Consider the following 72089-nt stretch of genomic DNA (forward strand, 5'->3'; position numbering starts at 1 on the left):
CCGACTAGGTTCTTTGCTCGGTGACATAGTATAGTATTAACCTTACAATCAACAACATATGTAGGATATCAAAACAATCTAAACATCATGATCTCATCATTGTCTAACTCGATAATAGTTGCCCATTGAATAACTTATTTCTCCCCTTATTCATGACATTCTTTCTGTGTCTTTTACCGACATCTTAATTCTCTTCAAATCAATCTTCTCAAGATATGGCAACATCATATTGAATCGGATAATCAATTTCTTGACATCAATGACAAAATAATGTTATAAAGATAGTTATCATCCTTCTTCAGTTATATCAACAATCTTTCTTACTGTAATGCCAACATCTTGTTCTTAGAGAGAACCCTCACAATCAACCAAATAGAGAACATTGGGGCAAATTTGAATCCAATTGGCTGGGTCCTTATGTCATCACTGCTGTCTTCGACTATGGGGCATATCAGTTAGCCACTTTAGAAGGAGAACCAATGGAATATCCAATCAATAGAATGCATCTCAAAATGTTCCATACATAAGCTATCCAGAGCATTAGAATCATAAAATCTTAAAAGATCAAAAAACATTTAGAAAACGTACAAAAAAAAGGAAAAAAGAAAGAAAATAGTAAAGAAAAATCATTCATCTAAATGGTGAAAACCACTTCGGTGGCACCTTGGATAAGTACGGTGGTGAAAAATTGGCAAAGAAGTGCCATTCATAAAGGTTGTGGCTCCATTGTTTTTTAGACTCATTGTGATCACATGCATTGCATCGACTCATACATCATATCTACCATGGCTTGTTATTGATCTACAATCAGGGTTATTGCCTCATGTGTCCTATATCATGCTTTCACACTGACACCTAACTGAGGGAACTTTTATCACCTAATGATGGGAGTGGATTCTCAAGACTGTTGATTCGTAGAGATACTCATTCAAAAAATTTCCTGAAATAAGACCAAAAATATTCATAAAATATTTAAAAGACCAAAAACATGAGAAAACATCAAAATCAATAAAAAACATTGCAATAAAATTGTTCCTTGTACATAAAGATCGAGCCAGACGTAAAACACTATTTGAGCTACCTAAAATATGACCAACTATCAAATCAACAAACAATCAAACACCTAAGAAAAACATACACAAGTCCATCTTAACAAGTATACATATTTCCTTATAATAAGACATGGTGACATATTTCTTTGACAAGAAGATTCTGTTTGGGTAATAGGAATTTAAATTAGATTATTTCTTTTTATATCAAGTTCCTATGCTACTTCGGGATATCTACAAGTGATTAGAGTGGCCAGGATGGTTCATGATATATTTTTCTTTGTTTTCTATTTGTGGATTGTTCCAATGATGTTTTGGGCCATGTACTAATGGTGTCTATGTGGGAAGTTCACTAACCTATGGAATCCTATGCAAAAATAAAGTCATGGATCACCATGGCTTATTGACTACATCATATACCTCGACCATGCATATATGAACCAAAATGGAGGTGAACCTTCCTTGTCTGCAATGTTTGTTTACAGGTGGAATGCTCAACCTTGTTTTATGATACCTCAGCCAAGATCAGTACTACCATGCTCAATGAGGAAATAAAGAATTATGAATAAGCCATGGATCGCCAATTTCATCTCATCTTTATATACCACATTTTGTTGCATATCGTCCATACACCTGTTCATTCATACATTATAAATATTTTTGTATGCATGCATATGCACAGAATAACATTGCTATGAGGAAGCTAAGTATGAAGGACTATTCTTAAAAATCACGACGTACTCAGATACACAATTCATTTCACATTATCATTAGGACCATTTTCGTTAGGGCTACTTCATTATCAAATTCATCAGACATCATCATTCATTATCTTCATTACCTACATTTTAGATGCATTCAGATTGTATAGTATTAATCAAGTGCATTCCATGAATTTAGGTTTGATAAATTACATTTACATCATTACATATTACATTATTGTATTCATCATTATAAATCATCATTTAGGCTTAATATCATTGCATTCAATATCATCATTCAATGCCATTACATTACACATCATCACATTCAATATCATTCATTACAAATTCATCATTCATTTACCATTATCAAATTCATCATTCATTTATCATTATCAACTTCATCGTTCAATATCATTCATTATGAAATTCATCATTCAATATCATTCATGATCAAATTCATCATTCATTTATCATTATAAACTTCATCATTCAATATCATTCATCATCAAATTCATCATTAATTTATCATTATCAAATTCATCTTTTCATTATATCGTCATCATTGCATTCATCTAACATCATCCATATCATCATTTATATCAACATTAATTTATCATTATTAAATACATCATTATATCATCACTCATATATCATTATTAAATAGATCATCATTACATGCATTCATTCATTACATACATCATCAATATCATAAAACAACAAAACCAATTCCATTTTGTAATTTTATCAACAATCAAACATTGCATTTATTACATAATATTCATCACATTCAAAAACATCATCATCTCCCCATATATCATTAATCACATAAATCATCATATCAAATCAAGTTATCCATCATCACAAATTATCAACATATGAATCCACCACATCTATAGTCAATCAATATAAGCATCATCACATCATATCAAAATCATATACATCAATATAAGAATCATCACATCAAATCATAATCATCTACATAAGCATCACAACATATATTAAAATCATATACATCAATATAAACATATCAAATCAAAACCATCTGCATATCATCATGAATTATCATCATCACACATATAGGATCCATTACATACCATAAATATCAACAAAATCATGCATCCTGCATAAGCAATAAATCATCACATCATTGCCAAAAAAAAGATCTCATAGTATATCTCTCATCCAAAATAGAATACATGTGTATCAGAGTACAATGATGTCAAAAATATCAACTACCAAGAGTCATCCAAGAGTCAACATGTCAAAATATATCTGAATATCACAAAACAAGGGGCAATAAAAATCAAATGACACTCTCACAAGATGTAGAAGGGGCACCACTAGTTGAAGGTGGTAGATGAGGGGGGGACCCATGACACCCTCATTTCTCTGCGCTCTTTGCGAGCGCTCGGATCTAGCTCACCGCATCTAAGAGTAACTCATAGCACACTGGGTGCTGGGCTTTACCTGCTCATATAATCTCCTCTAGTAATCAATCTCTGCACCAGGCTGCTACATCTCCCTCATGGCCTTAGCTATATGACCCTGACCCTATACATTCTCTAGGACATGAATCCTCTCCTGTGCCTGTATTAGCCGATCCATGTCATCATCACACTCTCACAACATAATAGTGACCTCCACTCCTTAGGGGAATAGCTGAACATCTTAGACAACTATATCTGCGTCTCGATCATCCAACTCTACCTCTAGGGAATAGATCCAAGCCTTTGCAGTAGCAAGACAGGCATGTAACCGAACCAACATAACCCCCCTTCTAATCACTTGCACATTCCAAAATCCCCACCTCCACCTCCACCTCCACCCCCATCTCCTCTTCCTCCTTCTCCCCTGTTGAGGATCTCGCTCATCCTCAAATGATGGTACTGACTTTTCTAGATTAGAAATAAGAGGAAATAGATGCGCTACCAAATACTGCACATACTCATCGATGACCCCCACATCTGCAATATCTGCTCTATATGCCTATGGCCTCAGCTGCAGGCTCCAAAAATCTGTTAGGGCCTGATCGTAACCAAGAACTGGTCCCCATTGATATCTCTCTCGGACCACACAAGCATACTCACTTGATCCCCTCGACATACCCTGTGCTCACTCGAACTGTCTCATCACCCGACCTGACAAGTGCCTCTCAATAATGTATGATTTCCTCCCAATTAAAAATTGAATATAATATACATATGGTATAGCCTCAACATTTTCCTCCCAGGGCTCATAGTCTAGGCAGGGTCACCATATCAATGAATCTAGGTCATCCAATGCTCCACGCCAATACTCTAGCTTCCCCAGATGGGGTTGACTCATCACGTCTCCATACATGTACACATAGGGCTGATCAATAGACCTAAATCTCATACACACCATTTTGTAGACGTGCAAGTGCTTTGATGCCCAAATGTGTAGCAATGTGATGTCGACACCCAAGGAAGTACTCTCATGGTACACAACCCCATGCAAATCACCGTGCAAATGAGCTAACACACATGGACCCCAGGCATATCGAGTCCCCTCGCTCACCGCACGCTTGATCACTTGTTCCCAGCCAACAGCTAGTCCATGTGATCTCTAGTCTAACATAGTAAACAACCAATGATCCCAACAAACATAACATGAAGTGGCTCTTACAAATATGCAATGTCCTCTTATGGCACTGACCCATCATGCACCTCTAGCTCAGGATATGTGAAGATACCTTTCAATACAACCTCACCCATCGGTCTGTCTTATGTTACTATCTCACCTATGATCGAGATATGCAAAATCCTCCATCATCCTCCAAAGTGACCGACATCTCTCCCATCGACAGATGAAAGGAGTAGGCCTCGTTGTGCCATATCTTGGCCAATTCAGTCAGTAGTCCATGATTTCTTTGAATCACAGGTAGGTGCATCATGTTGTATAAACCAATCAAACACACATAATCAATCTCCAAGTCCAACAACTAGTCTCGTAGATGCTGAGTGGTAGGATGCCTCTCTCAGGCCTGCAACACACCTAGGTCCTCCTACAAACACAATCAAGTGACAATGTCAACTTCTTTGCTCACATAATCGGCTAATACTTAGACTTCATGAGATACATTTTGATAAAGTATCTCAAATCTCAAATGGGTAACTTGACTCACAAACACCTAAACTACAACATGAATTTATATCAATTGCCTAGTCTCAATAGGTACAATGAGTCTCGCAAACACAACAAACAACCTAAAACAACAAACTGACATCAACTGTCACAATCCAAACCTAACTGGGGCAATCACAACTCAAAGCACTCAAGACAATGCCAAAAGTGTTATTTTACCAATCAAAGGCTCTAGAACACACAAAAGTGCTATTTTACCTCCCAAAAGTGCTACACAAATGCAAAAATGCTAAATCAACCTATCAATAGCGCTAAAACTACAAAGACACGTAAAAGCGCTAAATCATCATATCAATTGCGCTAAAACTAAAAAATATACAAAAGCGCTAAAACAACACAACACATGCACTAAAATAACAAAAATGCTAGACCTACTATGCAATAGTGCCATTGCGGCATAAGGGTGCTAAAATAGGCGACAAAAGCACTAAAACATAGTTTTAGCACCTTTGTCTTAGTTTGACTTTGCCTAGCTAAAAAATGCATTAAATGAACTCAAATCACAAAAGTCAGAACTTGACTTACCGGGGGACCGTAGTCGACTGGCCGTTGGTACCTCTGGATCAGCTTGAAATGATGATCTGCTATGGGAACCACCATATTTTCTGCTACAAGATGCTCACAAAAGGGTATTTGTCTCAAATTCAATATGGAGGCATGTACAAATGAGGACAACTTACCCCTCCTTGCCTAAATATACCCTACCAAACCCTAACCCTTCTTTGCCCTGATCACCATCGTGGACCCCCAGGACTTCCAAGGCTAGCCATTTCTCTGAAATAACCTTGTTTTCCTCCTTTCTTTCGCCATTTGATCCAAATTCTTCTCCTCTATCATCCCCCCGATTCTTCCTATTTTCAGAGAGATCGTTCGATTTTTCAAAATTTTTGGCTCATCTCTCGAGGGGGGCATACCATCCACTAAACTAACATCCCTGGGGCATTTTTCCCATGCCCATCTGTTGTTCTTTGAAATGGCACGATAAATTGCACCGTCTCAAATAGGGGCAAATGTTCAGACACATAAATCTGTCCACTCAATTAAATAAATATTTAATTTTTGTTTAATACACTAATATTCTTCTATTAATTAAATTCATATTTAATTAATTCATTTCAAACCCATGCTTCTAATCTAATTAAATAAATTTCATAAATTTATTTAAATTACTAACTATGGTCCAACTATTAAATAAATTATCAATTTATTTAATTACCCCTTTCCTCTCATTTAAACAAATTAACATTTATTTAAAATCCCTAAAACAAATCCCTATTTAAATAAATCAATATTTATTTAAAAATGCTCACCCACTTGCATTCTCCTACAAATGCAAGTTGCACCACTATTTTAATTAAATAAATTATTTAATTAAAAGCCTATTTATCCTCACCCACTTACTAACCTTTCTTCTAAATTCTTCTAATATCTTCCAGATTAGACTAACCATGGGTAAACCTTACACAAGAGTTTACCCATTGGATAAAGGCTTTATCCAATAACCTAACCACATGAGGTTACCCTCATGTCCTCTCAAGAATTTAATACTTCTTCCCTCTCCTCTCAAGCCCTCTCATGATGGAACTTGTCACCATTGCATTGGTGGAAGTTGCAAGCATGGATTGAGGATCAAGCCCTCCTCATGCAATACTAGCTCTTGCTAAGCCAGATCAATCTTGACCCTTCAATCAATCATTTTGCCTATAAAAGGAGCCTCATTCCTCAAGCAAAAAAAAAGGTATTGTGAGAATTGTTACTATAGTTGCATAATCACTTTACTTAAGCTTTCTCATAGCATAAAACTTCTAGTTTGTGCATTTGCATAGCAATAGAACTACACTTTCAACCACATTCAATCTTTCATTTGGCATCCATGGCTTCATGCCAAAAAATGAGGGCTACTCTCAAGCAAGTTTTGGATCTTGGAGAGGAGAAGAACAAGGGAGAGGCAACAAGAGTACAATGGGATAATCTTAGCGAGTCTCTTCTCTCTTCTTTTCATTTGTTTTGCTTCCATTTGTGTGCTTTCTAATCATTTTTGATATGTGTGTGAAGGTTTTGAAGTTCATTTGTTTTGGTTTTGGTTGAAACTAACATATTGATCACTTGAACTTTGTTTTTGGCTATAAGGAAGCTAAGTATGAAGGACTATTCTTAAAAATCATGACGGAGTACTCAGATACACAATGCATTTCACATTATCATTAGGACCATTTGCATTAGGGCTATTTCATTATCAAATTCATCAGACATCAACATTCATTATCTTCATTATCTTCATTTTAGGTGCTTTCATATTTTATAGTATTAATCAAGTGCATTCCATGCATTTAGGTTTGATAAATTACATTTACATCATTACATATTACGTTATTGTATTCATCTTTATCAATCATCATTTAGATTAAATATCATTGCATTCAATATCATCATTCAATTCCATTACATTACACAACATTGCATTTAATATTATTCATTGCAAATTCATCATTCATTTATCATTATCATCTGCATCATTTAATATCATTCATTATCAAATTCATCATTTAATATCATTCATTATCAAATTCAAAAACAAAACAAAACAAAACAAAAATAAAATGGAAAAAAGCAAGAAAATAGTATCAAAGAAAAATCATGTATCCCAATGGTGAAAACCACTTCGATGGTGCCTTTGATAAGTACGGTGGTGAAAACCTGGCAAACAGGCGCCATTCATAAAGGTTGTGGCTCCATTGTCTTTTAGACTTGTTGCGATCACATCCATTTCATCCTCTCATAGATCATATCTACCATGACTTGTTATTGATTTACAATTGGGGTTATTGCCTCATGTGTCCCGCATCATACTTTCACAACGATACCTAATTGGGGGCTACTTTTCTCACCTAATGATGGGAGTGGATTCTCAAGACCGGTGATTCATTGAGATACTCATTCGAAAATGTCCTAAAGAAAAGCAAAAACATTCAAAACAAACAAAAAATCCAAAAACATGAGAAAACATCAACATCAATAAAAAACATTGCAATAAAATTATTCCTTGTACATAAAGATTGCGTCAGACGCAAAACAACATTTGAGCTACCTAAAAGATGACCAACTATCAAGTCAACAAACAGTCAATCATCTAAGCAAAACATACGCAGAACAATCTTAACAAGGATACATATTTCCTTACAACAAGACACAATGCCATATTTATTTGACAAGAGGATTCTGTTTAGTAGATAGGCATTTAGGTTAGATTATTGCTTTTTATATCAGGTTCCTATGCTACTCCTAGATATCCACAAGTGATTAGAGTGGCTAGGATGGTTCATGATATCTTTTTCTTTGTTTCCTGGTTGTGGATTGTTCCAATGAAGTTTTGGGGCATGTTTTAATGGTGTCTACGTGGGAAGTTCACTAAGCTATGGGATCCTATGCAAAAATACAGTCATGGATCACCACGACTTACTGACTACAACGTATACCTTGACTATGCATATATGAACCAGAATGGAGGGGAGCCTTCCTTGCTTGTGATGTTTGTTTACAAGTGGAATACTTAACCTTGGTTTCTGATACCTTAGCCAAGATCAATACTACCATGCTCGATGAGGAATAAAGCATTATGAATAAGCCATGGATAGCAAATTTCATCTCAAATGTATATACTGCATTTCATTGCATATCGGCAATACACCTATTCATTCATACATTATAATATTTTTGTACGCATGCATATGCACAGAATAATGTTGCTATGAGGAAGCTAAGTATGAAGGACTATTCTTAAAAATCATGATGGAGTACCCAGATACACAATGTGTTTCACATTATCATTAGGACCATTCATTAGGGATATTTCATTATCAATTTGCTCAGACATAATCATTCATTATCTTCATTATTTGCATTTTAGGTGCATTCAAATTGTATAGTATTAATCAAGTGCATTCCACACATGTAGGTTTGATAAATTACATTTACACCAACACATATTACATTATCGTATTCATCATTATCAATCATCATCTATATTAAATATCACTGCATTCAATATCATCATTCAATGTCATTGCATTACAAATCATTGCATTCAATATCATTGATTTATCATTATCAAATTCATCATTCATTTATCATTATCAACTTCATCATTCATGATCATTCATTATCAAATTCATCATTCAATATCATTCATAATCAAATTCATCATTTATTTATCATATTCAACTTCATCATTCAATATAAAATTCATCATTTATTTATCATATTCAACTTCATCATTCAATATCATTCATTATCAAATTCATCATTAATTCATCATTATCAACTTCATCATTCAATATCACATTATCAAATTCATCATTAATTTGTCATTATCAAATTCAACTTTTCATTATACATCATCATTGCATTCATCTAACGTCATCCATATCATCATTATATCATCATTTATATCAACATTTACATCATCATTACATGCATTCATTCATTAAACACATAATCAATATCATAAAACAACGAAACCAATTCTATTTCATAATTTTATCAATAATAAAACATTGTAATTATTACATACTATTCATCACATTCATGAACATCATCATCTCCCCATATAGTATTAATCACACAAATCATCATATCAAATCAAGTCATCCATCATCACAAATTATCAACATATGCATCCACCACATCTATATTCATCATCAATATAAACATCATCACATCATATCAAAATCATATACATCAATATAAGCATCATTGCATCAAATCAAAATCATCCGCATAAGCATCATAACATATATCAAAATCATATACATCAATATAAACATATCACATCAAAACCATCTTCACAACATCATAAATAAAATGCATCATCATCACACATATAGGATCCATCACATACCATAAATATCAACAAAATCATGCATCCAACATAATCAATAAATCATCACATCACTACCAAAAAAAAATCTCATCATATATCTCTCATCCAAAATGGAATACATGTGTATCAAAGTACAATGATGTCAAAAATATCGGTTACCAAGAGCCATCCAAGTGTCAATATGTCACAATATATTTGAATATCACAAAACAAGGTGCAATAAAAATCAAACGACACTCTCACCAGATGTAGAACCGACACCACTAAATGGAGGTGGTGGATGAGGGGGGGACCAATGACACCTCCGGTACTTTGTGCTCTTTCTGAGCATTCAAATCTAGCTCATGACATCTAAGAGTAACTCATAGCCCATTGGCTTCTGGGCACTACCTGCTCATATAGTCCCCTCTAGTAATAAATCTCTGCACCGATCCGCCACATCTTCCTCATGGCCTCAGCTGTAAGACCCTGACCCTATACTTTCTCTAGCACACAAATCCTATCCTATGCCTATGCCAGTCAGTCCATGGAATCATCACGCTCTCGCAACACAATAGTGACCTTCGCTCCTCAAGAAAATAGCTGAACATCTCAGGCAGCTATCTCTACCTCTCTATCATCTAGCTCTGCCTCTAGGGCATGGAGCTAAGCGTTTGCAATTGCAAGATGAGCCTATAACCAAACCAACATAACCTCTCAGAGGTCTCCCTGTCTTGCTACTCCTGTTGCCTGCCCCTCTAGTCTAGCCGCCGCTTTTGCCCCTACTATTGCTGCTACTTGTACAGGTGGAGCCTTTAACAATCAGACTGGGCGACCTCCCCTACCTCTCCCGCCTCCTCCAAAACCTCCACCTCCATCACCACCCCCACCTCCATCAACACCAAAATCCTCACCTCCATCACCACTAAAATCACAGCTCCACCTCCACCCCCATCTCCTCCTCCTCTGTCCAATCTCCTCCTTCTCCTCCTCCCTTGTCAAGGAGCCTTCTCATCCTCAAATGGAGGTACCGGCTTTGTTGGATTAGGAAAATGAGGAAACAGATGCACTGGCAAATACTATGCATACTCATCATTGACCCCCACATCTGCAATATTTCCTCTGTATGCCCATGGCCTCGGCTGTGGGCTCAGAAACTTTGCTAGGGCCTGATCATAAGCAATCACTGGTCCCCACTAATATCTCTCCTAGACCACACGAGCATACTCACCTGATCCACTTGACATACCCTGTTCCTGCTCCAACTGTCTCATCACCTAGCCCGATAGGTGCCTCTCAATAATGTATGATGTCCTCCTAATCAGAAACTGAGTAGAATATACATATGGCATATCCTCGACATCATCCTCCTAGGGCTTACAGTCTAGGTAGGGTCGTTATATCACTAAATCTAGGTCATCCAATGCTTGATGCCAATACTCTAGCTTCCCTATCTAGGGCTGACTCATCACACCTCCATACATGTACACAGGGCTGATCAATAGCCTTAAATCTTATACAGATCGGTCTATAGACGGGCAAGTGATCCCATGCATAGATGTGTAGCAATGTGATCTCGACACCCAAGGACATACTCTCATGGTACATAACCCCATGCAAATCATTGTACAAATGCACTAGAGCACATGGACCCCAAGCATATTGGGTCCCCTCACTCACCATCCGCTCCATCACTTATCCCTAGCCAATGACCAAACCATGCGATCTCTTGTCTGGACATAGTAACCTGCCAACAATACTAGATAGAATAGTAGGAAGTGGCTCATATAGATCTGCAATGTCATCCCATGACACTCGCCCATCATGCACCTCTAGCTCAAGATACATGAAGATAGGTCGATATGAAGCCTCACCCATCGATTTGTCACATGTCACTAGCTCACCTATGATCAGGATATGAAGATTATGTTGGATATTGGTAAGAATTTTTCTGGAATGATGTGTTCTCTTTGATGTCAACATATTCCTCTATGTGTTCTAGTGTTGCAGTCAGATTGGATGAGTTGGTTTGGTCAGTGTGTTGTAAATGAGTTATTGTGGATTACAGGCTTTTGAGATAAGTATCTCTAGTTGATTCAGCAAAAGTTTTAGTGGTTTGTATGGTGATTTGATCATGTTATGAGATCCGGTATTATGCTTGATATTCAGTTGTTTGTGTAGTTCAGTGTTATGGATTTTGCTCCACATTGCTCTAAAATTGCAATATCTTGGTTTGTAGATTTGGCATTGTTTGAGACGTTCATATGTATCCTCAATTTAGATGGTTCATGATTTGGAGGTCTGCAAGTGAATCTTTTAGTTTGACAGTCAGTTTAGTTGGTGTTCTTGAGGTTCAGTATAATGATGATGAAGATTCTAGTAAGTGGTGATGTTGCAGTTGTTGCTGTGGTAATTCATGATGCTTTTGGATGTTTCTAGATTTTGTTATATCTGTGTTGATGGCCCGCATTGATCATTGTGCACGTTATTGATGATTTCTTTGATATGTTCGTGTTATGCGGTGTTCTTGGTTGACCAGATGATTGTAGCATGTAGCGAATGTTCATGGCGTAATTATTGGAGGTGTTTCGAGTTCGAGGTGGTGATTTGGGTCCATACTATGTCTTAGATGACATTGTTTTGGTCCGCATGTATTATTGCAACATGTGTGGTTATATTCTATGTAATGTGTGATGAGTGTTGAGCCAACCTTGAAATATAGGTTGATGATTTGTATAAATAAATGTAATAATAATGTGAGAGATGTATCTGCACGATGATTTTATCTTTCAATAGCAAGGGAAAAGTGAGATGAAGTGTGAAAGAGAAGAGTTTGTGTTATGTGCTTAACCGGAACTATAACAAGGTATAATGAGATGCTATTTTATCAGTTCATGATACTTCAAATGTAATCCAAATATTTTTGTAAGGCAATGAGCCTTCCTAGGGTTGTATCCCTTTGTTATTTTTGAGCAATGAGCTCTAGGCAGTGTCCCCGAATGCATATGCATTCCCCATTGTACTATTTCATTTACTCCTAACATGGTATTATCTCATTGTGGTTAGGTTCCCATCATGGTTTTTCCCTTAACCGGGTTTTCCACATCAAAAATCTTGGTGTTATGTGTGTTATTGACGTGGTGTTGATTTATGCTTTCATTGTTTATTATCAGATCTGAAATTGAGTTTGATTTGAGTAAAGTTTGTGAGAAAAGTAATTCACCCCCCCCCACCCTCTCAATTTTCTGCCTTGTTGACAACAATTGGTATCAGATTTAGATCCTCCAGAAGAAGCTTGACTGATTGAGGTGATCTGAGATGACAACCTTTTCTTTTAAGAAGGATAGTTTGAGATTTGATGGAATGAATTACACTCTTTGGATGAACTAGATGGAATGTCATTTGAGATGCATTGGTAAACACTATTGGAAGATTACTAAGAATGTGTATAATGGTCCTCTGAATGGTCCTACAACTTTGGATGAGATAAAGGAAGTTGGATTCAATATTAGAGCTAAGGAAGACTTGTTGAGTGCATCGTCTGACTTTGATATGACCAATGTGATGGATTTGCAGAGATCATGAGATCTGGAAGAAGTTGGAGACTTTGTATGAAGGTTACAACCATGTGAAAGTTACTAAGTTACAGAGCTTGAAGGGAAAGTATGAGATGCTGAAGATGGGTGAAGACGAGAACATTACCTCTTTTATGCAGAAAGTGAATGAGCTTGTGTTGAACATTAGATGTGCTAGTGGAGTATTGGAAGAATATGATATTGTAGCTAAAGTACTGAGATCGTCACCTCCTTCTTACAAGAACAAGGCTACTACTATTGAGGAGATCCAGACTGTGACAAATGTGACTAGAAACATGCTGACTGGAAAACTTGCTGCCTTTGAGTTGAGTGAATTTGGTGAATCTCTTCCTAAGTCTGAATCTGGATTCAAGGCTACTATTTTTGGGAAGCAAAAATATTATCTAGGAGAAAGTTATACAAGGGTATCTAGATATGAGAAGGAGATGAGAGCACTTGAAGAAGAAGAAAGAGAGCTTGAAGAGCTTGAAGCCCTGATTGCCAGAAGATTGCCTAAGGGAGTCGGTAAGTATGAAGGGAAGTTGCCTCTTAAATATTTTCATACAATAAGATAGGATATTTTGCCACAAGGTGTTCGAAAAGAGTTTCTACGAAGCCATTAAAGCCATATAAGCCTAAATATCAGAGAAGTTTTATTTTGTTTCTTGATGAAGGTGTGACAGATGATGAATCTAATAAGGGAAATTCATGAGATGAATGGGTGTTCATTTATATCAAGGAAGATGATTCAGTGACTGTTGATTCTACTAGTTGCATTATTGAAGAGAAATATTTACCTGCTAAAGTTGAAGAGAAAGCTAAATGGGTTATTGACAGTGGTTTCTCTCATCATATGACAAGTGATAAGAGTAAGTTTGTGAGTATGGAAAAGAATGATGGTGGTGTAGTAAGATTTGGTGATGACAAAGTTGGTATAATCTGTAGTAGAGGTTCTATTTATCTTGATAGTAAGCATAACACTGATGATGTCTTGTATGTTCAAGGTCTAAAGCATAATCTTTTGAGTGTTGGACAGATGGTTGATAAGTGATATGATTTGCAATTTAAGAATGAGAAATGTAAGATCTTGAGTAGCTCCAAAATTGAGATTGCATCAGGTACAAAGAATAAAGGTAACATCTTTCACTTGAATGTTGGTAGTAAAAGTTGTTTGATTGCTCAGATTAATGAAAGTTGGTTATGGCATAGAAGGATGTGTCATGTAAATTTTGATTGCATGGTTAAGATAAGTTCTATTCAAGTAGTGAGAGATCTTCCTAGGTTGGTAAAACCTACAAATCCGGCATGTAAGGAATGTCAATTAGGGAAGAAGACAAGAGTTACTTTTAAAAGCAAATAATATACTTCTAATGGAATATTGGATCTTGTGCATACTGATTTGTGTGGTCCTTCTAGAGTGAGAAGATTGTAGGGTGACAGGTATTTCATGTTGCTAATTGATGAATATTTAAGGATAATGTGGGTTACTTTCTTAAGAGAGAAGTTTGAAGCCTTGTAGAAGTTCAAGATTTTCAAAGCTATAGTTGAGATTGAGACTGGATTGAAGCTGAAGTGTCTGAGATCTGATAGAGGTGGTGAATTTACTTTTGGTGAGTTCAATGCATTTTGTGAAGAGCATGGGGTGAAGAGAAAGTTATCTACTCCATAAACCTCTCAGCATAATGGTGTTATGGAGAGGAAGAACATAACAATTCAAGAAGCTACTAGAACCATGATGGTTGAAAGAAATGTTCCACATATCTATTGGAGAGAAGCTGTGAGTACTACTATATACACTTTCAATCGGGTGCATATCAAAGGTGATATCAGTAAGACTCCTTATTAGTTATGGTTTGGTCATATTCCTATAGTTAGATATTTCAGAATTTTAGGTAGTAAATGCTATATCAAAAGAGATGAAGATCTAGGAAAGTTTGATTCTAAAAGTCATGAAGGAATCTTTCTTGGTTATTCTATCAAGAGCAAGGCCTACCGGTGTTATAATAAGAGATTAAGAAAGATAGTTGAAAGTGTTAATGTGAAGGTTGATGAAGGAAATGAGAGACATATCAGATCTTGCAGATATAATTCAAATGATTAGGATGCCAGTTTAGATAAAGGAAAGCAAGTGCAGATCTAGAACAAAATTCAAATTGCTTTGAAAAATCCTGAGAATGAAGGAGAGACAAATTCTAGTGCAGAAGAAAGAGCTCAAGAGTCTAAAAATCGAGAAAATCCTAAGACTCATAGGCATGTGAGATTGAATCATTCAGAGAATCAGATCATAGGAGATAAGAAAAAAGGAGTGATGAATAGGAGAAGATTTGCTGAAGAGTATTGCTTGGTTTCTAAGATTGAACCTAAAGATGTTAGTGAAGCTTGTATAGATGAAAATTGGGTTAAAGCAATGGAAGAAAAATTGATCTAGATTGAAAAGAACAATACATGGAGTCTTGTTCCCAGACCTAAGGATAAAAATGTAATTGGAACTAAATGGGTGTTTTGAAATAAGTTGGATGACAAAGATGAAGTTGTTAGGAATAAAGCAAGACCTGTTTGTAAAGGTTATTCTCAAATGGAAGGAATTGATTTTGAGACTTTTTCTCCAGTAGCTAGAATTGAAGTTGCTAGATTATTTAATTCTTATGTTGCTTACAAAGATTCAAGGTTTATCAGATGGATGTTAAGTTAGCCTTTCTTAATGGTGAGTTGGAAGAGGAAGTTTATATTGAGCAACCAGATGGTTTTTAGTTGACAGATCAGAAAAATATAGTTTGCAGATTGAAGGAAGAACTGTATGGACTAAAGCAAGCCCCAAGTTCTTCGTATGCCATATTGGATAAGTATCTAATGAAGCTTGAATTCAATAAAGGTACTGCTGATAGTAATCTGTACTTTATGATTGATAATGATAACATCTTAATTGTTGAAGTGTTTGTTGATGATATTATTTTTTATGGAAATGATGGTTTTGTGCAAGAAGTTTGCTAATGATATGCATAATGAGTTTGAGATGTCTTTGACTAGTGAGATGAAATTATTTTTGGGATTGAAAATTACTCAGTTGGATAAATGTATTTTTATATCACAGTCTAAGTATGTGAAGGAATTGTAGAAGAAGTTTGGTTTAGATGATTCAAAGCCAGTTGGTAGACCTATGGTGATCAGATGTAAGTTGACAAAGGATGATGATTCTTCGAAAGAAAATCAAACTAGATACAGATCTATGATTGGTAGGCTATTATACTTGACTCAGACTAGACTAGATATTATGAATGTTGTTTTCCTTATTGCTAGATCTCAAGACGATCCTAAGGGATCTCATGTTGTTATTGTTAAAAGAATTTTTAGATATTTGAAAGGGACAATTAATTTTGGTTTGTGGTATCCTAGAGATGATGATTTCACTTTGAGTGCTTTTACTGATGCTGATTGGGAAGGTGATGTTGATGACAAAAAGAGTGCTAGTGGTGGTGCATTTTTATTGGGTAATAAGTTGGTTTCATGGATGAGTAAGAAGCAAAATGCTATTTCTTTATCTACTGTGGAAGCTGAATACATTACTGCTGCTAGCAATTGTACTCAGGTGGTATGTATGAAGAAGATGTTGAAGGATATTAGAGTTATTTTTTATGAGCCTACTACTATGTATTATGATAATTCAAGTGCAATAAATATTTCTAAGATTCCAGTGCTGCATTCAAAGACTAAGCATTTATCAATCAAGTTTCATTTCTTGAGAGAGAAGGTGAATGAGAAGGATGTCAGATTGGAGTATGTATCTACAAAGGAACAAATTGTAGATATCTTCATGAAGCCTTTGCCTAAGGACACTTTTGAGTATCTCAGAGAGAAGCTAGGGGTGATTACCCCTCCTAATGAGAACTAAGATGCATGGAGTTGCATTCGTCTAGTGGAATTCACAGAGATATCTTGTGATCCAGATTGATGAATGAAGCTACTACTCAAGGGGAGTAATTAGTATGTGGTTCAGATGTTCAAATTTGTGAGTTTGTCAAAGAGGGAGAGAATCATAATTTGCATATGTGCCTTTTGCATTGATGTCAAAGGGGGAGAAGATCATATGAAAAAATGCCATATTCTTAGGGGGAGATTGTTGAGAGTTATTATTGTTGGTTGTTGATTTCTTTCTTTGCATTGATTGTTTTTTCGCATCCATATGTTGCCATCAATGCTAAAGGGGGAGATTTTTGGATATTGCTAAGAAGTTTGTTGGAATGATGTGTTGTCATTGATGTCAATATATTCCTCTGTGTATTACAGTGTTGTAGTCAAATTGGATGATTTAGTTTCGCCAATGTGTTGCAGATGAGTTGTTGCGGATTAAAGGATTTTGAGATAAGTATCTCTAGTTGATTCAATAGAAGTTTTAGTGGTCCGCATGGCGATTTGATCGAGTTATGAGATCCGATATTATGGTTGATATTCAGTTGTTTGTGTTGTTTAGTATTCAATATTTTTTTCCGCATTGCTCCAGAATTGCAATATCTTGGTTTGTAGATTTGGCAGAGTGCTTGAACGTTCATATGTGTCCTCAATTTAGATGGTTCATGATTTGGAAGTCCGCAAGTGACTATTTCAGTTTAACAGTCAATTTAGTTGGTGTTCTTGAGGTTTAGTATAATGATGATGAAGTGGTGATGTTGCAGTTGTTGTTGTGGTAATTCATGATGCTAGTGGATGTTTCTAGATCATGTTCTATCTGTGTTGATGGTCCGCATTGATTGTTGTGCGCGTTATTGATGATTTCTTTGATATGTTCATGTTATGCCGTGTTCTTGGCCAGCCAGATGATTGTAGCGTGTAGCGGATATTCATGGCGTAATTCTTGGAGGTGTTTCATGTTCGAGGTGGTGATTTGGTTCCATACTATGTTTTAGCCAAAATTATTCTGGTTCACATGTATTATTGTAGCGTGTGTGGTTATATTCTTTGTAATGTGTGATGAGTGTTGAACCAACCTTCAAATATAGGTTGATGATTTGTATAAATAAATGTAATAATCATGTGAGAGATGTATCTGCATGTGCGAATGATGATTTTATCTTTCAGTAGCAGAGGATAAGTGTGAAGAAGTGTGAAAGAGAAAATTTTGTGTTATGTTCTTAATCAGAACTATAACTAGGCATGAGGAGATGCTATTTTATTAGTTCATGATACTTCAGATGTAATCCAAATATTTTTGTAAGGCAGTGAGCCTTCTTAGTGTTGTAGCCCTTTGCTATTTTTGAGTAGCGGTCTTTAGGAAGTGTGCCTGAATGCATGTGCATTCCCCATTGTAATATTTTATTTATTCCTAATAGGGTATTATCTGATTGTGGGTAGGTTCGCACCATGATTTTTCCCTTAACCGGGTTTTCCACATCAAAAATCTTGTTGTTATGTGTGTTATTGATGTGGTGTTGATTTATGCTTTCATTGTTTATTATCAGATCTGAAATTGAGTTTGACTTGAGTATAGTTTGTGAGAAAACTAATTCACCCCCCCTCTCAGTTTTTTGCCTTGTTGCCAACATAATCCTCCATACATCCTCCAATGTGACTGACATCTCTCCCATCAACAAATGGAAGGAGTGGGTCTCGCTGTGCCATCTCTCGGCCAACGCAGTCGACAGTCCATGATTCGTCCAAATCATTGGTACGTACATCATGTTGTATAAACCAGTTGAACACACACAATCAATCTCCAAGTCCAACAACTGGTCCCATAGGCACTGAGTGGTGGGATGCCTCTCTTGGGCATGCAGCACACCTAGGTCCTCCTACAAACACAATCAAGTGACAATGTCAACTTCTTTGCTCACATAATCGGCTAATACCTTGACTTTATCAAATACTTTTTGATCAAGTATCTCAAGTCTCAAATGGGTAACTCAACTCATAAACACTTAGACTACAACAGACATTTACATCGATTTCGTAGTCTCAACAGGTACAAGGAGTCTCGCAAATGCAACAAACAACCTAAAACAACAAACTGACATTAACTATCACAATCCAAATCTAATTGGGATAATCACAACTCAAAACACTCAAGACAATGGCCAAAGTTCTATTTTACCTATTAAAGGTGCTAGAACACACAAAAGCGCTATTTTACCTCCCAAAAGTGATACACAAATGGAAAAGTGCTAAAAAAATCAATCAATAGCGCTAAAACTCAAAAATATACAAACGCACTAAAATAACATAACACATGCGCTAAAATAACAAAAGCGCTAGACCTACTATGCAATAGCACCATTGTGGCACAAAGGTGCTAAAATAGGTGAAAAAAGTGCTAAAACATAGTTTTAGTGCCTTTGTCTTAGTTCGAATTTGCCTAGATAAAAAATGCATTAAATGAGCTCAAATCACAAAAGTCAGATTTGGACTTATCGAGGGATCGTAGTCGGTTGGCCGCTGGTACCTCCAGCTACGCTCAAATCGATGATCTACTATAGGAACCACCATATTTTCTGCTACAAGCTTCTCACAAAATGGTCTCTGTCAGAGCTCAAATTCACTATGGAGGCATGTACAAATGAGGACAACTTACCCCTTCTTGACCAAATATACCCTACCCAGCCTTAACCCTTCTTCGCCTTTCTCTTTGTCGTAGACCCTAGGAACTTCCAAGGGTCGCCATTTCTCTGTTTTAACCCCGTTTTCCTCTTTTCTTTAGCCATTTGATCCAAATTCTTCTCCTCTATCATCCCCAAGATTCTTTCTATTTTTCAAGAGATCGCCTAATTTTTCAAAATTTCCAGCCCATCTCTCGAGGGGGCATACTATCCACTAAACTAACATCCTTGGGGAATTTTACTCATGCCTATCTATTGTTCTTTAAAAGGACACGATAAACTACACCATCTCAAAGAGAGGCAAATGTAGACACATAAATCCATCCACTAAATTAAATAAATATTTAATATTTGTTTAATACACTAATATTCTTCTATTAATTAAATTCATATTTAATTAATTCATTTCAAACCCATGCTTGTAATCTAATTAAATAAATTTCATAAATTTATTTAAATTACTAACTATAGTCCAACTATTAAATAAATTTATCAATTTATTTAATTCCCCCTTTCCTCTCATTTAAATAAATTAACATTTATTTAAAATCCCTAAAAGAAATCCCTATTTAAATAAATCAATATTTATTTGAAAAATGCTCATCCACTTGCATTCTCCTACAAATGCAAGTTGCACCACCATTTTAATTAAATAAATTATTTAATTAAAATCCTATTTATCCTCACCCACTTACTCACTAACCTTTCTTCTAGATTCTTCTAATCTCTTCCAAACTAGCCTAGCCCCCCTTCTAATCACTTGCACAATCGTAACCCCAAGTTAACCCTCAACCCATCATCTCACCCATTTAAGACTCTTACAAAGTGTAAAATGCTTTCCTTCTTCAACACAATAACCTACACGGGTCTTATCCTTTTAGTCAAGCCCTAACCATGGGTAAACCTTGCACAAGAGTTTACCCATTGGATAAAACCTTTATCCAATAACCCAACCACATGAGGTTACCCTCATGTCCTCTCAAGCATGTAATGCTTCTTCCCTCTCCTCTCAAGACATCTCATGGTGCCACTTGTCACCATTGCATTGGTGGTAGTTGCAAACATGGATTAAGGATCAAGTCCTCATGCAATCCTAGCTCTTCCTAAGTCAGATCAATCTTGACCCTTCAATCAACCATTTTGCCTATAAAAGGAGCCTCATTCCTCAAGGAAAAAAAGGCATTGTGAGCATTGTTACTATAATTACATAATCATTTTACTTAAGCTTTGTCATAGCATAGCAATAGAACTACACTTTCGACCACATTCAATCTTTCATTTGGCATCCATGGCTTCATGCTAAAAAGTGAGGGCTACACTCAAGCAATCTTTAGATCTTGGAGATGAGAAGAACAAGGGAGAGACAACACGAGCACAATGGGAGCATCTTAGGGAGTCTCTTCTCTCTTCTTTTTATTTGTTTTGCTTCCATTTGTGTGAGTTTTAATCTCTTTTGATATGTATGTGAAGGCTTTGAAGTTCATTTGTTTTGGTTTTGGTTGAAACTAACATATTGATCACTTGAACTTTGTTTTTGGCTTGTCCCCTTTCATGTGCATCACTAATATTATATGGAAGATGGGAAATGTTGGTAGTTACCATCGAACCAACAATATTGTGGGTGTTTATAGTCCCTTAGAAGAGTTACAAAACAACATTGGATTCAGACATTGTAAATCATAATATTTATCATAAGGTAACTGTAAATGTTAAGTAATGGTCAATTGAGCTTCATTTTAAATTGATAAATAAGGTAAATGTATGGAATGAAAGCTAGTGGTGGTCACTACAAGTCAGTATGTGAAATCTCAAGGATTTAGAAAAAAAATTGTAGGAAAAGTTAGTGGGTTATCACAAGTCAGTTTGTGAAAAGTTAGTGGATTATTACAAGTCAGTTTGGGAAATCTTGGGATAGAAAAATTTCTGGCAGGAAAGTTACTGTTGGTTATTGTGAAATCATGTGACATTCTGTAGTACTTCTGGGTAATAAAAACCCATAAAGGATTATAGACAGGCATAGTGCACAACAATATGTAGAGATTCCTAAAAAACATAGATGAAATGGATGAAAATCAGTTTTTTCAAAAAAAACAAAAAAAAGAAGCTTTCATAATGTAGAAGGGCTATTCCTCTTGGAGGAAATCATCAAGGTAACTTGTCCTTTTAGAAGTATTTATGGGTGATAAAAACCCATAAAGGATGACTTGGGCATGGAGCATAACAATCTGTAAAGGATTACCTGGGCATGGAGCATTGCAATTTGTATAGGGTGACCTTGGCATAGCACGACAATCTGTAAATGATAGATGAAAGGGCAAGAGATATCTTGGACAAGTTTTAAGCCTTTATATTATTGGAAGGGATCATTATCTTGGAAGAAATCATCAAGGTAATTTGTATTTCTAGACAATGAAGTTCAAAATTGATTTTAAAACTTTTTCCAAATCAAAGATAGAATTTGGAAAGGAAAAACAATTTACAATAAATTTGGCCATAAGGACATAGTTCTCTACCAAAGGCCAATATAACATCAAAGTACCTTACGAGAATTCCATTGTCATAATCCTTAAAATATGAAGAAGTGTGAGCTTCCAAAGAGATTTCATTTAAGAAATCTTCTCTTGTTTAGGAATATGATGCCTTTCTTTAGAGATCTTAAAATCATCTAATTTTTATTGGATCATCCCCCACAATGATAAAAAAATAGCATATCAAACATTGCAATTTTTACTCGATAGAAATAAAAAAATTGGTTTTTAAAAATACTATCAGTTCAAGAAAGAATATTAAAAGAAATAATTAAATTAATTTTAAAAATAAGTTGTATTATTAGTCAGAAAAAATAATTAATTAATATAAATAAATTGATTAAAAAAGAATTATTTAAAAAAAGTCGTACTATTAGGTCAAGAGATAAATATTCAAATTCAAACAAATGTTTAAACCAAAAAAGAGAGGTAGAATTATCCCAACAAAAATTATCAATAAAAAAAATAAATAAAAGAAAGAATCTACCAATCTAAGAAAAAATATTCAATATAATTAAATAAATAGATTTTAAAAAAATAGATATTATCAATCCATAAAAAAATCTTAAACGATTTTAGAATTTAGAGATATTTGAAAGTTGACACTATACATAATAGATCATCATTGAATTTTTAAGCAATTGAAAAAATAGTGTATTTATTGTCTCACCATATCAAATTATTTTAATTGCAATGTTAATGGTAATGGTTTATTGTTCCATTCAAGTCCCCCATATAGATTTATAATTGGTGAAGATTCAATCTAGTGTAGAGTAAATGCTTTACAACCTTCCATTGCAAAATACATTAGATCTAAAGGGCTTGATATAAAATTTACCATGATAAATCATTAGGGTGTATTTCTTATCAATTTCTATCTTTCTTTGGTACTTCCAAGGTAATATTAAATGCTTTTAGATGATGTGCTTAACTACGAGTAATTCTTTGGAGGTTAATGTTGACCTAACCCCTTTCTTGAACCGTGCTTGAACCTTAATGTTGACCTAACCCCTTTTTTGATTTAGTAGGACTTGACTTACATTTATCTTATTTTTATTACTTTTGTCATTTAAGTACACTATATTTTTTTAACTTGATACCAACCAAATAGTCAAGTAGAAGACTATTATATGTTGTATAATTTTTAACTTGATACTAATCAAATAGTCAAGTAGAAGAATGCTATATGTTGTAGGAAGAAAATGTTTCTTTACAAATTTTGTTTCTTTTTTTCTTTTTGGTAACTCAGGGGTATCTTTGCGACCCAACCCAACTAGCAACTTGCCTTACCTTGATCTTACATACTGCCAAGTTGGGGTTCAGGAAGGGGTGAGCTAAGGCGAGACTAATCCCCTCGGGATGTACCAAACAACCTAACTGCCAGATGCATCGGGTGATATCCAAGCACCATAGTCGAACCCGAAACCAATGGGGAGAAAACCCATGACTCAAGCCAACTCTGCTACTCAAGCGAGTTGACAAACTTTTCTTCTTATAGGAAGATAAAAGTTGTCCTTACCATTTAATGTGTATATTATCAATTTTCCTAAACACTCACTACTCTCATTTTTTTCAAAAAAAGGTCAACAACAAATAGTATGTATAGGGATTTAACAATTCTATTAGGCTCATCCTTTTGTCAATTTCTATTTTTGACCACTTAGGAGAATTCCTTCAATAGAGGACAATTGATTTACTTCAAAAAATTTAGCCTAAGATGTTTTATAACATATGTTGTCTATCCATATCATTATAACATTTTTTTCTCTGATAGTAGGTCATATTTATTATATTGTAAGGCATCTAAAGCAATAAAAAACAATGCATGTGCTAAGGGGCTTCCTTGTCTAACAAATCTTTCAAGAGAGTCTTTGCCAAAGATACATTGATATCAATTTGATTCTAAGCATTGGTTAAAAAAATTAAATAACACCCTAACCTAACAAAAAACTCTTATTATCAAGAAGATGGAAAAAACTGAGAAACAAAAGGAAGAAAAAGGGAAGAAAGCCAAAATAAACTAGAAACGGTGGAAAAAAGGAATGGAGGAAAAATTGGAGAAGATGGAAGCTCAGATTGATAATCTTGAGGAAGGAAAAACAGCTATGAAAAACTTTCTGATGATTATTACGGATATCCTTACCTTTGTTACTAAGAATTTAGAGTATATTTCCAAGTTCCTTGAAGTTTCGAACACCCCCAAACCTGTAGTGGATCTTGATATTGATGGGGATGCTCTTAAGGCAGGAACAATGGAAAGTGCTCCTGGTGGTGCAGTGAAAAGAACTAGGGCAAGCATGAAAAAAGTTGTTGCGACCTCTTCCAAGGATATCCCTAAGCTTAGGGATAATATCAAAGATTTGCAAGGGATTAGTGGAAATTTGGCTAATGCCCTAAAAAATATGAAGTAATTTGTTTTCTGTCTCGGTTATGTTTTAGTTGGACTTGGCTGGTTTTGTTGGGCTTTTTTGTTGATTTATGCCCATGATTGTGTTGGTTTTTTGGCAGTTTGTCTTTTCTTGTTGCTTAATGCTTTTATCTCTTAAGGATATTTTGTAAAGGGTTTCAGAATCCCTTTAAAAGCTGTTTTTCCCGTAATCAAAAACAAAAAAATCTTATTACAAATTGTAGTCACATAAATTTGTCCATTTTAATTAAATGAATATTTGCTATTTATTTGATTAAAAACCCACTAGCCATCAGTTAATTAAATTAATATTTAATTAATTCATCTTCAAAACATTCTCCTATTAATTAAATAAATTATTCAATTTATTTTAATTAATTCATTATACCAAATTCACAATCAATTAAATGAATAAATCTTATTTATTTAATTTAATCCTCTTTCTTCTTTTAAATAAATAATTAAAAACATTTATTTAAATCATTCCCCCCCCCCACTTGCATTTTCTTACAAATGCAAGTTGCAACCACAAGTTGAAATAAATTAATTTTATTTTAATTAAAATCCTATTTTCCCTCACCCACCAAATCCACTTGCACTCCTAAACCCCCTTCTAGATTCTTCTAACCCCTTCCTAATTAGCCTTATCCATCCCCTAATTATTGTCACATTCCTAAGCAACTTGGAGTCACTTCTCAAAGACTCCAAAGTCTTTGAAAAGCAATAAATGCTTTGCGTGTTCAACAATTTAACCTCTAAAGTCTTCCAAACCATTTATGGCTCTTACATGACCATTAATGGTTAAATCCAATTGCACCCATGGTTAGGGACTTTGACCCCTAACTCAACCCTTATGTGACCCATGTGTCTTCTCAAGCATTTATTGCTTTGATCATGGTTATCCCTTTAACCTTTGCACAAGAGTTTATCCATTGGATAAAAACATTATTTTTTGAATAATAAATTTATTTACTCAACCCAACCTTGACCTTAACTCCCAAGTTAACTCTCAGGTCATGTCAAGCACTTAATGCTTCTTCCCTCTCCTCCCAACCTATCTCATATTGACACTTGTCATCCTGGGATTGGGTTGAAAACCCTCACATGGATTGAATGTCATTCAATCCTGACCCTTGTTGAGATTACTCAATCTCAACCATCCATTGCTTCATTTTTCCTATAAATAGAGCCCATTTCTTTATACTCCAGATCCTAAAAAACATGTATGCATCTAAGTTATAGAGAATTTTAGAGAGCATTTAGCATAATTAGTCATATTAACTCTTTTGGTTAAAATTAACAAATAACATTTATATAACTCATCTTTCTTTGGTTATTAAGCTTGCATTTGCATACTTTTCATAATCATCTACAATCTTGAACCTCCATAAGGCATCCATAGTGCAAAAAAGATGCTGAGAGCTACACTAATTTGGAACTTGGAGAGGAGAGGAACAAGGGAGGAGCCACTATGAATGTTTTGGTTAGCATTTGGAGGAGTTTAGTTTACCTCTTTTCTCTTTGTATGCTTTTCACTTCTAATTTAGTATCTCTCTTGATATGTCTGTGTAGGATAATCTTTGGTTGATTAACACTAACGTTTGTTTTTTGTGCTCTTGTGTGTGTTGCCATAAAATAGATTGTCTAATCCTTTTTGTAGAGCACCATTTGGTGAACCCAACGTGAATCCAACAACATTTTTTTTTAATAAACTAACTTTTTGACTATTTAGCTTGACACACAGGTCGTGCTTTGGTGCTTTTGTTCGCATTTTAGTGCTATTGAAATTTGATCTTTTAGTGCTATTGTCTCAAATTTAGGGCTATTGCCCATGTTATAGCACTTTTGACTATTAAGTAGCGCGTTTGTCCATAGTTTAGCGCATTTGTATTGCTGTCTAAGTCTTATTCTTTAGCGCTTTTGTCTATAATTTCACGCGCTTGTGTTAAGTAGCGCTTCTATTTTTACACAGAGTAGCGCTATTGTAACAGAACGTTGTAAAAAAGGCCATGTAACCAATAAAATAATTTTTCTTGTATTAAGTAGCGCTTCTATTTTTACACAAAGTAGCGCTATTGTAACAGAACGTTGTAAAAAAGGCCATGTAACCAATAAAATAATTTTTCTTAGGCTTGAGGAAGCCCACCATATGTTCGGATTTTATTAAAATTTTCGCTTCATGTGCAGGTTTTAAAACTAACCCTTTTCTTTTACTTAAAATAAAAAACACTTCATTTTGGTGCTCTAAAACTTACAAGCAAATCTCATTTACTTGCATGTTAGGAAACAAATCTTCATTTGGTTCTCTAAAAATCACAACACAATTTTGTTTACTTGCAAGTTAGGAAACAAATCTTCATTTGGTGTTCTAAAAATCACAACACAATTTTGTTTACTTGCAAGTTAGGAAAAAAATCTTCATTTGGTGTGAAAAAAATCACAACACAATTTTGTTTATTTGCAAGTTAGGAAACAAATCTTCATTTGGTGCTCTAAAAATCACAACACAAATTTGCTTTCATTGCAAGTTAGGAGACACTCTATTTTGGTGCTTAAAACAAGACAAGGCAAAATCTCATTTCTTGCATCAAATTTAAGAAAATTCGTAATCAACACTTCAACTTTTTGTGCAAGTAAAAAGAACAATCAACTTGTCAAAGTTTTCTTGTTTCAAAGTGATTTACTTCAAGCAAACATGCTTTTCATTTAGTTGACCAGGATTTCAATTTCCTAGTTTACTCAACATTTTGCCTTTGGAGTTAAAAATAACACCATGATTGTTGGAGCAACATCTCCAAATAGTTAGATCACATTGCAATGATGAATTAAAAAGAACAAATGTATTTTGTGTTTGGCACACTGTGCAAAAGAGTTTGTCGAGTGGTCCTACTTCTAACACACACTATCCTCTCTCTTGGCTTTCGTGGTCTTAGGTGCAAGAGAAAAGTGTTAGTAACACTCAAAATTTTATCTTTTTAACAGAGGCTTGCTAAGAGACACATCACTCTTGGGAATGACTTTGCACGGTAAATCCTTCGAGCCACTATAGAAATCAGGTGAGAGTGAAACCTGTAGCCTTGGGTATAGCTGTTCCTACAGTGTAACTTGCTGAAAGGACAAATGGGCCCCACCACAAGTTACAAGGCTCTTAAGTGAGTCACTACAGAATGAACTTATGTCCAAAAACATAAAAAATTACTAAACACCTTTAAGTAGTAGCCCACCCATTCTATTGATTGAGGATATTTATGATAAATTCAGTGCAAGAGCATAGAAGGTTTTGCTCCCAAGATACTCACCATACATATTTCCTTGAGTAGAAACATAGCTTTTTGAAAGGTTACTTGTAGCCTGATAAAAGTGGTGACTCCCCCATCATAGGGATCATCGCGCAAGACTTAGTATATCACATCCTTACCTGTCATGACGGGATTCATAAGGTATGTAGTACCAAAGTTGAAGAAATATCAAGATGTGGGCTAAACTTATCGCAACTAGCCATTTTACCTTAGGGATAAAGAGTGTTTGAAGTGTTTTCATTTTTGAGTCAAGACCAGTGCAAATTGAGCCAACTTCAGGCTTTGAAAAAAAATAAAAAAACAAAAAAAAAACAAAAACACCTAAAATACATTTGAAGGAAAGGGTCATAAAAAGTTCAAAAGATTGGGTTGATCTAGACCCATACTTACTTGTGCCTTTTTAGGCAACATTTTTGTGTTTGTGTGCTTGCTTTGTTTTCTTGTCAAAGAAACATCATAAATCCAAATTAGAACAAGTATTCATCCAACACCAACATTTTCAAAAACACAAAAGATAAAAAACAAAGAGCAACAACGAAAAGTATCAAACTATATGACCATTCTTCACATCTTGAGAAAGAAGAATCTTCATCAACACATCAACTTGAAGAAAAGACCATTGAGCTCAAAGGCTTTTATCAAAAGGAGGAAATTATTCTATCTTAATAGACAAATATTTGTCTCTCACAGAACCTTCTTGCATCACATGCGTTTATACCTTCAAGGGAAATCAAACGAGTTTGATCAAAAATCATTAAACCACAAAGCTTTTACTCAATATAGAGCTTTGAGTTATCATCAAAATAAGGGAGGCAAGATCAATCCTACCTTATTTCCAGATATTTGTATCATATATAACTCAGCTAGGGAAGAACCACCAACCCCTGAACAAGAAGAGGAAGAGTTTGTTCCATTTGTAACACAAAGTTTCTATTGAAGTTAAACATCTCATCCATTATCATATTCATATCTCATCAAATCCATTCCAACTCTCAAAACATCAAAAGGTTTTTGTCCTAAGTTCTATTTTGATATTGCTTGAATCAAACACAATATACCACTTTTTAGAGTGTCTCTACATCTAGGATAAACTCATCCTAAGAGACATTTCTACGCAGGTTAAAACTAGTCTATGAGTGAATCCTCTCATTACTAGGTAGTTGGGTCTGTAACACATCTCAAGCCTCTCTAAACCTTATCACATTAAACTTTATCAATCAAACACAACAAGAAATTCAAGAAAGAACTTTGGTGCCATCTACCTTTAGTGCTAGAGATTCATATGCAAAACCCTTCACCAAACATCAATCTTTCATTTCATCACCAACTTATCATCATTTTCATCATGCTTCAACAAAAACTTGTAAACAAAATGGCTCATACCAGGTCTAGGTCTAGACAACAAGAAATTGAAGAGGAAGAGGAGGAAAATATCAATGAATTCTAAGAAGCCCTTGGAGGATACATAAATGATGACAACCCATGTACTCCTACTCCTACAACAATAGAAAGGGTACAACACAACTCTCTCTTTAATAGGCTTTTTTATGAAATAATCAGGAGCAATGCTAATGCTCACTTTTTAAGACTTGCTCAAGAGGGGGCTAAACTACCCTTTGACTTTGATATTGCACAACTAAGACAAACATCAGAATGCTAAAGTCATAATGAGGATGAAAGAGGTCAAGATCACATCAGATATAACCTTCCTTAAGGTAATCCCCCAACTCCTCCTCCAAATGAAATAGACATGTTGCGACAACAAGTCAAAAATCTTGCCCAACAACTTCATAGTGGTGTAAAAACCAATTAATTTTCACTCAATGACATTTGTCCCTATCCCTTTGATAGGAATCTTCATATGCCACCTTTTCCATGAGGGTTTGAAACACCCAAGTTTGAAAAGTATAGAGGAAAAGGAGACCCTTGTGATCATGTTAGAGAATTCCATTCAGCTTGCCTTGAAGTGGCATACGAGGATAGATACCTAATGCAACTTTTTCCCCAAAGCTTGGGGGGAACAACCACATCATGGTTTTCTCGATTACTAGGTGGCATTAGGATATTTGAAGAACTCATCCAGAAATTCCTGGCACATTACTCACGCAACATTGAACGTGATATCACAATGGCTGATCTATGTAACACTAAACAAAAACCAGGTGAGCTATTTTCAGTCTTTCTACAACCATGGCATCAAATGTCTAGCAGACGTTCTCTTTAGTTACCTGAATAAGAACTAGTGGAAATATTTATTTCCAACTTAAATGATGAAATGGAATTTCACCTAGACATAAAAGACACAAACTCTTTCAATGACATGATCACCAAAGGCTTAAAATGTGAGCGGGCTCTCATCAAAAAAGGGCTTATCAAGATATATAGTGAGCCAAAGGATGGCCATAGCCCGTGTTTCAATAGTGACAAGCCTAACTTCTGGAACAAAAACAAAAACATCGTCAACGACGAGGTTGTAGATGCAAGAACTATCAAAAGTGCACAACTTGTGGTTCAATTTGTAGGACATAACCCCCCACCCAATAATAACACAATTGCTCCTCTAAATCAAGGACACAACACATCTCAAGAGGATGCTAGACAACATCAACAAAATTTTAAACCAAAACGAACATACACTCCCTTAGGGGATCCCATCGAAACAGTGTTACATCAGTTGGTTTCTCAAAATCTGGTGACCTTGCCCAAAACATCAAATTATGAACCTCAAGTCAAACCTTCATGGTGGAGGGATATTGAACATTGCAATTTCCATCAAGGGAAAGGGCATAAGACAAGTAATTGTCACAAATTGAAAGATCTTATTCAAGATCTTATTGACCGAGGTGAAATTGAAATCGAAGGACATGACCCAAAAACAACAAACAATGATCATCTTATGTTCAAAAATCCACTTCCATCACAAGCTCAAAGGGGTCCTTCCACTTCAAGGAGAAACACAGACACCACTGATTACACGCAAGCCGCATATAATTACACTTTGAATCACCTATATGATGCCAGTGAACAAATTGCAACTATTACCATAAAAAATCCCAGCTCCGCTTGCAATGTTGTTACATGTCGTGACAAGATTACCATAAAAGCATCTCCACAAGGCACCCCATCTATCCCGAAGTAGTATAACCTTGTGGAACAATTAGATGAAACGCCCACACTAATATCTATCTTAGAGCTATTGTGCCTATCTCCATCCCATAAAACAATCTTGGATCAAGCTCTCCAAGAGGTGTCAGTCCCTGTAAACCTAAATACATATTGGTTCCAAGCCATGGTTGGAAACCTAAGATCGTCACCTTGTCTCACTTTCTTTGAAAGTGACAACTCATCCTTCCAGCAACCTCACAATGCATCACTTCACATTGAAGGGTTTATCAACCAACATAGGATCAAGCAAGTCTTGATCGATAATGGAGCATGCCTGAATATTTGTACACTACAATTAGTCACAACTTTGGGATATGCAATTGAATCAGTGGATCCATGCAAGAAGATCACAATCAAAGCCGATGATGATGCAGAGTGTTCATCCAAAGGAGCTGTTGTGCTACCAATCCGAGTGGGCCCTGTGGTGAAACACATCATCTGTCAAGTTATGGACCTTCCTCTGCCATACAATTTATTATTAGGAAGACCTTGGATACATGCCATGCAAGCCGTTCAATCCACCTACCATCAGTGTATCAAGTTCCCGCATAATGGTGTAGAAATCATAATCCTAGGCGATGCAAACCCCTTTGTATATTGTCACAATATAAGTCATCAGCCAGAGATTAACGTTCCCAACAATAGAGAAGCCATCTCATCCACATCATACGTAAGTCCAGCCTCTCTTTCTAGTTCAAACACCACTATACCCAAGCAAGAGAAAATCAAGATGAAAATAGCAGAGGAAGGTCCTGGGGAGTACAATTTGAGCCAACTCTTTTGTGTTGGACAAATGCCTACTTCTCCTAGAACTCATGGTAAACCTCAATGGTTACTTCAAATGCCACTGATCAAGCCAGCATGCACTTTTAAACCCTTCATCCTTGGAAAGAGTCAAGAAGAAGAAACCAGAGATGAGGACTTAGTAGAATGGATATATAAAGACCCAATCACCGTGGACATCCCACAAGCTAAGCTTCCCACAGATTAGTATGGCAAAGGCCTTCTCATTATGCAAAGAATGGGTTATGATGGTCAGAGTGCTTTGGGACCTTGCAAGCAAGGAATACATGAACCACTACAACCAAAATTAAATACCAAAGATAACATAGGCTTAGGCTTTCAAATGGAGATCCTTCCTAAACTCAGATTCAAAGGAAAACCCAACAAACCTCTATATCAGCCTATTACAAAGAGGCCACCTTTGATTATATCAGCAGCACCGCGCGCCATAACAACTGCACCATTGTGGCTGAAAATCCTAGGAAAACCATCCACAACAACAATCATCCCACCAATCAAACCAACATTCCCATCAACCACAACAACTACATCAACAACACCACTAGCACTATCAGAACCCCCAATAGTTTTGACAAGACCGACAATTCCAGCAGAAATAGCAGAGTCAATACTATTGATACTCCCCGTATCAAATTCATTGATCCCCATAATTCTTCCTACATCACCAATCCTTTCATCTACAAAGGTATGTCAACTGATCACACCTGCAATATTTAACTCAAAGGATATACCAGTATGGTATAGTAATCGGATACTGGAAAGCGACTCAGAGACTGACTCACATGAGTGGGAATTTAATTCCATCCAGCTTAATACTTCAGATGAGGAAGACACATCACTAGCTCCACCCCGCAAAGACATCCCTGTTTACGAAGAAGCATAGATAAAGACCTCTTGGATTCCTAAACTAGAAACTTCTTCCACAGACCCTACGTCACATCCTACGCCTGATTCTGACAGGGAGAGTACCATCAACGACCTTCACCACAACATCTTAACCCTCACTGACACCTCTAACAAACTTAACCTAATTGATGAGGTTATGCCCATTATCCATCCTGAACTCATCTAATGGAACCAACCTAATCCCCCATGTCTTGACCATTTTAAAAATGATGAGGCGATCATTGACTTTTTGGAACTACAGGATAACATACCAAGCGACGATCACAAAGCTGGATTTGCCATTGAACTTAATAGCGCAACATACTTTGGGGCGGATGCCAAACCTTTCAACTGCAAAAATATAACAATATAACATGGATCTTCTAGTGAAAACCACACTATGGCACTGTTTGATCCCACAAAAGTAATAATAAAGAGTGTATCTAATGGTGAAAACCTCTTTGAGACGCCGGAGGATGAAATGTTTGACATTCTCCCTTCTAGTACACAACAGGAACGATCAACAATTCTCATCAAGGAAACAAAAAAATACAACGTAGGGACTCCTGAAACACCTCACCACATACATCTGGCATCTCTTTTAACTTCAGAGGAACAACCTAAGTTTGTCAAATTCTTCCAACAGCATCAGATCAACTTTGCATGGTCATATGCAGACATGCCTGGTCTTGATCCAGATTTAGTGATGCATCACCTCACCATAGCAGAAGGAGCCAAACCTGTCAAGTAGAAGCTTCACAAGATGCATCCTCAGATTGCAGTACTAGTCAAAGTAGAACTTAAGAAACTCCTAGAAGTTGGTTTTATTAGACCAATTGATTATGCAGATTGGATATCCAATATTATGCCTATCAGCAAACCAAATGGGGGCATCAGTATCTATACCGACTTCAGAGATCTGAACAAGGCATGTCCTAAAGATGACTTCCCCCTACCAAACATCGACATAATAGTGGACCTAACAACAGGACATGCCATGCTTTCACTCATGGATGGCTTTTCAAGATACAACTAGATAAAGATCGCACCAGAGGATCAACATAAGACAGCCTTCACATGTCCATGGGGAACATACTACTGGAATGTAATGCCTTTTGGTCTAAAGAATGCAGGAGTGACCTATCAAAGAGCAATGACCACCATCTTCCATGATATGATGCATACTATAATGGAAGATTATGTTGATGACTTACTGGCAAAATCACTAACAAGAGAAGGTCATCTGGAAATATTAGAGAAAATCTTTGACAGACTAGAACAATATCATGTTCAACTCAACCCAAATAAATGTGTCTTTGGAGTAACCTCAGGGAAGCTTCTAGGATACATTGTCTCAAGCAAAGGCATTGAGGTCAAACCAACAAAGGTCAAAGCAATCATGGACATGCCATCTCCAAAGAACATCAGTCAGCTAAGGACATTACAAGGGCATCTACAATCAATTCAGAGATTCATTGCAAAACTAGCAAATAAGTGTTACCCCTTTACAGACCTGTTACACAAGAACATCCGCTTTCAATGGGATACCAGATGCCAGCAAACATTCTAGATGCTTAAAGACTACCTCATGAATACACCATTTCTGATCCCACCAGATCTGAGTAAGCCTCTACTGCTCTATATATCAGCAACAAATACAACATTAGGAGTGCTATTGGCACAACACAATGCAGAAGGGAAAGAGTGTGTTGTTTACTACATCTCTCACACACTGGTTGGCTATGAACTCAATTACACACCTATCGAGCGAGCTTGCCTAGCAGTAATCTTGGCAACCACTAAACTGAGGCACTATCTGTTGACACATAAAGTACAACTCATTGCAAAGATTGATCCACTAAAGTACTTACTCAGCAAAGTAGCGTTGACAGGCCGCTTGGCCAAATGGGTGATGATTATAAGTGAATGTAACATCGAGTATGTGGACTATAAGGCTATTAAGGGTCAAGTTATTACAGATCAGTTGGCCGATGCACCCCTCATAAGTGATCATCCTCTCATTTCTAATTTTCTAGATGAAGAGATATTCACGATCACAGCAACACAGCCATGAAAACTATACTTTGATGGTTCATACACTAGGCATGGCTCGGGGGCAGGCATTCTGTTTATCACACCTCAAGGTGACATCATCCTGATGTCTTACCGGCTCACATTTCCATGCACAAACAACATAGCTGAATATGAAGCCTTGATCACGGGACTCAGGCTAGCCATACAATGGAAGTTACAAGAACTACAAGTATATGGCGACTCCCAACTGGTCATTCGACAAGCAACATATGAATATCAGACCAAGGATGACAAACTCATGTCGTACAAACAAATGGTGGACAAATTAAAAACATCATTCACTACTATCACCTTTCAGCAGATACCCAGAGATCAAAATCGAGCTGTTGATGCTATGGCTACCATTGCATCTCTCCTAGATCTTCCATAGAATTCAACATGCTATGAGTTCTTGGTCGAACAACTTTGGATTCCCCCTTATGATATCCCCAAATCCGAGATGATATGTCACCTTATCGGTTCTGAATCCCCATGGTATGGTGAGTTCTACACCTACCTCTGTGATCACACCCTTCCTCCTAACTAATCGAATAACCAACGCAAAACCTTCATTCGCCAAACCGCTCGATATACCATTACTACTGAAACCCTATACCGACACAGCCTTGATGGTACTCTCCTTCGATGTCTGGAACAAGATGAGATAACAAAGGCCTTGGAAGAGGTACATGAAGGAATTTATGGAACTCATGCAAGTGGTCCGTCACTAGCTAAGAAACTCATGCGCACTGGATACTATTGGCCATCCATGGAAAAAGACTCCTACTACTTTGTCAGAAAGTGCGAGAAATGCCAAGTTCATGGAGACCTGATACATGCACCAGCACAAGAATTGTAACCAATCATAACACCATGGCCTTTTTGTCAATGGGGCCTTGACCTTGTGGGTAAAATTCATCCATCTTCATCCAACGACCACAAATTGATCATTACTGCCACCGAATACTTCACAAAGTGGATCGAAGCTGTTCCACTTACCCAAGTCATTGACAAGCAAATCACCTCATTCATTCTAAATTAAAACATCTACTGGTATGGTATACCCATGTCCCTCATCACAGATAATGGACTTCCATTCAAAAATTAGGATGTCCGTGAGCTCTGTGAGAAGTTTCACATCTAACACCACTTTTCCACTCCCTATTACCCACAAGGAAATGGTCAGGATGAAGCATCAAACAAAAACATATTAAGAATCCTCAAGAAGATAGTCAATGATGCCGGCCGTGATTGGCACGTTGAATTGAATCCAGCACTATGGGCGTATCGAACTAGAATTCGAACCCCTACAGGCGCAACTCCCTACTCACTGGTCTACGGTGCAGAAGCTATCTTACTTATTGAGGTTGAGATACCATCACTACGGGTTTCCTTGCATAATATCATAGATGATGAAGCATACATAGTATCATGTCTCCAATATTTAGAGCTACTTGATGAGAAACGACAAGTTGCATACAGTCACCTCAAGGCCTATCAACAGCGCATGAGCAAAAGCTATAATCATCAGGTTAGACCTCGTACATTTGAGGTAGGTGATCTTGTTCTTTGAGAGAATCCTCATAACCAACCAAACAGAGAACATCAGGGAAAGTTTGAATCAAACTGGCTAGGTCCATATGTTATCACTGTTGTATTTGGGTCTGGGGTATATTAGTTGGCTACGTCCGAAGGAGAACCGCTAGCAGATTTGATCAATAGCATGTACCTCAAATGGTTTTATACATAAGATGCACAGAGCATCAGGCTCCCATACATACCGAAAAAACACTAAAAACATTTAGATAAATGTCCTGAAGAAAATACAAAAACATCAAAATAGTAAAGAAAAATCATGCATCCAAACGGTGAACAACCACTCTGGTGGCACCTTGGGTAAGTGCGATGGTGAAAACCTGGAAAATAGGTGCCACTCGTAAAGGCTATGGATCCATTGTATTTCAAATGTGTTGTGATCACATTTATTGCATCCATACATCCATCAGTAAAACCATGACTTGTTATTGATCTACAATCAAGGGTAGTACTTCATGCGTCTTGCATCCCGCTTTTCCATAAGTCATGTCTAAACTGGGGGCAATGCCCTTAATCTATTTGATGGAAGTGGATTTTGCATTACTAGTGATTCATTGAGTTTAACATTCAAAACCGTCTCACAAAATACCAAAAACATTCAAAAACACTCACAAAATCCAAAAACATCATAAAACATCAAAAATCAGTCAATAACATGGCAACACCTTGTACATACGCATCCAAGAAAATACCAAACAAACATCATGAAATACTGAAACAATGGCCACTTAGCTGATCAACCAAACAATCAACATCAAACACGCAAACTATCTAAACAAGGATGCATCCTTCCTTACCAAAACAAAGACAAGATCACATTTTCTTTGACAAGAAAATTCTGTTTAAGCTTTCAAGTACTTGGTTAGATTTGTGGGTTATTTATTCATTTATATCAAGTTCTTACGCTACTCCAGGATATCCACAAGTGATTAGAGTGGCCGGGATGGTTCCTAAATATTGTTTGTATGACTTCTGCGAATAATTCCAATGAAGTAATGGGGCATGTACTAATGGTGTCTACGTGGGAAGTTCACTAAGCTACATGATCATATGCAAAATACAGTCATGGATCACTATGGCTTGCTGACTACAACGTATACCTCGACCATATGAGGATGAACCATTATCGAGGGTCCATATTCTTTATTCTATATTTATGTTGTTTGTTTGCAGGTATGATGCTCCATCCTTGGTTCCTACTGCCTCATCCAAGTTCGATATTATCATGCTCAATGATGAAAATAAAAGCACTATGGATCGTTATTCCATCTCATTTGTTTATATTGCATTCCGTTGCATATCACCCATCCATTTACTCATTCATTATTCATATGCATGGTTTTGTATGCAAGTATGAACAAAGTTAATATGAGTAGTTATGTGAAAATTGAATTGATATTGGATACAATCACGACAGAGTACTCTGATACATCATCAGTGCATCATGCAAAGTTTACACAACCTTGCATTCATCTATCATAATTACATCTTCATCATTGCATTTAGTTGCATTTGCATATAGTGCATTTCATATCATTTAGTTGCATTTAACTTCATATAATTCAATATCATTTATTGGCATTAGTCTCATTATATCATTTCATCGTTGCATAATCATGATATTTAGATTCATTTATATGATAAAATTGTCCTTGTTTGCATTTACTATCATTATTAGCCATTACTATGCATTCATTTAGTGTCAGTTACCGATCATCATTTATCATCATTTAAAACACGTGTACCATGCATTTATTTAGATTCCCATAGTTTCATACATTTATTTATCTATCCATTAGTCAAGTGCATTCATTATATCTATTTAGTATATTCTTATACTCATTCATTTTATTTCCTTTAGGATTCATTACAAAAACATTCCTTATCCTTTTAATTGCATTAAGGTGCAGTTATTTGTTACCCATGAGTTGCACTATCATTACATTATCATTTCACTTCATTATATTTTTCGCCATTTTAGAATCATAACAAAACCATTTGTTTCCACATAGGTTCATACATTATCCATAATGCATTCATTTAGAAATCATCATTTAAACATTTGTACTTTACATTTGTTTATCCATATCACACTCATCTAACAAACATCTAGATGCATTTACATATATAAATAATTCATTTAATACATTATATCATAACATCATTGCATATCATTATATCATTGTCTCATCAACATAAAATCCAATGTACCATCATCGTCATCATTTCATTATGCATATATAATCATCATAGCATTTACATACATAAAGAATTGACATCAATAAATCATGCACATCGACCTGCATCCACATGTTAGCATCACATCATAAAATATGCATATAGACATCATCTAGAAATAAATCATCATGAAACATGCCTAATCATAAGATCATCATATAGTAAGTACAAACATTCATCTAAGCATAAATCATAAGATCGTCATCCTGCATAAGCATCCATACATATCATCAACATGCATATCAACACACAAAAAAAAAATGGGATCTCCTCATATATCATCTCATATCGACAAAAAAATACATGTATCAAAGTACAATGAAGTCCAAAATATCGGCTACCAAGAGCCATCCAAGACGTAGTCCAAAATGACAAGGTAAAAGCATACAAAATGCTCTCTCAGATGCCACTCTGTCCAGATGCTGCACCACCATCACCACCATCACCACTTGCTCCCCCACTGCCCCCTCATCACCTGATCTATCTCTCCGTGGAGGACCCATCACACCACCACTGCTCTGCATCCTCTGAGACCACTCTGATCTCACCCACCACATATGTGAATAGCTCAGTGATCGCTGACTAGATGGCACCACCTGCTCATATAATCCCCACAAATACTCTATCTCAGCCTGTGGTCGTCGAATCTCCCTTATCACCTCGCCAGTAGGACCTTGTGCTCCTACTCCAACCCGAACTCTCTCCTATAGCTCTACTAATCTCTCCACTACATCATCCCTCTCCCACAACACTACCGTCAGCTCTGACTCTCGTGCAAACAGCTGCACATCTCTAGCTGTTACCTCTACCTCCATATCCTCGAGCTGAGTCTGCAAAAATAATATCATATGGTCTCACAGATCTCCACTTGTAGCTCCCTCCCCCATATCCATAGGTGCCTCTCCAGTGGCTCCCTCTCCTGTAGCTCCCTCCCCTGTATACATAGGTCTGTGTCCCTCACCTACATCCCTGCTACCTAGTCTCATGCCTCCCTGCATCAAAGGTCCCTGAGATAGCCGCAAAGGCTACCCACCTCTCCCTCTCCACTGCAATCGTCCACTCCCCCTCCACCTCCGAATCCACCACCTCCACCACCTCCTCCAAAACCCCCACCCTCTCCTCCCCCTCCTCCATCCCCACCACCACCATCCCCTCTCCCTCGTCCACCTACCACTCTGTGACCTCCTCTCCTCCTCTGTCTCCGTCCCCTATCCTCCTCAAAATCTGGAATCAGCTCTTCCGGATCTGATATCTGAGGAATCAGACGTGCTGGAATGTACTGCGTGTACTCATCTGACACCCCAACATCTACTACCCCCAGCCTCATCTTCCATGGTCTTGCCTGTAAGGTGTGGAACTCTGCTAATGCCTGATCATAAGGTAGCACTGGACCCATAAGTACCTCTCTCGTACCACCCGGGCATACTCTCCAGAACCACTAGGCAATCCCTATCAACTCTTCCAGGAAGCTGTCTCTCCACATTGTAGGATGTCCTACCAATGAGGTATCATGTCATGAACACATACGACAATGCCTCTGCATCATCCTCCCACGGCTCACACTCAATATACGACCTCCAGATCACTATATCCAAATCATCTAGTGCCTGCAACCACCACTCTAACTTCCCCAAGTGGGGCTGACTTATCATAGCTCCGTACATATATACATATGGTTGGTCCCCTACTCGGAATCTCGGACTCACTGGTCGAGTAATAGGTAGGTGCTCCCATGCCCAAATATGAAGCAGAGTGATCCCCACTCTCGATGAGCCCACCCCTCGGTATGCTACCTCATGTAAATCCTGATATAAGTGCGATAGCATGCACGGTCCCCATGCAAACCGGGTCCCCTCTGTAATCATCTGCTCGATCACCTGAACCCACCCAACGACAAGTCCATGCGATCATTGATCTGGACATAGTAGTCCCCCAACAATCCCTGATAGCATTGTTGGTAATGGCTCATATAAAGCTGCTATATCCTCCCAGGCAATCAATCCGTCATCAATAAAGACATCCTCATAAAAAAATCTATACACTGTTGCTATCCCCCAAGCTCGGTCATAGCTCACCAGCTCTCCTCGAATAGGAATGTGCAAGATGCGCCATACATCCTCCAGTGTCACTGTCATCTCCCCTACGCCAAGTGAAATGTGCATGTCTCACTATGCCATCGCTCTGCCAATGCTATGATCAACCTGTGATTCATCTGAATCACGTGCATATACATAACATCATACAAGCCCGTCATTGCAATACAATCCACCTCGGCCTCTGTCAATCAATCAGGCAACACCTGTGTGGCAGGATGCCTCTCATGCATCTGTAAGATGCGAAGATCCTCCTACACACGTGCATCAACCATCATCATCAGTTGTTTTGTTTCAAACTGTCTTAAGTTTAAACCTAGACTCTCAACAGATACTTTGATCAAGTATGTTCAGGTCTCAACAGGTAAGCAATCATGGCACACCTAGACTACAACAAACATTTATCCTAATGACCTAAGTCTCATCAGGGCTGCTATGGTTCAAAACAACTCTCACCTCACATCTCCATCCATCCATTATTGGCATCAGGAGATTCTTTTTCAAACACACTAGGGCATCTATTTTCCTACACAAAAGCGCTATTTTGAACACAACAACACTATTATACTCACAAAAGTGCTAAATCAACTATGCAACAACGCTAAATCAACAATAGCACTATATTGACTATACAATAACACCACCTCACAACAGCAATGCTCAATCAACTACTCAATAGCGATACACAACAAAAGCGCTAAAACAACTATACCATAGCGCTAGACTTGACAAAAGCACTAAAACTACTATGCAATAGCGCTATAGCGACACAATAGCGCTAATTTAGTTGACAACAGTGCCAAAACACAGTTTTAGCGCTATTGTGTTGACTCAACTTGGACTAAGCAAAAAGCATACAAAAAATGCATGAAATTAAAAAATTCAAATTCACATACGGATGGTTCGTAGTCGTTTGGCCGCTAGAATCGACGGACTTGCTCCAACCGGTGCTCTGCTATGGGAACCAACATCTTGACTGTTGCTTGCTCTTCCAAAAGGTCACTACCAGAGCTCAAATTTCACTATAGACGCGAATGCAAATGAACCCGTTTTTACCCCTTCCCCCCCATATATACCGTTCGCCTTAACCCTAATTTTCCCCCGCTCATTGCCATGGTCCCCATGAACTTCCCGAGCCTCCCATTTCTCCATTTTATCTCTGATTTCTTCTAATTTTCACCAGTATTGCTAAAATCTTCTCTTCTACCACCCTACCAATTTTCATTCTTTTTTGAGAGATCGCCCAATTTTTCAAAATTTTTGGCTCATCTCTCGAGGGGGCATACCACCCACTAAATTAACATTTATGGGGCATGCTTCTTCACACCTATTTTTCTTTTTTTGAAATGACGTGATAAACCACACCGTCTCAAAGAGGGGCAAATGTAGTCACATAAATCTTTCCATTTTAATTAAATGAATATTTGCTATTTATTTGATTAAAAACCCACTAGCCATCAGTTAATTAAATTAATATTTAATTAATTCATCTTCAAAACATTCTCCTATTAATTAAATAAATTATTCAATTTATTTTAATTAATTCATTATACCAAATTCACATCAATTAAATGAATAAATCTTATATATTTAATGTAATCCCCTTTCTTCTTTTAAATAGATAATTAAAAACATTTATTTAAATCATCCCCCCCCCACTTGCATTTTCCTACAAATGCAAGTTGCAACCACAAGTTGAAATAAATTAATTTTATTTTAATTAAAATCCTATTTACCCTCACCCACCAAATCCACTTGCACTCCTAAACCCCCTTCTAGATTATTCTAACCCTTTCCTAATTAGCCTAATCCATCCCTTAATTATTGTCACATTCCTAAGCAACTTGGAGTCACTTCTCAAAGACTTCAAAGTCTTTGAAAAACATTAAATGCTTTGTGTGTTCAACAATTTAACCTCTAAAGTCTTCCAAACCACTTATGACTCTTACATGACCATTAATAAATCCACTTGCACCCATGGTTAGGGACTTTGACCTTTAACTCAAACCTCATGTGACCCATGTGTCTTCTCAAGCATTTATTACTTTGACCATGGTTATCCCTTTAACCTTTGCACAAGAGTTTATCCATTGGATAAAAGCATCATTCTTTGAATAATAAATTTATTTACTCAACCCAACCTTAACCTTAACTCCCAAGTTAACTCTCAGGTCATGTCAAGCACTTAATGCTTCTTCCCTCTCCTCCCAACCTATCTCATATTGACACTTGTCATCCTGGGATTGGGTTGAAAACCCTCACATGGATTGAATATCATTCAATCCTGACCCTTGTTGAGATTACTCAATCTCAACCATCCATTGCTTCATTTTTCCTATAAATAGAGCCCATTTCTTTATACTCCAGATCCTAAAAAATATGTATGCATCTAAGTTATAGAGAATTTTAGAGAACATTTAGCATAATTAGTCATATTAACTCTTTTGGTTAAAATTAACAAATAACATTTATATAACTCATCTTTTTTTGGTTATTAAGCTTGCATTTGCATACTTTTCATAATCATCTACAATCTTGAACCTCCATAAGGCATCCATAGTGCAAAAAAGATGTTGAGAGCTAAACTAATTTGGAACTTGGAGAGGAGAGGAACAAGGGAGGAGCCACTATGAATGTTTTGGTTAGCATTTGGAGGAGTTTAGTTTACCTCTTCTCTTTGTATGCTTTTCACTTCTTATTTAATATCTCTCTTGATATGCCTATGTAGGATAAGCTTTGGTTGATTAACACTAACGCTTGTTTCTTGTGCTCTTGTGTGTGTTGCCATCAAACAGATTGTCTAATCCTTTTTGCAGAGCATCAGAAATAATCTCCACAATGTGACACCAATAACAAAACTTTCTTTTAAATCCATTTTTTTAATGAGGAAATATGTGATGAATTCTAAGAGGCAGGGGGGGGGTGAATTAGTATACCAAAAAATACTAAACTCAAACACTTTAGCAGTCTAGCAGTAAACCGGTAAAACAATTTTACAAACAAACCGGTTAACACACATGCAAACCATATAGCAAATAAGGCATTCACCCATAGAAGCAAGATCACCATAACACAAGAGATTTTGACGTGAAAACCCAAATGGGAAAAACCATGGTGAGATGAAACTCACAAATAACTATCTGCAGAATAGTAACCAGACCGGTTAAGGTCATACAATATTCTTTACCAGAATAGATCCTGTTAGGAATCTCAATCTTTGTTAGGAGATAAGTCTAATCAAAGACTACCTTGTGAGAGGATTTCAGATCCACAGTTATGAACCACCTTGTTAGAAGATTTACAAAGGCTTTTCTGGGCCTACCCGGTTAAGGGTTTCCGACTTGTCAAAGACGTGAGTAATCAACAAGTGAATGATCTAGCAAATAGCACAGTCTGCTTGGTTAGATCCATGATAGCTCATTGCTAATGCATTTCAGCATTACTTCAATCTTTAGTAAATCCACACCCTGTTTTAGCACACAAACTTATTCTTCTTCTGTAATCGCACATGCAAAAAAACCTCAACAATCACCTTGAACCCCTAACATCATCTAAAACCCTAGACATGATGTCCTTAAAAGGAATTTGATTTCATGTCGGTCCAATAGGATTACATTGCAAGTTCCTAGGTTCAATGTATCTATACACATTTAGTAACACGACACAAAATCACCGTCAAAGTGTCACTGGATGGTAACTCATCACAAAAATATACCGGTTGGTAACTCATCACAGAGTATTACCGGTTTATAAAACTTTATCGATTACCTGTTGGTAACTTAGAGTAATATCGATTTAATTATTAAACAACTGGTTGACAAAAATGAAGACTGGGAAAATGATAACTGCCACTTTTAGTTCCTTAGCTCCGTTCCGCTTGAGATCCTCGAACCACTTGAGGTCTTCATGCCGCTTGAGATCGACAAACACTTTCTGCAAAACATTGATAGTCTAAAGACTACAACATAATACCAATTTGGAACAAATACCGGTTGAGCATAATTCATACATTCAAAAAGTGATCTCATAGCAAGTGTGTGTCCATCAATGACAATCACAACATAATCATAAAAAATTCCAACAATCCCCCCCTTTGGCATTGATGACAACACTTAGAAATTTTTTTAATATTTAAGTGTTTTACAAAAAAAATGCCATAATCGAAATTACTCCCCCTAAGCATATACACTATCCCTTTGCAGAAAATACAATGTATACTACCTCCTTATTGAGATAAACATGAGAGTGTACATAGCATGCATCAAAATTTTAAATACCAGAATACTTCTCCCCCTTTGCCAACAATGACAAAAGACAGCTGAATAACCCCTATTTCTATTAGTTGAATAAGTGTTTATGACAATAAAGAGTGAAACTTGTCAAAAACCGATTTAAAGTCTTGCATAAATGTCTTCATGGATATAGACCATGACTCAAGCAATGAGGTAGCAACCTCACTCTCCGTTTGCATATGGGATACCTGTTCCTCCATGGCGTCCAAGGTACTCATCTCTTGAGTAACCGTCAAGGCATCCAGATTGAGATAGCATTTCTGAAGTATTTGCAGTCTTGGTAGTAGAACCAGTTGTAGTTCCTGCAAATCCCTGGTCTGGTTGCTGATCTCCAAATCAATTCTTGCAGACTGAAGTTGAAACCGGTGAATGGTTTGCCCATAAGTGGTAAAGGAATCATATGGCATCTTGAAGGTTCTTATGAATGTCTGCAAATCAGTTTGCAGTTTGTCTTTCTGAGCAAGCACATCATCACATAATAGATGGGGTTGACATATCTTGCTGAGTAGTAGATTCCCCTCATCCAGAACATCTTTAATGTCCTTCTGTGCCTTCTGCATATCGGACCGAAGCTCATGTAACTTTTTCACCAAGGCAGTGCTCAAAGCCTTTTGATGCTTCTTTTTGGCATGAGCTTTAGCAACCTCTTCCAGGCTTTGTACCTGGTCCTCCACAATTGTGCATAAGAGTTTCAGTTGGGCTAGGGAGGAATCGGTACTAGGGAGGTTTGTACCAGGTATCAAACTGGTAAGAGTGTCCACCGCAACTTGGATCATGTCTTGCTCCTTCTTCCTCTTTATCACCTCCAGGCATTCTTGAGAAAGCTTAATGCTTTGCAGCAGCTCCGATTCATTTGCAGATTGGAGGTCAATGGGACTAGTAATGTCAGCCAGTTTGGCTTGACTACCGATTGCCTTTGGGGTCTCCACTTGAGTGCTCTGTGCCGCTCCCTTCTTCTCTTTAGCCCTTAGCTTGTCCTCTTCTGCCTTCTTTTTCTCCTCTTCCTTTGTCTTCCTTTTCTCTTCTTCCTTCTTCTCCTCTTCTTTCCGCTTCTCTTCGTCTTCATCCTTCTTCTTCTCCTCCTCTTCTTGCTTCCTCTTCTCCTCTTCCTTTCTCTTCTCCTCTTCCTTTTTCTTCTCCTCTTCCTATTTCTTTTCTTCTTCCTTCCGTTTCTCTTCTTCTTTCTTTTCCACTTCCTTCTTCTTCTTCTCTTCCTCTTGTCTATTGTTCTCCTCTTCTTTTCTCTTGTCCTCTTCCTGTTTCCTCTTTTCTTCTTCTTTTCTTTTTTCCTCTTTTTGTTTCCTCTTTTCTTCTTCTTCTGCCTATTTCTTGTTTTCTTCCTCCTGTTGCTTCTTCTCTTTCTCTGCCTATTTTTCCTATCCTTCCGCTTCTATTGATGTACCCGGAGTAACATCTTCACTGTTCAAGGCATCAACATCAAACGGTTCCATTTGATCAGTGACCGGTACTCCTTCACTGTCATACACCTCATCTGGTTTATTGATTTTTGGTTCTTGCTTAGCTTTCCTATTGGCTTCTGCCACTTGGTGCAACCTTAGAGCAGATTGAGCAAGGGAGTGGGTATCTTTTATCACTTCCAGGACTTTTCCTTCTAGCAACAGGAGTCTCCTTCTTCTCATGAAGAAGAGGCCCTTATATCTTTCCACCACTTCATAAAGTTCTGATTTAGGCACATTAGGAAAGTATTGTGCAAATACTTCCTCTCTTATTTCCTATTCCTTCTCTATGGCAATGTGCCATTTGTTATCTAAAGAATTATATAAAGAATCAAGTGTCTCAAATTTAATTTCTGATGGCCACCGGTCATTAATACATAAATATTTAATGACTTCCTGTTCAACTTCTTCCTTTTCATCATAATTAAAATCATCAAAGCACTCTTTCAAATCACCAAGCACTTTTCTTCTAATATTCTTAATAGTTCTTTGACAATGTGTCAAAGGTTTGTAGGATGAAATATCAATATTTACTGGTGCAGATGTTGGCAGTTCATTGCTGGTTGTCTTTGTCTTTTTCCTCATTTGCCTAGTCTTCTTAGGCTGTTCTTTAGACACAGTGTCCTCTAAGTCCGGTGTGTTGCCTTTTGTCTTCCGCTTTCTCTCAAATACTTTAGCAAGTGCAGCTTTCGGTTTCTTCTTTGCTGGTGACCGCTTGGTCACTTTGGGACTTGCTGCAGTAACCAGTGCCGATATTGAAGGCACTGCCTTTCCCTTCTTTATTGAAGGTTCTTCAACCGGTGTAACCCTTTCCAAATAGGTGCTAGCTCTCTTTGTTTTTGGGTCAAGGGGTGAGGCGAGTAGGGTAGAGGCATACCCATCTAGCATGTCATACATTACCTCATATCCCATGGGTTCCACTTCTTCCTGTCTAGGCTCAACCGCCTCCATTATGCACTCATCAACTTTGATGGTGAAACAGATGTCATCTTCATATTTCTTGACAATATCACCCAATATTCTCACTCTTTGGCTCATTTTGTGTCTGAACTCATCAAAGTATTTGTTCAGAACTTCTGGATAACTGGTTCCAACCTCTTGAAGGCTTTCCTTGATTTGCTTTATAACCGGTTGGTCGGCAGACCACTGAATATCTCCGACTCCTGGGAAGTAACCTTGGAAGTAGAAGAACAACACAATCAATAGTTGTCCAAACTTAAATCTCAAGGCATTGTCTTGTTTAATTGACTTCAGGTTCACCAGAAGTTGCCTTTGCATACAGGTGCATAAATCAAATGATGCATCTTCCATGATCATCCTATAGGCAGCATTTACCGCTACAACAGAGACAGAGTTGATCCTACTAGCATAAAATGTCCGGTAACCTATTACCATGCAGGCATATTTGACCAAATCGTCCTTGATGGGATTGATGGTCATTCCCTGTTGGTCGCTCACAGAACCGATGAGCTTGGTCATTTCAGTCTTGTTGATCTTCCTTAGGGTTGGCACTTCACTGACGTTACAGAAACCGGTGATGGAATGAATAGCTTCTGGTGTGATGTCATGTGTCCACTCTAAGTACATTTTGTCACCGTGCACTCTGCTCAGAATGATGCAGATGTGATCATCTGAAAACTCTTCAAGAAAATAGACTGCATTGTGAAGCTTCTTCTTTTCCAAGATGTTGAATTCCGGTTTAATCTTCTTGTCCTTCTCGTAGAATAAGCTTAATTGAGAATGGATCATTAGAGATCCTAGGTCTTCAATTTTATAATCAATATAATCTGAAATACCTTCCTCCACTATAACACCAACAGGTATTTGAGATAGGGCATTATATTTTGCCTTCCGTTGGATGAAATCTACTTAATCAATGGGTGCACTAGAACTAGAGTGTGATGCGGAAGCCATGATAAACAGAGAAATTTGAAAAATACCTTTGTAAATCAAAATTTAGGGCTTGCAAATTCTACTTCGCCACACACTCCTTCGGTTGCTGAAATACTGCTTTGTGTTCTACACTTGACCGACTGATATTAGCTTCTGATTCTTCTTAAAGGTTTTGAAAATTCTTCGAATCGCAATCCAAATCACTTTTTGTCGCTCAACACTTGAAAACTTCTTCGCTCGAGAAATGATAAGTGAAAGAATGACTTGAAAAATCCTTCAAAACAAGTTCTTCACCTACCATAATAAATGCTCCACTATTAGGGCGTAAACCCTAATTTGTCTTTTACCATTTTCGGTCTTCTGCCAGTTGACAGGTATCACATACCAGTTAAGGTCTTTTACCGGTGTAAATCGAGGGTTCGAAACATTTCACCGTTTGCTCCCCCTAAGCTTTTCTGATGCTTAGTTTAATCGATTCTTCTTGAATCACTTCTTTTGGCTTCTTTTTTCACACTTTCTTCATATCCACTTGAACAGTTTCAATATCAATCTTTCCTTCCGGAGTGACCGTATATCATCTGATATATTCTTTCTCATCCTGCAAAATCTTGCTGTATGACCCAGTTTGTTGCAATGATAGCAAACCATTCCAGGTGCTTTTGAAGGTCCATTGTTCATGTTTCCATTCTTCCTTCTGCATGTTGCAGCAGTGTGACCACTGTCATGACAAATAAAATAGGTTGCTCTCCATCTGGTTGCCGCTTGATAGCCACCATTACCTAACTGATGATTATAGGTATTAAACCGGTTTAGGTTTCAGTTCCCAGAGGGTTCAGGAAAAACTCCTTGACTCCTTTGAGGATACGTTTCGGTGTTGTGCATGACAAACCTGCATTCAAATGCTCTATGCCCAAACTTGTTGCATGCATAACAATTACCATTGAATCTATTGGGTCTAGGCTTATCGTTTAGAAAATAAGGAAAATTATTGTAAGCCTTACTTCTACATACATTAGCAGTGTGTCCTTCCTTGAGACAATTAAAGCAAACAGGTTTAAACTTTTGCTTACCTTTATCCTTTGGTGCATGTTTCTTCTTTGATGCTCCATCTTTTGTTCCAGAGGTCTCACCTTCCTCATATTCAGAGAAACCAAGTCCATTAGTATTCTTTACCGGTTTAGCTGATTCAAGCTTTTGCTCTAGCTTAACAGAGCTCTTATTGAATTTGGCAAGTATTTCGTTTGACTCAGTGAGTTCTTTGGAAATAGCAGCATTGGATTCCTTTAAGGTTGCATTCTCAGAAACAACCATGTGTAGTTCACCTTTCATTTCTTCCTTTTCCACTTTACTTTCATGAAGATGAGCGGTAAGTGCACTAATCTCTTGCTTCGGCTTGGAGATCTCATGATCTTTGTCTTTTACCAGATTTTCAGCTTTCCTCTGGTTCTCAAGCTCTTGACACATTCTGATAGTTAGTCCTTCAAGTTACCTTCTTAGGTTGGCATTGGACTCATTCAGTTTTTCAATTTCTTGAACTAGGGCTTCCATGTCCGCTTCATCAGAAGAACTATTTTCAGTTAGCTCCATCAGTTTTTCAGCATGCTCTCTTCTTTTTGCTTGAGAGGCCTTATATTTGACTTTAAGTTCATCATAGGCTTGCTCAGTCTGAGTGACCTGATGAGTAAGTTCCCTCATAGTGTATTCTCCCATATCTCTTTCCAAGTGGTTAGACTTACAGAAAGGTTGGCTCTGATACCAATTGATGAATACTAAGAGGGGGGGGTGAATTAGTATACCAAAAAATACACTTTAGCAGTCTAGCAGTAAACCGATAAAATAGTTTTACAAACAAACTGGTTAACACACATGCAAACCAGACAACAAATAAGGCATTCACCCACAGAAGCACGATCACCATAACACAGGAGACTTTGACATGGAAACCCAAATGGGAAAAACCATGGTTAGATGAAACTCACAAGTAACTATCTGTAGAATAGTAACCAGACCGGTTAAGGTCATACAATGTTCTTTACCAGAATAGATCTTGTTAGGAATCTCAATCTCTGTTAGGAGATAAGTCCGATCAAAGACTACCTTGTGAGAGGATTTCAGATCCACAATTATGAACCACCTTGTTAAAGGATTTAAAAAGGCTTTTCTGGGCCTACCCGGTTAAGGGTTTCCGACTTGTCAAAGATGTGAGTAATCAACAAGTGAATGATCTAGTAAATAACACAGTCTACTTGGTTAGATCCAAGATAGCTCATTGCTAATGCATTTTAGAATTACTTCAGTCTTCAGTAAATCCACACTTTGTTTCAGCACACAGACTTATTCTTCTTCTGTAATTGCACATGCAAAAAAACCTCAACAATCACCTTGAACCCCTAACATCACCTAAAACCCTAGACATGATGTCCTTAAAAGGAATCTGATTTCATGTCGGTCCAATAGGATTACATTGCAAGTTCCTAGGTTCAGTGTATCTAAACACATTTGATAACATGACACAAAATCACCGTCAAAGTGTTGGTGGATGGTAACTCATCACAAAAATATACCAGTTGGTAACTCATCACAGAGTATTACCAGTTTATACAACTTTACCAATTATCGGTTGGTAACTCAGAGTAATACCGGTTTAATTATTAAACAGATTACCGGTTGACAAAAATGAAGACTAGGATAATGATAATTGCTTCTTTTAGTTCCTTAGCTCCGTTCCGCTTGAGATCCTCGAACCGCTTGAGGTCTTCATGCCACTTGAGATCAGTAAACACTTTCTGCAAAACACCGATAGTCTAAAGACTACAACATAATACCCGTTTGGAACAAATGTCGGTTGAGCATAATTCATACATTCAAAAAGTGATCTCATAGCAAGTGTGTGTCCATCAATGACAATCAAAACATAATCATAAAAAATGCCAACAATGTGTCTCTATCTATTAATTAAATATAGTTACAAATATTCACAAAACAAAGATGGGAACATATAGTCACTTCTTGGAGTCTCTCAGACAATGCCTAGAAATACTCATATGGGCAGAGCTCAAAAAGAAAAATAATAATCACATGAGTATAGCTTGGAAATAAAAATAATACTCACATGGATAGAGCCCGAAAAGCAAATAAATAGAAATAACATGTCACTTAAGTAGTAAGAGAATCCTAGATGGCAGCAGACAGAGATCCTTGCCATTTGGTTTTCCCCATTCATTGGTGTGGTTCGAGGTGATGTCAAACATGGACTACTCTTGTCAACAACTTCACCCTCCTTATATTTGTCATTAGCACAAATTGGTGAAATAGCCAAAGCCAATTTGGCAAAGCCTTTAGAGGAATTTGGCCAACCACCACCACCACCACCAGAAATTGGCCAACCACCACCACCACAAGAAATTGGCCAACAACCACCACTAGAAGTTGGCCAACCACCATCACCACCAAAAGCCAGTCAACCACTGCCACTAGCAGAAGGTAGACCTGCACCCCCAGAAATCAACCCAAAGGTAGAGCGTCCTTGTGGAGGAGAAATAGAGCATTGCCAAGCCGAGCCACTCCCACCACTAGATTTGCGGTGAGGAGCTTGCTACCTTGGGATCTAAGAACATTGAGTTGAAGAACTTCGACCATGCTAGCAACCATGAGGTGGGGATCATTCATAGGAGGAATAACTATCTGGAGGGACTTGAGTGATAGTACAATGGGCATTTCCCTAGTTGTCAAGAAGCTCGTGGACGCGAGCCACCTCCAATGTCACCTTGTTGGCATACGCTTGAATCTAAAGCATCACATTGTTACAAATACACACTTTCATAAAAAGTGAAACATCAATGTTAATAGAGCTATAAGAAAATAAACAACATTCCTATCTTTCCATAAGAAAAAGAGAATTTCCACCCTTAAGGCACACCAAATTTGGGTATACTTGAAAGGGATGTGAGGCCAATCCCCTAAAAGAACCATATCCTAGGAAAATGGTTTTGGTTGAAAGGGGCAAAAAGCTTCATGAATCCAACTCCACAAACTTTGAGAATGATGAGAGAACCAAGAGAGGTGTTTGAAAGACTCTAGTTGACCACAAAATGGACATCGAGGGTCCATGATTCCCATATGCTAAAGGCAAGAACTTACATGCAAGTGTTGAGAAAGAATATACTAGGCAAAATGGGTGAGCTTAGGATCAATGGTAATAGACCAGATGTTGTGAAACCACTGTTGCCAAATAGATAGAGGCGATTGCAAGCGCCATTGAAGCTTCAAGTCAGCTACTATGGGAAGGTGTAGAGAAAATCAACGATAACCTAGACATGACTTGTAATTGTAGAAATCAGTGTTGGGAGGCCAATACTATCTCTCAGCTAGTGTGATACTACTCCAGATATGGGCTTGGGAGAACTTGGCTATCCCACGTCCATTGGCAGATAGGTATCATCCCACCAGGAGAGCTTATGTCTATGGTTATGCAAGTGTGTTTGTCCAATGATAGTTGGGAAAACATGAGTACTAGCGGTGAGCTCTTGATGATCTTGATACTATCATCTGGAGACCATACAAAGATTGAGTCATGGGCTGCGGATGCACTTGAGATGGCCTATGTTTTTACTTCACGGTACCTCATTGGATCGACAACATATATTATTGAGTGGTTTATCATCACTCGGGTTTTGAGGTAGTATGGTAGAGTGCAAGAACCACCACAAGGTTCTACCATATATGCACGATTACGATTGGATGTGGCTGATTGGGGGCCGACTATATCATCTGATGTAGCATATGTCGAGTATGAGGCACTTGGGGGGCATGATTGGGATTAACTGCAAGGATTCATTGATCTAGGGACTACCATTGAGTATACTCAGTACTTTATGGCCCACCCCTTCCCTAGAATATCACACCCAGATGAGCTAGTGCCAACCTTTGACGATGGGGATGATCGACCACCTCCCAGGGCTAGTAGAAGGAGGAGAGATGGAGATGAGGGGGGAGTAGGTAGAATGAGAGATGGTGGAGATAGAGGAGATGGTGGAGATGGAGGCAGTGGTGATGGAGGACAAGGAGGTAGTGATGGTGGAGGTGAAGGAGGTGAAGATGGAAGCTCAGCAGGAGCTAGGTGCTACCCGATGATTGGGAAGCATAGGTAGTGAGACAACGAAGGTATAGGGGAGGATAGGTGCAGTAGGAACCAACACAATAGGTGTCCCAAGATTAGGCCCAGTAGAAAGCATCACAAAAGGCATCTTAGGGGCCTAGACACATACAGATCAAAGTATTGTCTCACCAGCAGGAGGCACAAATCAGAGGCCTTGAGAGGATAGTGTAGCAGTTACAGGGACATGCGAGACAACTACAGGCTCAACTATCTCAAACGCAGGCATAGGTGCAAAATTTGACCACAGAGAAAGATGTTGTGATAGAGAGACATGGTCAGTCACAAGAATTGATACAAACTCTACAAAAAACAACTGCTTAGGGATCGACCCGAGACACTCTGAGGGAGCTGATGTACCAGTCGGATTAGGTTGATTACTACAAGACTCTATTTTTAGGCTGTACCGTCGGAGAGATGAGTCACCTCATATGTTAATAGCACCGGGTAGGGGGGATCATAATGGATAGAGATTCGAGGCGTCACTGGGTCTAGGAGAGATCCACGTGGTCCTTCAAGTAGTGGTGCTAGACCTACCAATTTTGGAGAGAGTTCTGCTCAGCGCCGCACCTGAGACATTGATATTGCACACATTGATTTTTTTTGTATACAATATTGATGAGAAATATGATGATTCTCGTGATTCATTTTTTTGTGATGTATCTTTGATAGTGTTGTGATATCATTGCACATTGGACATCGATTATTTTGATTATATATGAGATGCAGTTGCTATTTAATGAGATGGCTATTTGGTCTATATGATTTTATGATGTGATGGATGCATTTATTTCTACACTATAGATTCCTTTTCTTTTACCTATTCTATGTGTTCTATATGGTTTACATGATTTATGTGATGGATGTATGCATTTATTTATGTGCCCAAATATACAATTTATGCGTTTATGATTATGTTTGTGTGATGAATGCTCATGTCATGCATATTTATGATGATATATGTAATGAATGAATAATGCACTGATGATTATGTACTGTGTGATGCATGATGGACTTGAAAAGCACTGAGAGGGGGCGTGGTGAATCAGTGACACCAAAAATGCAACTACTTTAGCTAGTAACAGGTAGATGATCTTAAAAAAGCTTTTAAGTAAAATGCATATAATCCAAAATGATATAATAGAATTCACAATAAGTAACACATCAACCATAACACAAATATTTATACATGGAAAACCCAAATAGGTAAAAACCACGGTGAGATGGAACTCACAAGTTAACTATCTGCAGTAATAGATAATTGACCGGTTAGGGTCTGCAAAGTGCTCTACTAGGAGTGAATCTAATTAAAGATCCCAAAGCTTGATTAGAAGCTTATACACTGTTAAAGGTAGTACCCTTAGGAGTAACCTCGCTGGAGGATTTCAGAATTCAAACTAATGAATTACCTTGTGAGAGGATTTGTACATAGAAGCTTGTTAGAGCTTACCCGATTAGGGGATTTGGATTCTGCTGTGATTGTTAGAAAAGAACAGGATTGGTTTGAGCTGTTCTGAGTAGCACAATACTTGCTTGATCAGATCCTTCTAAACATTCTCAACACTGCTATACAACACACTTTTCAACTTAACACTTATCGCTCTTCAACATCAAAATCTTTTGCTCTTCATACATACCATCATCATGTCATATCAAAATGATTTACTATGATGTCAATATATAGACATTTAGATTTCATGTCAGCCTAAGGAAATCATAACACAATTTCCTAGGTGCAATGTATCTAGTCAAGTGATCATAACACATCACAAAAAAATTACCGCCAAAAAATTGTCGGTAACTCATCACAATCTATGGTAACTCATCACAAAATTACTGAATACTGGTTGGAACAATCAATACCGGTATGAGTTAAATATATAAACTGTTATCCTTGAATCTCTTGTCATGATCTTTGTTGGATCTCCATATTGATCTTCATCTTGATGCTGACTAAGTATAACCACAAGTTGTCTCATATGCACATATCAGTTATCATAAAGTACTGGTTAGAGATAACCACTAAGTATACCAGTTGATAGTGTAAACCATTTGAAGTTACACCGATAGACAATATACTCAAATGTGTGTGTGTGAGTGTTTCATCAATGACAACATATGATGAATATATTATAATCATCATCATGCCAACAATGCATTCTTATATAATGTTGTAATATGATGGATAATATGAAATGCTTATGAAATGAATGAATGATGATGAATATAAAAATATAAACAATGAATAATACGTCATGGTTATTAACACGTGATGATTTATGCATATGTACTTGATCATGATATGATTACGATGAATGCAATGCAGTTTTATGTTACATGTGATCTTATGTAAGGATTTTCCTTATGTACAATTTTAAGTAATGGAATGTGATGCAAAGATATGATGTGAAATATAATATGTTTTTGATTAAGCAAAAACAAGTTTTGAGGGGAACCAAAACCCCTTACATCAAAGAGGTGAAGTATAATATGTTATGAAAATGCAATGTATGAGTTAATTACATCAATGTGCTAATCTATGATGATACTCTATGCACTAATTACTTGAATGCAATTCTATGCAAAATTATTGATGCAATGCAAAACTTATAGGCAAAATGGATCTAATGAATTACAATGATGGAATTCTAATGAATGCAATGATATGCAGGTGGAATGATGGTTTTTGTTAATGTCCAATATACTCAATCTCTTAATACGCGAGATAACATCACTTGACCTCAGTCTTGGAAAATGATACCCGACCTCATCATGCACCATGAATGTGATATGAATGCAATCTAATCTAAATATACAAAAAAATGCAACTAATGCAAATGCTATCATCAAACCGGTCACTTGATCATCCTTTTAATCATATTGAGCATTTTGAAATGTTATAATTGAATACAAACATCAATGGTATAAGTGAACCATGATGACCTGAGCATTGCTTACATGGATTTTGATATTGCAAGTTAACACAAGAATCAAGGTATGATAAAAACAAGATGACTTGAGTGTTGTTTGCGTGCAAATAGACAAAAGTTAATCATCTTCCTATGCAAACCCAAAATGTCATCAGTGATATTTTATTGATCATGTCCCATAAAAGTTTTTCATGGTAGTGGTGATTAACTGACAGACAACAGACAAAGAAAAGATCATGCTCCTTCCTTGTTCCTCTAGTTCAAGACATCCTTGAGTTACTCGAGAGGAATGATAACAAAAATCAAAATACAACAATTTGAACATTCAGACAAACGTGTTTCAAACATGATTCAGAAGATATCATCCATTGATTGTTTGTTTGTTTGATGTTGAATTTGATTTTGATACTTGTGCTCGATGTTCAATGTTGGATTTTGTGATCTTTGGTTTTATAAACGCCATCTCATTGTTGTTTGTTTGTTGTGCTTAAGCTCAATGTAGGCTGTCGCAGACCAGGTTTAGGATTTTGCCCCTAGTTCGTTTATTATGGCTATCTACAATGATCTAAACCATGATGATAATTTACATGAGATGCTTGATTAGATAAAATAGACTTTATTGTAGATATGTATGATGGTAGCGGATGGATGCAAGCAGAAAGACGCGTGACTAAATAGACGAAAGAGGAGGCTGACAAATAACGCCCATTTCTTGGTTTTCACTATTTGTTTTTATTGCACCTTTTCTCATATTTGATTTTTTTTTGTAATTTTTTGTTCTTTTTTTTGTATTTTTTCTCCTTTTTTGATTTTTTTTGTATTTTCCACTTTTTTTTTTCTTTTTTTTTTTGTATTTTTCACTCTTTTTTGTTTGTTTGTATTTTTCAGATATAAAACTTTTTCAGATGTAGGTTATTGATGGGTTCCTCGAGCCAATCTCCCTCTGGCATGGATAACTAATAGGCACCTGACCCATATGCAATTGTGATGACAAAAGGACCCAACTAGTTTGACTCAAACTTCCCTTTCTTTTCGTGATCCTACTGGTTGCATGGATTCTCCTTGAGCATGAGATCACCAACATGAAACACTCTAGGCTTGAATTTATGATTATAACTGTGTGACATCCTTTGTTGGTAAACTCTCAAGTGATCAAAAACATTTTGTCAATGTTCTTGTAACAATTCCAGCTCCTGTAGTCTAGACATTGTTCTTCATCTGGAATGAGACCTTTTAGTGATACAAGAAAAGAAGGTATTTCAACTTCGGCTGACAGTATGGCTTTAGATCCATAGACCAGGGAATACGATGTAGTACCTATGGGTGTGCAGATACTTGTACGATATGCCCATAGAGCAGGGTTCAATTGAACATGCCAATCTCTACTAGTGTTGTTGTCTGTCTTTTTCAAAAAAATTAAAATGGTCTTGTTAGACGCTTCTACTTGACCATTCCCTTGAGGATAATAAGGCATGGAGAACCTTTGCTAGATCTGAAATTTCTCACAGAGTTCTTGTACATCTTGATTTTTGAAAGACCACCCATTATCAGTGATGATAGTCATGGGAATGCCATAGCAACATATGGCATAGTTCAAGATGAATGTAGCAATTTGTTTCCTTGTGACATTTGTCAGTGACACTGCTTCAATTCATTAGGTAAAATACCCAGTAGATGTAAGAATAAACTTGTGACCATTTGAAGAAGGCGGATGAATTTTTCCAACTAGATCAAGACCCCATTGACAAAATGACCAATATGTTGCTAAGGAATGAAGCTCCTATGCTGGTGCATGTATGAGATTGCCGTGGAATTGACACTGCTTGCAAATTTTGGCGAACTGGAAAGAATCTCTCTCCATAGTAGGCCAATAGTAACCCAATCATATGAGTTTCTTCGAAAGAGTAAGACCACTTGAATGAGTACCATATATATACCATTATGAACTTCATTTAAGGCCTTCTCAGATTCTTCCTGCTCAAGGCATTTGAGGAGAGTACCATCCAAACCTTGTCTATAGAGTGTATCTACGACAATAGTATAACGAGTGGATTGTAGAATGAAATTTCATTTTTGGTTTCTGGATAAGTTAGGAGGGAGGGTACCATCTTTCAAATAGGTATAGAATTGGTTGTAGCAGGAAGAATTAGGTCTGACTAGGTAACAAATAACTTGGGTATCAACAGTCATAAGTGGGAGAAAACAGTTCTTCCACCAGGAATTCATAATGGTCTTCATTTTCTTGTGTTTTAGAAGAAAAGAGGCAATTGTAGCCATGGCATCTACTGCTTTATTGTCATTCCTTAGAATTTTCTCAAAAGAAATATCCGCAAAATACTTTTTGAAGGCATCGACCATCTTTTTGTATGGCATAGTTTATCATCTTTGGTTTGGTAATCATCATTGACTTGATTGATGACCAATTGAGAATCTCCAAAAACTTGTAAACTTGTGATGTTACATTCTATAGCCATCTTGATCTGGGTGACTAATGCCTCGTATTTTTCCATATTGTTGGTGTAAGGAAAATTTAGTCTGTATGCTTTCAGGATGGTATGGCCTTGAGGTGTGATAAATAGAAAGCTTGTCCCTAATCCATGCTATGTGTAAGAACAATAAAAATACAACTACCAGTTTTTCTTGTTGATTGTGAAGACATCAAAATCTGGAAATTCAACATGCATTGGATGATCATCCTAGAGTGGTGCTTTTGCTAGTTGGTCAACAATCACCTGTCCTTTTATAGCTTTTCTATCAATGTACTAAATATCAAACTTGCTCAAGATCATTACCCATTTTGCCAATCTACCTGTTAAGGCTACCTTGTTGAGAAGATATTTTAATGGATCAATTTTGGCTATCAGTTTCATTGAATGGGTTAGCATATAGTGCCACAACTTTTGGATGAAAATACTACTGCCAAGTATGATTTCTCTATAGATGAGTAGTCAAGCTCATATCCAACTAGAGTCTTGTTGATATAGTAAATCCATTATTCTTTCCCTTCATGATCATGTTGTGCTAACAAAGCTCCCAGTGATACATCAGTGGCTGATATGTAAAGTAACAGTGGTTTGCCTTCAATTGGTGACATTAGGACAGGTGGATTCATTAGGTATTCTTTTATTTTGTTGAAGGCCTCTTAACATTTGTTATCCCACCTGAATGGAATATTTTTTTTGCAACAGATGAGTAAAGGGATGACACCGATCAACTAGTTGAGAAATGAACCTCTTGATGGATTGAAGTCTTCCTTGAAGTGAGTGCAACTGACTGATATTTTTTGGGGTTCCATCTCCATGAGCACTTTAACTTTAGCTAGATCTACTTCGATGCCATGTGTTGAAACAATATATCCTAGAAGTCTACCAGATATGACACCAAATGCATATTCCTTTGGATTCAGCCTTAGTTTGTATTTCTCTAAGTGATAAAATATATTCCCTTAGATTTGCAAGTGTTCTTCTCTAGTATGTGATTTATCCAATAGATCATCAACATAATCCTCCATGAAAGTGTGCATCATATCATAGAAAATTGTTGTCATCGCCCTTTTTTATGTAGCACTTGCATTCTTGAGTCTAAAAGCTATTACATTCTAGAAAAAAGTACCCCATGGGAATGTGAATATTGTCTTTGCTTGATCTTTTGGTGCTATTTTGATTTGATTATAACCTGAGAAACCATCCATAAGAGAAAACATGGCGTGTCCAGCTGTCAGGTCCACAACGATGTCTATGTTTGGTAAAGGAAAATCATCCTTAGGACACACTTTATTGAGATCTCTGAAATTTGTGCATACCCTAATAATTTTTTCTAGTTTGGAAACGGGAACTATATTGGATACCCATTCAAGATATACCGTCGGTCTAATAAACCCTACATCTAGCAATTTCTTTAGTTCTGCTTTGTCTAATAAGGCTATGTGAGGGTGCATCTTTCTCAGCTTCTATTTTACAGGTTTTGTAGTTGGTGATACATTCAAATGATGCATTATGAGATCAGGATCTAATCCTAGCATGTCTGCATATGACCAGGAAAAAATTACTTGTCTCCTTGAAAAGTTCAATGTAGTTATGTTTCTCTTGCTCTGATAGTGATGTTGTTGGATGTAAAATATTTGTCTTATCTAATGTATTGATATTAACTTTTTGTTGGTTCAATCAAAATAGAAGATCTTTTTTGGTAGTACTCAGGTAGAGTGTCAAATCTTCCATCGTGTGGCACCTCAAGGAGGTTTTCACCATCGGATTTGTCCTTTCTTTTTACTTTTCTTTGATCTAATGTTGCCATTAAATGGTTTTCAGCATTAGACTTGATATTTGTTTTTCTATTTACACTTTTGCGACTAAGAGATTTGACAACCCCTGGAGTAGAAGATGCATTACTGGATTCATTGGTGGAAGTTGTTTTAGGCTCTACTGCATTCCGGTATAAGGCAATGGTGTGATCATCAGAGAAAGTATCTTTTTCAATGGGTCACTCATTTTCCCAATCAATAAGCTCGGGATGCACTAAAGGTAAAGGATCATTGGATTGTTGCATGTCAAGAGCACTAAGGGTCATGATAGAGATATCCAAGTCTTCAATGATTATTTCTAAGTCCAAGATGTTACTTCCCTTAGAATGACCTCCAATGAGTGGTTCTTGATTGTCCTCAATGGAGTCAAAATCAATATATTGTAGTTCCCATTCAATTCATCTGTACTCTAATGTTTGTCTTAATACAAATGGACTACATAGATGTCCACATCTTTTACATAGCATGAGTCTTCAGAGGAATGTTTAGAATGATAGGAATCCCATTCCCTCTCATTGGAATCTGTTCCACTAGAAGCTTGTAACCTGAAAAATTTTCTCATAAAGATTGTGAGTAGTCCCTTCTCATTTTTTAGCAAGTTCCTCTTGTCTTCTTTCCTTTGCTTCTTCCTGTTTCTTGCAAGCCACTTCTTCTTCATGTTGTTTGTGAATGGCTTCTTCTTGCTATTTGCGGATAGCTTCATTTTGTTGCTTACATGTAGCTTCTTCTTCTCTCTTAATGGCAAGTTATTCTTGTTTTCGTTCATATTCCTCTTCTTGTTGGCTATATGATGCTCCTTATTGCTATGGATTTACATTTCTCTTTTTGAATCCTAATTATGATTTATCTTTAGTGTGTTGAGAAGGAGGTTGTATTGGTTCTGAGATACTTTCTTTTCTTTTTCCTACGAGACCACTGCCATCATATCCTACTTTCCTCATGATATCATATCCTTTTCCATATTGCTCCACTGGGATACTAACATTATTAACTTGCAATTGAGATTCTGCTTCATCTTTGTATAACCATTTCAAAACATCATTGTCTTCAGTTTCCTTGGCTAGATTACCTGCTTTGACAAATGATCCATCAAGGATTTTAAGTGGCTTTGAGACAGGTTGTTGTTTTGAAGTTGATGGTTTCCCATATGATTTTGGAGAGAGTGGTAAGTCTAGAAATGAGTATTCTCCTACGCTTTTGTCTTTCAACTGCACCTTTTTCTCAAAACTTGATTAGATAGAGGCAAATGCCTTCTCTTTGAGTGGTGTAGTAGAAGAGGATGCTTCTCTATTATGTGGAACAATGACCTCTTGAACTAGTTTTAGGTTACTGTAATATTGAAATTGATTTGAGTCTGTTGAAATGGCGATCTATTGCACATTATATGGAAACTTGAGGCATTGGTGATAAGTTGAAGAAATAGCTTGCATGCCATGGATCCATGGTTTGCCTAGGAGTATATTGTAAGAGAAATTCAAGTCCAATACTTGACATACTGTATATTTTTACACAGGTCCAAATTCGATTGGTAACACTACAATTCCTTTGGAGGAATGCTCTTCTTCATCATAAGCTTTGATTGTGATTTTTTTGCAAGGATCAACTGCATCTTTAGAGTAGCTCAAGGAATGAACAAGACTTAATGAACAAATATTAAGGCTAACTCCCCCATCTATTAGGACACATTTAACACGTGTTTTATGAATGAGAACTTCGATATGAAAAGGAGTGTTATGCGGATGTTGTAAAGATATGTCATCATCTTCAATGAAAGATTACCAATGAGGTGCTATGAGATGTCCCACCATGGTTTGGAATTGATCAACGCCCAGATCTTTGGGGACCGTGGTATCTACTAGAGCCCTTTCTAAGATTTGTTTATGCGTGGGTGATATTTTCAAAATCTCTAGTATTGATATTTGCATGGGGGTCTTTTGTAATTGGTCCACCATGTTGTATTGTTTCAAAGTGGATGATGCATTGGTTGTGGGACCCAGTAAAGTGAGCTTCGATTTATTGCGTGTGATAGTGTGTGCCGGTTCTGGTTGTGATTTCTCTTTGATTATAATGACGTTGACCATATTATCATAGATGTGAGCATAATTGACTTTCTCTTTGCCTTTTCCATCTATGGTTGTTGATGTTTCACCCTTCTTATAATTCGGTAACAAAGTCTTGAATGTCGTGTGTGATTCATTTGTTGTGTGTCCATCTACCATTATAACTTCTCTATCTATCAAATCCTGTATGACATGTTTTAATCATTGCCAATCATTTGTTTGGTGTCCTTTACTTCAATGATAAGTATAGTAATGATTGTCATTCCACCAAGAAGGTTTAACATTTGGTTCAAAATCTCTTCTAGTACAGTAATCTATTTGTTTGCGATGAGTGTCTTTAATGTTGATTCAAGTGGTTCCCTAATAGGTGTGAATTTTCTCTAAAAGTTGGTGAAGGGTAATTTTGGTTTATTAGTGTAGACACATAATTCTGTCCACTAAAAAAAATAAAAATTTAATATTTGTTTAATACACTAATATTATTCTATTAATTATATTTACATTTAATTAATTCATTTCAACCTAATATTCTAATCTAATTAAATAGATTTCATAAATTTATTTAAATTACTAACTATAGCCTAGATATTAAATAAATAAAAAAATTATTTAATTCTCATTTAAATAAATCAAGCATTTATTTAAAAATCTCCAATCAACTCCCTATTTAATTAAATCAAATATTTAATTAAAAACGCTATCCACTTGCATTCTCTCACAAATGCAAGTTGCCCCAATTATTTTGAATAAATAAATTATTTATTTAAAAATCCCTAAATCATCACCTACTTGCAAAATCCACTTACTCACTAACTTTCTTCTAGATGCTTCTAAACCCTTCTAAATTAGCCTAAACCTCATTCTAATCACTTGCACAATCCTAAACCCAAATTAACCCCCAACCCATCATCTCACCCATTTAAGTCTCTTACAGAGACTTAAATGCTTCCCTTCTTTAACAAGCTAACCCACATGGGTCTTGTCCCTTTGGTCAAGGCCTAACCATGGGTAAAATTTGCACAAGAGTTTACCCATTGGATAATAGCTTTATCCAATAACCCAACCACATGAGGTTACCCTCATGTCCCCTCAAGCATTTAATGCTTCTCCCATCTCTCAAGCCCTCTCATGATGCCACTTGTCACCATTACATTGGTGGAAGTTGGAAACATGGATTGAGGATAATGCAATCCTAGCCATTGCTAAGCCAGATCAATCTTGACCATTCATTCTACCATTTTTCCTATAAAAGGAGTCTCATTCTTCAAGCAAAGGAGGAAGCAATTAAGCATTGTAATTATCCACTCTTATCTTTCTCATAGCATCGAAATTCTAGTTTAAGCATTTGTATAACATTAGCATTTCATCTTCAACCACTTTCAATCCTTCATTTGGTATCCATGGTTTCATGTTAAAAACTGAGGGTCACACTCAAGCATAGCTTTAGATCTTGGAGAGGAGAAGAAAAAGGGAGAGCCATCAAGCATCATGGGAGCATCTTAGGGAGTCTTCTTGCTCCTCTTTTATTGTGTTTATGATTTCTTTTGTATGCTTTCATTCTGTTTTGAAATGCATTTAAAGGACTTCTAGTTCATTTGTGTTGTTTTTTGGTTGGAAACTAACCTATTAGCTCTTGAGCTTTGTTTTTTTATTTTGTCCCCTTTTCCATTGCATCAATTAGTATCATGATTGGTTGTTGAGGTATGACTTGATAGGTTGAATATGGGCTGTTTTGGTTTCACATTGTTAACATCCACTATTCCATCATTAACAATGTTTCTATTCCTGTTCCAAAAGTTGAGTTTGTCATGTTAGCAGCAATCAAGAAGGAAGGCTGAGAGGGGGGTGTGGGTGAATCAATCTTCATTGGAATAAAAAACTTAACCAACAAAATAGATCTAATAAAATACAACAATAAGACAGATAGGCAAATTGAAAGCACAACACACAACACCAAGATTTTGATGTGGAAAACCCGATTAAGGGAAAAGCCACGGTGGTAACCTACACACAATAAGATGATACTCTGCAGTAGTATGTGAAAATATTACAATGGGGAATGCACATGCATTCAGTCACACTACCTAGATCTCACTACTCAAGTGATAGTGACCCGAAAGGCTACAACCCTCAAGTAAGTCTCAATGACTTACAACAATATTCAAACAACAATCCAAAAGAAATGAACTGAAAGAATAGCATCTCCAAATGCCTGATTACAGTCCTGATTAAGAACAGTTGTTTGCTCTGCAACACCAATCTCTCCTCAATCTCAACATCAAAAGATAAATCACTTGTTCGCACATACACCTCTCTCTAATAATACAGAAACACCATTGACACACAAACTATATGAATATATCACCTATATGTACAATTCATCAACCTTGATAATAAGGTTAGCTAAACCTTAACCCTTGACTCATAATTACAAAATTACATCACATGATACAAAGATCGACCATCAAACCAATATAATTATTTACATAGCATATCATGGTCCTAATTCAAATTCCCAAAGACACAACTTCATTGGAAATCATGCCAAGATCAACTGCAACACGCTACACCACTAGGAAAACCCCATAACATGAAAAAATCAATACCGGTTGATGAAAACCACCAAAATCTCACACAACGATCAATGCAAATCATAAAAATAAATAGGACATGACTAGGAAACACCATCAAGCATGTTAGAATCATTAGGAACAACTGCACCAACACCACTTTTCAAATCTCCATCGATCAATGTCTGAAAGCTCAAGAACACAACCAATTGGAAACTGTCATGAAGAAAGATAACTTGCAGAGCACCAAATAATGAACCATATGAAGTGAAGATACACAAGACCGTCCTAAACAATATCCCAAAATCTTAGCACAAGATCTGATCACATCGAAATATAACGGAGGATATACTTAACTTTGCAAAACAATGATCAACAAAACAACAACATCAAAACCAGATCATAAGATGTTTCAAATCAACAATCACCAGAACAATACACAGGAATCTGTTGACATCAATGACAATAACATATCCTAGCAGCGACAATGCATGACAATATCCAACAATCTCCCCCATTGGCATTGATGGCAACATATGAATGTGAAAAACAATTGTGTGAGCTTGAAGTTCATCCTTAGGATGTTACCTGTAATAAGTTAGTTTCACAAAATACAATGGAAATGCATATAGGAAATCCAAAATCCACCAATGAAACTACATGAAATACATATTAAAATAAAATATTATTTTACCTTCATGACTTATGTCTCATTGTGTCCTAACTCCACTGTTCCTAGTTGTAGATGGTGTGCTCTCAGACAATGCACTGTTGGCTTCCAAGATGGCATATGAAGAATGGACTGATAACTTGTAGTTAACTAATAGTATGATATGCAAAGCTACATGATTATGCTAAATGATACTATATGATAATATTGCTAAAATGATATTTGCTAATTGCTAATTGCTTCAAAAACTCATGGATGCATAAGATTGGCTTGAAAACTATTTTTTTGAAGACTCACTTCCTCTCAACTGAAGCTCTTGGTTTTATAGACTTTGAGAGGATAAGACGATGTAGCTCAAATCAAGGGTCATGATCAGATCTACAGATTTGAATGGTTGTGAGCAAAGGTGAAGGTTGAGAGAAAGGGGGAAGGAGAAGACAAGTGTCACTCATCTCACCTTGACTGGGTTGCTGACTGAGGGAATCTAGGGATGGTTGGAGGAAATTTAGGCATGGTAGGACAAATGGACTCAAGTCCTTCCCAAGATGTAGGGGGTGTTGGAGAGAATATAGGAAATGGTTATGAAATGTATGTACCTACACAATTTCATTAATTTTGGAGGTTGAAGATAAATCATGAATTAATATTAAGATATATTAATTTCCTTAGCCACATGTTGGATGAGTTGGCAAAGGGAAGATGAAGTGGAGATGGAGGGTGAGTTGGAAAAGGGATTAAATAATTTAGGAATTATTTAATATTTGAGACTATAGGATAGGAGAATAACTATTAAATATTAGATATTTAATTGCTTGGAGGAGATAATTAAATATTAGATATTTAATTAACTTGATTAGAGGAGTAATTAAATATTAGATATTTAATTAATTAGAGGAATAAGATAATTAAATATTAGACATTTAATTAACTTGGTTAGAGGAATAATTAAATATTAAATATTTAATTAATTAGAGGAATAAGATAATTAAATATTAGATATTTAATTAACTCAGAAGAATAGGATAATGAATTAATTAATAAAATTTTAATTAATAGAAAGATATGAAAATGAATTAAATTAATTAATCTTTTCAAATTAACTATTTAATAGAAGAATAAATATTAAATAAATATAAAATATTTATTTAATTGCTCATAGCCAATTTTTAGGTGTATACATTTTGCCCCTCTTTGAAATGATGTCGAGACAACATTGTTTCAAAGATTAAATCAAGTCTCGATAATGCCTAATAGAAATTGAAAATCCAGATTGTGTGCCCCCTCAGGAGATTGATCATGAAATTGTCGAAAATTTTAGTGTGAATGATTAATCTCATGATAATGTGATAAGAAATTTAGTCAATTAAATTCATTTGTAAAAAACAAATTAAATTGCCCCATTGTTGAAATTAATTACTCCTGAAATAGTAAATATAAAATTAACCAAAGCTAATTTTAACTTCATTGTTATCCTTATCAGCTTTTGGAGAGAATATTCTTGCTGAGGTGGCCAAAATGGTGATTCCAGTGGAGTGTCATTGATTCAAGGGAGTTCGGCGATATCAGCAGCCAACCGAGTATGGGTATCCGATATGTATCTTATCCCGAGCTTTGTTTTCAAGTTTTCGTTCAAAATTTCATGTTTTAGGCGCTCTTTTTTGAATTTTTGAAAATTTTGATTTTTTTGATTTTTAGATTAGCGCATTTGCAATTTAGTTTAGCACATATGCAATTTTGGTTAGCGCAAATGCTTGATTTAGCACTTTTGCATTGTATGTTAGCGCTTTTGTGTGTTTTAGCGCGTTTGTTTGATTTGTTAGTGCAAATGCATGAAATGGTAGGGCTTTTGCATAGAATAGCGCATATGCATTGTTGTTTAGCGCATATGCTTGAAAAGATAGCGCTTTTGCTTATAATAGCGCATATGCATCGTTGTTTAGCACATATGCTTGATAGGATAGCGCTTTTGTTCAAAGTTGGTATTTTTGATAAGTGCGAAGGTTTAAAATCACTTTTGATGATTATATTTAACATGTGTAATACGCATTGTGGATGAAATAGAGTCTTGATTGCATGATTGCATGATTGATAGATAGTTTTGATTGCTCGATCGAGTAGCTTTGAGTAGCTTGATTAATAAAGTAGCTCTGATTAGCTTGAGTGATAAATTGGATTATTGAGTAGCTGTGATTAGCTTGATTGATAGATTTGATGATTGATTAGCTTTGTTTAGCTTGATTGATAGATTTGATGATTGAATAGCTTTGTTTAGCTTGATTGAGTAGCTCTAAGAAACCGATTTAGTTTCTGATGAAAGAGCTTAGAAGAGTTTTTGATCAAACTCAGTGATTGATAATAAACCATGATTGATAGGTTTAAAATGATTTGATAGCTTAAGTTGCTTCAATTTGATTTGATTGATTGATTTGATTGGTCGATAGCTTGATTTGATTGATTGATTGATGATTGAGTCAGTTTGATTTGATTGATTGGTAGATGATTGAGTCAGTTTGATTTGATTGATTGGTAGATACCTTTGATTAGCTTGATTGAGTAGATTTGATGATTGAATAGCTGCGATTAGCTTGATTGGTTTCTCTAGAAAAACAAGAGAAACTTGATGTTCTCCAGTGTCGGGAGAAATTACCGACCATATGTCATTTAGTTCCAGAGTTGTCCCAGGCTGAGATTAGACACATAGATGCCTGTGGTTTATGTCATTTATTGTTTATGCCAGAGATTATGCATAACAGAGGTTTGTTGACTGCATTAGCCGAGAGATGGCATAGTGAGCATAACACTTTCCACCTATCGACGGGTGATATTAGTGTTACCCTAGAGGATGTCTACAGGATTCTACATATCCTGGTGATTGGGGAGCTAGTGCAGTACGATTATCAGGTGTATGTTTGCAACTCAAATAAAGCCCAAATTTCCACGAGTTTCACACAAGAAAAACACTTCAGACATATCTATCCTAAGGATTTAGATTCAATGTGATAACTCAACCCACAACTTGGAATCTCTGTAGCACAAGTGTAAACACCCTAAGGGGGGATGTCCACTTTTGCCGTTGTTGAGAGGTGGCAAATAGGGGTTGCCAAGACTGGAAGGATAACTTGATCACCCTCTCCTCGGAAGGCTACAAGTAGCCTATGCAAAGCCAAGGATTTTTGCCTCTCCTCTAAGGAGCCAAATGGTGAGTGCCTTGGGGGGGAAAACCTTCTATCCCCTTGCACTAAAATTATCGTATGAAGGCTAAAAATGGTGGCTTCTAACTAACAAGGAACTAGTATGGCCATCTGTTCGACGCATCGGGGTATAAACTCAATTAAGAGGTCTCCCTGCCTTGAAAACCAAGGTTTGATATACCCGAAGGTACATAGGAGATCTATTCCCAACACTGTCATTGATTTCAATTTTCATCAAAACCACATTTATTTTTATAGTGGGTTAGATGAACTCGGCGTTAGCCATTCCCAATTGGGTTGTTCCCCTCTCACCTGACCTTATGGGCTACTCGGGAGGGTAGGCCTACTAAAGAATATTGCACTTCTTGAAAAGAAAATTCGATGAGTCTAGCTTTTTTCTCACCCAATGAAGGGGAGAGCATACTTGCCTATCGTCTTAGGCACGTAATACATGGTATTGATTAATCCCCTAGTTAAACTATGTGCCTAAATTAAACAAAAACAAGTGCAATGCTCGCCATGGTTGCAAACAACGTTAGTATTTTATGATTTAGTCTTTGGCAATGGAAGGTTTTATAACTCCGAGCTTTGACAACGTGAATAGTGCATACAAAACAGAATAACAAAAAATAGTCTCTAGATATTATTATTTTGTAAACAAAATTGAAAACACTAAAATGATTAATCAGAGCATTATTCTGCACTATGAAAACGCTATTCTATAGAATCAAAACACTAATTCATTAAATCAGAGTGCTAATCTGGGAACCCAGGACACTAATGCGGGAGATGGATGCACTAGAAAAAGATCTCAATGTGCTAATTTGGAAGCTAAAAACACCAATATTCCTCTTTGGAGCGCTAAACTAGTTCTTTGTGTTCACTTGTTGAAGAAAAATCTGCAAGAAATTGTTAAAAATGGGGCTAGGCCCCATGGTGGGTGCCAAAATGTGATACTGTGTAAAATTAGTGTAAATTCATTAAAAATCAAATTACACAAAACATCCAATGAAGAATTACATGAAAGAGTAAAAACACAAATAAAGCAATTAAAAAAATCCCTCAAAGCGCCTCATTACTCTCTATTCTTGAGGACCTCGCTTGTGCAAATGATAGCTCTTAGATGAATGATATTTGCAAGATGACAACTCAAGAAACGAGAATATGATAATGCAATTCCATGATCTATGATAAGGTAAATAATGCAATTTTATGCAATTATAAAGTATGATGAAAACTATGATGCAAATTTAATTATGTTGCTAAAGATGATTGTTGATAATGTTGAAAAATGCTAAGAATGTCAAAGATGCTAGGGGGGGCTCTCATGGCTAAAATGAGGACCATTCATAGATGTTTCAAGGCCAAGGCTGAGGTGGCAAAAATACACAGTCAGGGTTCGATCTGGAGATATCGACGGTTAAGATTGAAGAAGTTGGAGAAGAGGGTGAAGGAGAAGACACATGTCATTGCTTGGATAGACAAGTGTCAAAGAATTTTTACCAAATACCCAAAAAGAGGCAAGTGGCAAAGATATGAGGGACAAGTGGCAAAAGTGCCATGTGGCCTCAAGGGAGGATGCACAACCCATAGGAAGTTAGGATGTGATGGTTAGAGAGGATAGGATTGATTAACCCATGGTTAGACTAGGGGGTTGGTTATAAGAATCTTAGGTTAGGAGGTGGTTAGGAGTTAGGGCACATGTGTCCAATTTGAATTAAAAATCCAAATTTAATGGAGAGGTAATAATTAAATAAACAAATTCATTAAATTCATTTATTTAATTAGGAAATAAAAGAAATAGAATTAAGGTGGGATGAATTAAGAAAATGAACTATATAAACAAATTATTAAATTTATTTATATAGTAGAAGAATTAAAGACTTTAATTAATTAAATAATTTCGTATTTAATTGATTATCTCTAGATCAAATTTTTAGTGTATATAGAAAGACAATAACCCCTCCTTATTAGAATCCACCTCAACTATATTAAAATCACTAGACAAAACCCAAGTGGTAGGAAGCATTGAATCCACAATCCACTCCTAGAGAGAAATTCTCTCAACCACGTCATTGGGAGCTTAAAAATTGATGATTCGAAAGGAATCATTGTTGATTGACATGAATTGAGTAGTTTGAGATCCATGATCAATCACGCAAGATTGCCATCATGGCACAAGAGGGGTGAAAACCTCTCCATGACCCACCTCGTGATTGGAAGAAAACACCAAGCCAACTAGCTAAATAACCCATCATGCAACAAAAAGCATGAAAGAAGAAATCTTAATTTCTTGAAGACATAATACATCATTGCTAGGATAATTCTATCGACTATCCCACATGGAATACTTCCTAGCAAGGTCAGTAAGACCTCAAACATTCCAAGACAAGAAATTCATGATTCAAAATCTTGCATATCATCACTGTCAATAAGAGAGGAGAAATGATTTTTCAATAAATAAGAATCTTTTTGGAAACAATCTCACCTTCCTCTGTGTGCTCAGAAGGACCGCGAGAGTGACATAAACTATGTGGATGAGTGGAGG

Source organism: Cryptomeria japonica, chromosome 9, assembly GCF_030272615.1.
Source record: "Cryptomeria japonica chromosome 9, Sugi_1.0, whole genome shotgun sequence".
NCBI classification, from domain to species: Eukaryota; Viridiplantae; Streptophyta; class Pinopsida; order Cupressales; family Cupressaceae; genus Cryptomeria; species Cryptomeria japonica.